The sequence below is a fragment of the Chiloscyllium punctatum genome, chromosome 6 (genome assembly GCF_047496795.1).
Source record: "Chiloscyllium punctatum isolate Juve2018m chromosome 6, sChiPun1.3, whole genome shotgun sequence".
Lineage (NCBI taxonomy): Eukaryota > Metazoa > Chordata > Chondrichthyes > Orectolobiformes > Hemiscylliidae > Chiloscyllium > Chiloscyllium punctatum.
Genome location: NC_092744.1, coordinates 112146518 through 112218606, shown reverse-complemented (window position 1 = coordinate 112218606; position 72089 = coordinate 112146518).

The window sequence follows — 72089 nt, the reverse complement described above, 5'->3', positions numbered from 1 at the left end:
CTATTTGAAGGAAGAAAGTCGAAAGTTTGGACCTCAAAGAGTTTATCGGGTCAGGACGCATCCATGGAGCAGGAAAGTCTATGTTTCAGTCATAAGCCCTTCATCGGGAATTCATTTCAGAATTCACTTTTTCCTAATCCTCTGTAGGAAGACAGTGAGTCAAAATTTTTAATTTGGGAATTCTTCATCAGAACAGCTTTTGTTTTCGATCTCCAGTTTATGCAGCTCTTTGTTTTATTTTAGATTAGCAATTATCTTGCATGCTGCAGTATTAATGGACAACTTGGAAGAAGGGGAAGGGGTGAGGACAGAAGAGCAGGCAATGTGTCAGTCACAGCTTAAGGCCCTGTCCACCAGAATGTGAATCCTGAGGTGAAGGTAAAGGAGGGCTTGCCAAAAGCCCTGGAATTGGACATAATTTGAACAGATGTGACAGATCCAGAGAAAGTGGGAGGATGCAGTTTCTCTCGCAGCTGGTCATTGAGTGGCACAGTGGCTAGCAATACTGGTTTACAGCACCAATGGCCTGGGTTCGATTCCACCCTTTGGTGATACTCTGTGCGGTGTTTGTACCTTCTCCCTGTGTGTGCGTGAGTTTCCTCTGGGTGCTTGGTTTTCCTCTCACAGCGAAAAATGTCCAGATTAGATTAAGTGACCTCACTAAATTACTCCGCAGTATCCAGGAATGTGCAGGTTCACTGGATTGTCGATGGGAAATGTAGAGTTACCGGGGTAACCTTTGGGTTTATTGGTCGAGATGTTATCTGGAGGGTCAGTGTGGACTCGGTGGGCCAAATGGTCTGGTTCCACACTCCATAATTTCTATGTAGCTGTCTGTTTGAAAACTCTTCCCAGGAGCCTAACTATAAGCGCTAATACAATTTGCTTCAACAAAATGTTACATCTTCCGTTTGTCTAACATGAACTCCATCCGCCACTCCTCGGCCCTATAGCCTATCTGATCAGCGTCCCGTTTTACGCTGAGTTAACCATCTGCACTGTCCACTACCTCACCAATTTTGGTTTTATCTGCAAACTCACAATTACTACTGTATTCACATCCAAATTATTTATATGAAATGACAAAATCCATTCGATCCTTGTGTTCCACTGCTGGTCACAGAACTCTCGTCCAAAACTATATAACACTTCACAAACATTTCCTTCATCTACTATCCTTCGAGTCAATTACCTCCAACTCTCCCTGTATTCCATGTGATCTCACCCTCCAACTCTCCCTGTATTCCATGTGATCTCACTATGCTAACCAGTTTACCATGCGGAACCCTTTTGAATGCCTTACTATAGTCTATATTCTATTCTACATTTCTATTTCTGTTCCTTTGTCAATCTTATTCGTCACTTCTTCAAAATGATAAATCAAATTAGTGGGACACGATTTCCCACGCACAAAGTCATGTTGACTATTGCTAATTGGAATTTGCATTTCTAAACAAAGTAAATGCTGTCCCTCAGAATCCCCTCCAACAACTTACCCACCAATGAGATCAGTCCCACTTGTCTACAGTTTCCTGGGTTTTCCTTACCAACTGTTCTTAAACAAGGACACAACCTTACCTGTGACTGTCCATGATACACATATCTCATCCAGAGACCGAACAATTACTTCTCTAGCTTCCCAACAGATTTGGGGTACATCTGATTAGTTCATGGATCATAGAACAGTGCAGCACAGTACAGGCCCTTGAGCTGCTGATTTTGTGCGGGCAGTTTATCCTACTCTAAGGTCAGACTAACCTTCGTGCCCTTCATTGTACTAAAATCCATGTGCCTAACCAAGAGTCACTAAAAAGGTCAGAGGGGATTATCCACCTTAATGCATTTTAAAATAACCAGCTCCTCATCTTCTGTAATATAGACAATTTTCAAGATATCACTATTCATTTCCCCAAGTTCTCTACCTTCCATATCCTACTCCACAGTAAATACTGATGCAAAATATTTATTTAGTATCTCACCGATCTCCTGTAGTTCCACACATAGATCAAAATTGCTGATCTTTAAGGGGTCCTGTTCTCTCCCTAGTTATTCTTTTGACCTTAATGTAGTTGTAGAATCTCTTTGGAATGTCCCTTACCCTATTTTCGAAAGATATCTTATGTCCCCATTTTGCCCTCCTGATTTCCCTCTTGAGCATTCGACCACATCCCTGGTACTCCACGATGGATTCACTCGATCCCTACTGTCTGTACCAATCACATACTTCCACCTTTTCTTGAACAGAGCCTCAATTCTGCTCGCCATTCAGCATTCCGTACACCTACCTGCCTTAGCCTGCTCATAGGCAGGAACATTGTGTTGCTGGACTCTGTAACTCATTTGTGAAGGCCTCCCATTTTCCGGCCAATAGCTTCTCCAAAGCAGCTTTTCAAAGTGTCAAAATAAAACGTTCAAAGTTGGCCTGAGTCAACTTACAACTTTAACATTTATATTAGGAATATTTTTGTCCGTAAGTATTTTACAACTGATAGTTACTGCATAACAGGCTCAAGAAGCAGAATGGCCTCCTCCTGTCCCTCTGTAACAGACTTGAGAGGCTAAATGGCCTCCCCCGTCCCTTTTTAACAGGGGTGTGGGAACAGAATTAAGTCCTCCTGTCCCTGTGCAGCAGTCCCGATGCTCTGAATGATGTCCTAAGGTTATGGAAGAATTTGACAACAGTGCACATAAAACCAAGAGCAACATTACACATAGTAAATGGACAATAAGTATATACACTGGTTTATTGGCTCTGGAAATTACCCCACCTGTCACCTTATGCAGCGGGTCTGTTACTTTTTCACTGTCGCCCTTTATAAACAGTATGTAATATACATAGTCCTGCAGTGTTCTGGCACTACTCCCACATGCACGGAAGAAACAATAAGAATATTGAAAGATTTATGGTCCATCCCTAAGCAACGCCCATCCATTCCAACCGCACCAATAAATGTTCACTTTTATTGGGATATGAAAAGTGATGTCAGGAAGGGGTTAACTGGACCTGTTTGTTCAGTGACTGTGATTAATGTTAGTCGCCATGGGTTGCAATTATCCCAGTGGACGGTTTCCATCTTTTAGCAAAAATGGGCTCCGTTCAATGTGTTATTGCACAGTATGGTCGGAGCATCACCAACAGTGTTAACAGGAATCAGCAGCTCCAGAGACCACGGGGGGAGAGATCAGAGTCTGAGCACAAGCTTCTGGAATGTTTCAACAATGAATAAGAATCTGCGAACTTTAGACTGGAATGTTACAGCAATGGATCACAATCTGCGAACATTAGACTGGAATGTTACAAGAATGGACAGGAGTTTATATTTGGATGTTTGGTTTCTTTCTACATATTATGATCAATGGTCATTATCGTGGCGGATCAAATATGCACTTCACATTATACAATATTTTTATTATCCAATCCTGGCTTCCGTTGGTGTACCTGGTAAGTCTCACTGTTCAGTCATTAATTCTATAAATCATGTTTGACAGTAATACTGTTCTTTCATTGACTCTACCCTCCTTGCCACTGTTATTTTTCCTTTTAAGACTCTAAATCCACATATTCACTTGACAAACCACTACTAAATTGTTAATTCACTTTCTCCCTCCTTGCTTCTGGCAGTGTTACTCATGGGTTGCTATGTTGACTGGCTCAGTTTCAGCTGTGAACCATGATTCGCTGTATCACTGCACTTGCTATCGAAATATTGAAAGCATTGAAGTCACTATCTTCTGTTCTGGTTACAAACTGCATTTCCTTCCTCTGACTCCATCTCACCCCCGACCAATATCTGAAGCTGAAATAGACAAATAACAACAGTGGTGATCCCTTTGGACATGAACCAATTCCTGACACTACATCCTGACGATTCCTAATTATAACTCCTGATAAATCCAGTATATACTTCACTGGCTTATCCCATCAGCTATTTGAACCATGAGCTGTGAAATACAGTCTTAAAGATGGCATTCGCCTGTTGCTGACACTCGCAGCTGCAAACCTGCAGAAACAACTCTGAGTCAATACCCCACAGCTCATATCTGATATCACACAGAACTCCCCATCCATCCATCTTTCCTGTGCATACTGATCTATAATGCTATTGGGTCCGGCAATGCCTTTATTATAATATTCTCAAGAACGTCATTAACAGCTGCCCATGAACTATCTCTCTCTGTCCATTATACCAAGCCCTTACAGTTCACAGTTAAACTGATTTCTTCCAGGGGTGCTCTCTCTTAGACAATAATTTTCACATCTAACACTGCCTCAGAACCACACACAAACGCACACATAAAACCCTTTGTCTTGAACTGATGCATGAAGATACAGAGACATTAATTTGTGGGAGCCCATTTACTGTCACTCGCAGTATGGGCGGCAAATTGCCCCATGTTAGTCAGTTACGCAGTAGAATGTAGCAGCAATATACCGGCAAAGTATTGCAATACTGCCATGCTGGGCAGATAGTCCACCTTACTGTGCAATACACGAACATCGTCTGCACAGCTCCCCATGCTAGCCAGACAGTCCATCTTACCGAGCAATACACTAGCATAGTCTGCACAAATCCCCATGCTGGGCAGATAGTCCACCTTACTGAGCAATACACTAGCAGAGTCTGTACAGTTCCCCATGTGGCCAGATATTCCAACTTGTCGAGCAATGCACTAGCACAGTCTGCACAGCTCCCCATGTTGGACAGATATTCCACCTTACCGAGCAATACACGAGCACAGTCTGCACAGCTCCCCATGCTGGGCAGATATTCCACCTTACCGAGCAATACACTAGCACAGTCTGCACAGCTCGCCATGCTGGGCATATCGACCAGTTTACTGAGCAATACACTGGCACAGTCTGCATAGCTCTCCACGCTGGGTTGTCTACTTGTCCCAGTGTATAGTTTCTGCGTTTGTTCTGTGAGGCAAATTCAGAATTTAGTGAATACATTTGGTCAGCTGACCTGGCAATGCCTTTATTCAATGTTCTCATTTTTGTGACCTGACCCACCAAGGTCTTGCTGCTTCAGATTGACCCACTCCCTTGTTTTTTCACATATTTCGACAACATGCTCTGGTTTTGTCTTAATTGTCCGTTTTTATCTTTAACGTGAATGTCTCTGTCCTTCTGTATCTTCCTCTGGCCTTGGTTTTTGGTTGTGTATTGTATCGAATACTGGCATTATGAAGTTCAGAAATAATATAATGGTGTGTATCAGGCTGTTGTTTACTTCCCGCTGTGTCCCATCTGGTCCTCCATGGACAGGGGAGTGTGTGCTGGGCTGTTGTTCACCCTCTGGTGTGCAGCTTAAGGTACTTCATGAAGAGGTGCGTGTGTGTGCAGGGCAGCCGTTCACTTCCCAGTATGTCCCACGTTGTCCTCCATGTTGGACAGCGGTGTGTGTGCTGGGCTGTTGTTCACTTGCTGGTGTGTCCCATGTGGTGCTCCATGGACAGGGGGTTGTGTTTCGGGTTATTGCTCACTTCCCAGTGTGTCCCAAGTTGTGCTCCATGTTGGACAGGGAGTTTCAGCATCTTTGACTCATGTATTTAAAACTTGGTCTGTGCCTGTCTACTGAACGCCTGTGTTTGTCCCTCTCAGCTGATCACGTGGTCAGAAACACGAGGAGGATCCTGAAGTATAATTATAAAGGAGTAGATATCTCACTTTTAGTGGACGGAAGTCTCATTGTCTCCTGTTGTTGAAAAGTTAGTGGAGGGGCTGGGGATCATTTGCTGGAGGTTGTGCTGTGAGCTACCTCAGACATTCAGGGAGACCAGAGGATTTAGTGACCCAATTCTGGATGGAGCATGGGACTGTAGTTACAGCATCAGTGTCTCTAACATGAACAACAAATGGAGCAGAGGCTGCAGAGCATGGAAGCTCTGAAACCACGGACTGGGTGTGTGTGGGGAAAGGGATCTGCCAAATCTGTCTGAGTCTTAACGTGAGCACAGACTCTCACTCTCATCCTTAAACATACACCCACGCACATGCACACACACACACACACACACACACACACACCCTCTTTCGCTCACACACATGGAAACAAACTGACACATCCTCTCTTTCTCACTCGCATGCCACCCTCCCCCCAAACACACACACACACCGCCTCTCTCGCACAGACACACCTATAAATCTGGAGGGCTAATTTGCGTTTGCAGATTTGTATTTGTGGATAGATTGTATTTTGTTCAAAACAACATTCAATTTTTACGCAGCCAATCATTATGGCATTTTATAAAGTCCTGTTTGGGAAATAAAACCAGGATGACTCCAGGGTAAAACAAGTCAGACTCCACACAAGACCTTTCATGTTTGTGCAGGGAAGGTCACATCTTAGCAAACATAATAGAATTCTTAAGAAATGACAAAGTTGATAGTGCGGAAAGGGATGTAGATGTCATTTACATGGACCTCAGTAAGGCGTTTGTTGAGATAGACTGATAGAGAAGGTGAAGTCGCAGGGGTCCATGGTGTACTAGTTAGATGGATTAGAGAACTGGTTGGGCAACAGTCGACAGAGAGTAGTAATGGAAGGGAGTTTCTCAAAATGGACAATTGTTCTGTGTGGTGTTTCACAGGGATCCATGCTGGGATCACTGTTTGTTGTGATATATTTACATGATCTGAAGGAAGATATAGGTGGTCTGATTAGCAAGTTTGCAGATGAAACTAAGATTGGTAGAGTAGCAGAAAGTTGAGAGGACTGTCAGAGAACATAGCTGAATGTGTTGATTGGAGAGTTGGGTGGAGAAAGGGCAGATGTGAGGTGATGCATTTTGGAACATCCAATTCGAGAACGAATTAGACATTAACTGGAAAAAACCCTGGGGAAAACTGATGGACAGAGAGATCTGGGTGTTCAGGTCCATTGTTCGCTGAAAGTGGCAGGTGGATAGAATGATGAAGAAGGCATACAGCATAGTTCCTTCATGCATTCTAACAATTTAAGAAGTGGAGAACCACAGACCAGTTAACTCGTCACCAACAGGATTGGATCTGTCGGAATCGATTGCGTACAAGAGTAGGCAGTCCATATTACAGTTGTATAGGAGTTTGGTTCGGTCACATTCGGAACACTGTGGACAGTTCTGGTTGCCCACATTACTGAAAGGATCTGGATGTTTTGGAAAGAGGGCAGAGGAGTTTCACCAGAATGTTGCCTAGTATGGAGAGAACGAAATATAAACAGAGGTTTGGTAGATTAGGGTTATTTTCATTAGAAAGACGGAGGTTGAGGGAGAATTTGATCGTTGTCTAAAAAATCTTGAGAGATGTAAACAGGGTGGATAGCAAGAAGCTTATTCCAGAGTGGGGGAGTCAGTTACTAGGGGTCAAGAATTCAAGATGAAAGGGGAAAAGTTTATTGGAGATATGCTCGAAAAGGTCTTTGCGCAGTGGGTGGTGGGTGGCTGGAATGCGTTGCCAGCTGAGGTAGTAGAGGCGATGACGATAGCGTCATTTAATATGAGGAAGCAGAGGTATCAGGTCCTTCGAAAATAGGTGAGAGATTTAGATAGAGGATCTGGATAGACACAAGCTTGGAGGGTTGAAGGGCCTGTTCCTGTTCTGTGATTTTCTTTGTTAATTGTAAATACTGGCGAAAAGCGTCTGTTGATACTTGAAAGGAAAATTAAATCAAGATCAAATGTGGCAAAGCGAATGTGTGGTTACGAGAATTTATTGTAGAGAACAGAAAAATGACAAGGAAACGAAACAGTTACATTACATCTGTCTTCAAAGAGGAAGATCCAGAAAATCTCCCGGAAATATCAAGTCACCACGGGACCTTTGTAACTAAAGACTAAAATAATTCAAATGCAGTTACGAGGTAGTATTTGGAAACAGAACTGGGATGAGGATTCATCAGTCTGACAGACCGGATATAATTCAAACTGAAATTTCAGAGAAAACACCAATACACATGTTGATTGCAAAAGGGGCCACTGTATTTCTTTGTATTCACTTCGGAAGGTTTTGAATGCCATCAAATGATTTACGAAGGGAAGGCGTGGGAGAGTGGAGAACTACAGGCCAGTTAATTGTTATCCACAGTAGGGAATCTGTTGCAACCTATTGTAACGAAGATCTTATTGGACACTGAGAAAGTAATAGCAAATTTCAAGTTATGAAAGGGAAGTTACAATTTCCAAAATTTTTCTTGAAGATATCTCTTGTATTTGTAAATAAGGGCGAATCAGTGAATACGGTACAGTCAGATATTCAAGAGGAGTTTTAATCAGCACACACAGTAAGTTAGCAGAAAACATTACAGCAAAGTGTATTGGGAGGAACATATGCAAACGGTGGAAGGTAAGCATTAGAGAAACTATTGGAGAACATAGGTGGTGGTAGAAGGTTGTTTGTGTGACTGCAGACCGGTGTACGCTGGTGTGCCACAGGTTTCAGTGCTGTGTCCCTTTAAACGCCTTCATTTAAACGGAATCAGAATACAGGTTACGAAGAATCAACGAGACTCAAAGTGTTAGCTTGCTCTCTCTTTACAGATGCTGTCTGACTCACTGTGATCTCTAGCATGTGTTGGTTTCAGTGCAGATTCCGCTTCTGCAGTGATTTGCACCTATTAGATGTAAAGAAATTCTGCACGAGTAACACAGAGAGTTGGGGAGACTGTACCTATACAATTTTGATGTCGTGATCTAAGTAAAATATACTGATCACATATACTGAATGGGCTTGCTCCAGATTAATTCCTCAGATAGCACAATGGTCTGCTGAGGAGACTTGGTCTAGGATCAAGGCTGAAATTTGTGCGTGAAACCGAAGATGCTGATTTATTGTTATATGAGAACTTCACGTCTATTTTACTTTGGAAAAGGAGGAGGCGGGTACAGAATTCAAGAAGATGGACTGGGTAGCTCTTTTACAGATTGATGTAAGATTGAGCATGGATTGATGTATTGGCTGGTATAAAATTGGACCAATGCCCATGTCCAGATCTGTTACATCTCAGGCTGCTGTTGGAGACAAGGGATGAAAGGTGCTGATGCAAATGTTTACATAGAATCTGGTCACAGGTGAGGTGTCCGAGGACGGGAGAACACCCTTTATAGGAAGGGTTGTAGTGATAGAGCTGGGAACTATACACCAGTACGTTTCAGATCAGTGTTAAAGAAAATTTTGCACAAAATACGTGGTGGTAGAAGGCTGTTTGTGTGACTGGAGACCGGTGTCCCCTGGTATACCTCAGTGATCAGTGCTGTGTCCCTTATTAAATGTGGTATTCATAAATGGTGCAGGTGTGAATGTAGAGGGGGATTGGGAGTGTGATAGTAAGTCTGTGTTTGATGCAATGATTGACCAGGTGGTTGGCAGTGAGGAGGAAGGTCTTATGTTACAGTAAGATACAGATGGAATGGTCAGATGGGTGGATCAATGGCAGATGGAATGTAACTCTGACAACTGAGGTGATGCACTTTGGAAGAAGGAACAAAATGGGGAATACACAATGAATTGTAGCACACAAGAAAGCTCATAGGGAGCTTTTTCACACATTCTTGAATGTGACGCAGAAGGATAAAAGGTTATGTAAGAAGTCAATGGAAGCAGTAGGTATAACCTTTACACATCGAGGCATAGATTACAAGATCTATGTAGCACTTTGGTGAGGCCAATATGGAATACTGTGTGGAGTTCTGGGAGCCACATTACAGGAAGTATGTGATTATTCTGGACGGGGTGCAGAGATTCACCTGGATGTTTCCAATGATGGAGCATATCAGCTATGGAGAGAGGCTGGATAAGATCGGATTGTTTAGTTTGAATGAGAGAAGGCTGAGGGGGACGTGATTCAGAAGGATAAGATTACGAGGGACATGGACAGGGTAGATAGACAGCAGCTGTTCCTTTTAGTCAAAGGGCCAAGAACAGGGGAGCACACTTTTAAAGGGAAAGATTTGAGGTTTAGAGATGATTCAGGGATTGTTTTTCACCCAGAGGGTCATGGTATCTGGAATGCACTTCCTAAGGGGGGCAGTTATCACGGGACACCTCACACCATTCATGGCTACGGCACTGATGTAGGAAATTTGGAATAATATAGATCGTGCTGTATTTTTGATGGTACAGAGTCTATGCTTCTGTGATTGTATGGCTGTGGAAGGTCAAGCATTGAACAGCTTAAGACAGGAACTAATGGGTTTTGGAAGAATATATTAACGAGCATGAAATGTAAAATCTTCTCAACGTACAATATACCAAGGTGACATGTTGGAGAAGATATTTGTAGCTTCCCTACAGTCCAAAACCAACGAATGGAGAAGAGGAAAATGGCAGACCATGAAGCATCTACTTCAGTTCTGCCTTTATGATAGGATTTTTTAAAAAATGCTTCCAATCAATTCTAGGTCGACCGAGAAAGAAAAGAAATACAATCAAATCACTAAATAAGCAGTTTTGGAGAAATTATTTGCACTGAAGTCTGATAAATCCCCATGGAATGATAATCTATATCTCTGATTCTGAAAGGAGGTGGCCATGGGAACAATGGATACTTTGCTTGTCGTCTTCCAAATTCCAGATGATTGAATTGACAGATTTGAGAGCAGCAAATGTAACCCCAATATTTCCAAAGGAGGCAGCGAGACACAGAGAATTACAGTCTGCTTAGCACCAAAGAAGCAGTCAGGACAATACAAGAGTTTATTAGAAAGAATGCTTTGCCAGGGAACGTTGAGAATTATGTTAATTTGAAAGTAATGAACATGGATCAAGTTAATATCAAATTATTAATGGCGAATCATATTTAAGAATCCGACTGCGAAATAAATAATGGCGAATCAATATATGCAGTGAATTTGAATTTTCAGAAACATTTTTGATGAGGTCCCAAGTGTAGTGTTTAGACAATGCTACTCCTTTAACAAGGTTATGCTGTCCTTGTTTTCTTTTCATAGCAGTCTGAAAAGCAGCGAATCCAAAGAGTTTGGGTTTGACTACTTGGGAGTGCTTTCAAGTCTAAAATTAAAATATGTACAATGAGGAGTGAGCTATGCTAGATCTGGTCCTGTGTAATGAGACAGGAATAATTAATGACCTCATAGTTAGGAATCGACTTGGCAGGAATGATCACAGTATGGTTGAATTTAAAACACAGATGGAGAGTCAAGATAAAATTCAATACCAGGGTCCTGTGCTTAAACGAAGGAGACTACAACAGGATGGAGGAAGGACTTGGCAAAAGTAGACTGGAAACACATACTTTATGGTGAGAGTTGACGAGCATTGGAGGATTTTCAAAGTAGTTTGTCAAAGTCCTAAGCAAACATATATTCAGTGAAAAGGAAAGACTGTAAGAAAAGGGGAAGTCTGCCGTGGGTATCTAAGCAAATACGCAAGGCTATCAAATTGAAAGAGATGGAATGCAAAGTGGCCAAGAACAGTAGGAACCTAGAAGATTGGGAAAAGATTAAAGGTCACAGAAAGCCACGAAAAGAGCTATAAAGAAAAGTAGGATAGAATACGAGAAAAAAAAAAGTCTAGCACATGTATGAAGACAGATAACAGATGATTCCTTAAATATATAAAATGAAAATGAGTGGCTAACTTCAATGTTGGTCCTTGAGAGGATAAGAAGGAGCATTTAGTTACAGGATATGATGAAATGGCTGAGGCATTGAAAAGGTATTTTGTATCAGTCTTCATAGTGAACGACACTAATAACATGCCAGTGATCGACGAAGAGATGAAGATTCTAGATTAGAGTGGTGTTGCTAAAGCACAGCAATTCAGGTAGCATCTGAGGAGCAGAATCATCGACGTTTCAAGCAAAAGCCTTTCATCAGGAATGCTCTGAACTGTTGTGCTTTACCAGCTCCACTCTAGAATCTGGTTTCCAGCATCTGCAGTCCTTGCTATTACCAAAGAGATGAAGGTAGGTGAGGACTTGTGAACAATCATTATTACAGAGGAGGTAGCATTGGGCAAGCTAATGGAGTAATGGAACTAAGGTTAGACGAATCCCCTGGCCATGATGTAATGTATCCCAGGGTACTAAAAGATAGCAGGAGAAATAACAAGTGCACTTGTGGTAATTTTCTAAAATTTTCTGAACTCTGGGGCAGTCCCAGCAGATTAAAAAGCAGCAAATGGGACGCCATTGTTTAAAAAGGCAGGTGGATTAAAGTTGGGGAATTATAAACCAGTTAGCTTAATCTGTGTAGTGGGGAAGATGCTTTGACTGTGTTATCAAGGAAGAAATAGCAAGGCATTTTGATAGAAAACGGCCCATTGCACAGATGCAGCGAGGATACATGAAGGGCAGATCATGCTTAACAAGTCTTTTCGAAATCTACGAAGACATTACGAGCAAGATAGACAACGAGGCAGCAGTGGATGTGGTGTATCTAGGTTTCAAAAAGGCTTTGACAGGGTGCCACATAGTAGGCTGCTGCAGAAGATAAAGATGGATGGCGTTACGGATGAAGTATTAGCATGCATAAAAGATTGGTTGACTAACGGGAAGCGAAGAGTGGGTATAAACGAGTGCTATCCTGGCTGGCAATCAGTGCTGAGTGGTGTGCCTCAGGGATCAGTGTTGGGGTTGTAATTATTCACAATTTATATAGATGATGTGGAGTTGGGAGCATGCGTAGTTGGTCAAAATTTGCAGATGGCACGAAGATGAGCGGTAGACCAAAGTGTGCAGAGTACTGTGAAACTTTGCAGAGGAAAATAGTTACATTGCATGAATAGGTAAAGGTCTGGCAGATGGAATACAATGTTAATAAATATGAAGTAATCTATATTGTTAGGTATACCAGTAAAAAGGGATGATTACTTGAATTGTAAAAAGATGCAGCATGCTGCTGTGCAGAGGGACCTGGGTGTCCTTGTACATGAATCACAGAAGGTTGACCTGCAGGTACATAAAATAATTAGGAATGTAAATGGTATTTTATTCTTCATTGCGAAAAGGGTTGTGTTTAAAAGCAGGGAGGTTATGTTGCAGCTGGACAGGGTGCTGGTGAGATCATACCTGGAGTATTGTGAGCAGTTTTGGCCTCCTTCCTTGCAAAGCGATGTACTGGCAGTGGAGGTTATGCAGAGGATATTCACTCTGGTGAATCTGGAGTTGAGGGGGTTGTCTTATGAGCAGAGACAGAGTAAATCAGCATTATATCCATTGGAATTTATAATAATGAGTCGAAGATCTTATACAAACATAAAAAAAATATGAAGGGAAGAGGTAAGAAAAAAGTAGAGAGGATGGTTCCACTGGCAGGTGAAGCTAGGACAAGATGGAATAACCTCAATATTAGAGGGAGCAGATTTAGGACTGAATTGAGAAAGTACCTATTCACCATAGGCTTGTAATTCTATGGAACTCCCTGCCCAGTGAAGTAGTTGACGCTACTTCAGTAAATGTTTTTCGAGCTGAGATAGATATGTTTTGAACAATCAAGTAAATTACGGATAAGTGGATATGGGTCCACGAGTCGATCAGCCTTGATGTTACAGAAAGGCTGAGCAGGTGAGAAGGACCAGGTGGCCTACTCCTGCTCCTCGTCCTTCTGTTCTTCTGAAAGGGAAGTGGCCATTTCTCCCAGCGCAGACCCTCTGCTTTGATTTGTTTGGACTAATCTTTCACAGACTGGCTGTTTATTGAAAGCAGGCAGCCAGTTGTGAAGCTATCAGGCCAAAGAAGAAGGTCCATGCTGATCCTCCCCCCGACCTCTCTGATTTCTCTCCTGGAAGAACCTGGGTTTGATCTTTCCTTTCGAATTTTCCATGGGGTGTTTATGGGGATTGTTCCAAGTACTTCGAACAAAACCTTAGATTATTTATATACAGATTCCTTACAGCGTGGAAACAGGCCCTTTGGCCCAAGAAGTCCACACCGACCCCCCCAAAGAGCAACACATCCAGATCCATTTGACTACATTTACCCCTTCACCTAACACTACGCGCAATTTAGCATGGCCGATTCAGCTAACCGGCACATTTTCGGACTGTGCAAGGAAACCGGAGCGCCCGGAGGAAACCCACACAGACACGGGGAGAATGTGCAAACTCCACACAGACAGTTGCCTGAGGCGGGAATTGAACCGGGCCCCTGGCGCTGTGAGGCAGCAGTGCTAACCATTGTGCCACGATACCACCCAATGGCTTTCAACTATTTTCAGATTCTCAGTTGAGACTTGGAGTGCTACTGAAGACCAGAAAGCTTCACCTGGAACATTAGTTGAGTAGCCAACTTTTAATATTTTTTAATATTTATTTACAAAACTTTAAAATTACAAAAGCTGGGAATAGTCACTTTAGTTCTACTTATTGTGGAACTGGTAGCATGGATAAGGCTTCTAATTGGCTGCCTCTTGGTATTGTCATTCCTAATCATGTTGCACAGTAATGCCCTACATTTTTGTCGGCTGGATTGAAAGTCAGTTCTTGGTCTTCCCATGTACCCACTCCTTATGAATTTGATTTGCTAACATCATTAAGTTAGGATAATCTGTTGGGTTTTCGGATAGACTGTTATTCTTCACGCTATTCTCTTCTGTTTGTGTTTCATTCCGTTACCTTGAAAATAAATTCTGTTTTATTTCAAACTAAGTGGCTTGACCAGCTGCGTCACTCCTGGAATATCTGCCTTATACCTGCTTAAGGCAACAAGCAAAGTTTGAGTCTGTACTACTTCCTTGAAACGACTTGAGGTGGTCAGTCCTGGCCCATAACAGTGTGCCACAGTGAGATCTAATATACTGGCATGGGTTGAGAATGGTAGAGAGCTGAAAGACAAAGTGAGTCAGAATAAACAGCTCCTTTTTTGGGATGGAAAGCAATTACGAACAGGATGATCACGGAATTGATGTTTGGCACCCATCTATTCAAGAAACAGATTAAACATCTGCTCAAGGGTACTAAATGTAATCTTTCAAAATCTGCTGATGGCACCAAACTGAGAATTGATTGGGTGAGGCGGATGTAAAGAAGTTCAAGGTAATTGAGACACGTGGAGGGAATGGGCAAATACGTGGCAGATGAACAGCAATGTGGATGAACGGAACACTGAATATTTTGGTTCGAAAAATATAATATCAGGCTAGCATTTCAAAAGGAATTGAAGTGAAAATGTTGATCTGTGAAGATACTAACGTGCATACTTGTGTTGACTACTTCACCGAACTCTGAGGTCCATTCACGTCAGTGAACTCTGAAGCCAGATGTCAATACTGGGATTGGAATTGGCACGCTGCCCCGTGTACATAGACCCACCAAGTGAGGATATGTAACATTGAAAAGGACCTGGATCTCCCTGTACACCAGTCACTCAAAGCATTATTGGAGCAACTGAAAGCAGTTAGGAAGGTAAATGATGTGTTGACCTTCATTTCCGGGGAATTTGAGTCCAGGCATGAGGGTATCTTATTACAGCTCTACTTGACCTTAGTGAGACCCCATTTCGAACATTGTGCAGAATTGAGTGCAGTTTTGGTCTCCTTACCTAATAAAGGACAAACCTGACATTGAGGGAGAGCAGTAAAGAATGACAAGCCTGATCTCTGGGATGACAAACTTGTTGTGGGAACAGAGTTTGTGGCGACTGAGTCTGTATTCCATGAGATTTAGGAAAATGTGCGGAGATCTCAGTGAGATATATAATACTCTGACAGGGCGAGATATACTGGAAACAGGGATGATAATTCACCTGGCTGGGACGTCTAAAACAAGCGGCCACAGTATTAGGAACAGTCAGGGCACTCTGCATTGAGATGAGAATAAATGTCTGAACTCACAGACTGGTGAATCTGAGAATTCTATGCTGCACAAGCCTGTGGAAGCGAAGGCACTGAATTTCGTTAAGTATTTCTTGATACTAAAGGGACAAGGTTGCAGCAGAGGTTTGGTGTGGGGAGAAAGGATCAGCCGTCATTATATTGAATGGGAAAGCAAAATTGATGGACTGAAGTTCCTAATTCATATTGTTCCAATAATTAGTCACTTCAAAGGATATACAGTATGCAGTGTTTGTGAAAAACAATTGAAGATATGTTAAACCAAAAACTAGAATGTAGGAGGCTCAATGTGTTGAATGACCTACTCCTTTCCTACTGTTTCTGTGCAGTCTGTGGGAAAACTCTGTATATGTGTCACAAGCTCTCAGCTGTTAGGAAGGAGGCATCTGCTGGACCAACAGGACTGTGTTTCCCATTCCCTTTTCTGATACCGAGACTGGTGCTGGGTGTTCTGTCCAATTTTATTCATTAAGGGCTCGGAACAGTTTGATACAATAGAATGTCTTGCTTGGCATTTTAGAGACCGTTGAAGAGTTTGCTCCATGTCTGTCGTCTGGAGGCACTTTTTGGTCAGAAAGCAGGGGAGATTCACTCCCTGAAAGTACATTGGGAAGGCAATTGGTGTTTGCAATCGACATTGGCTTCAAGGTCACTGTTACTGACAGCAGATTTTAGATTTCGATATCTTATTAGTTGATGTTAACTTCGACCAGCTGCCAGACCATTAGCCTGGTCGGGATTGGTAATCCAGTGACATTTCCACAACAGCACCATCTCCACATGGGGACCAATCGGAAACCACACTGACCAGATAATTTTTGTGCTGCTTGACAGCTCTGTCAAAAATAACTCACACCATTTTGTCTATCGTGATCGGAATGAGGGGGTGGTAAATGGTCAGATTGTAATTATTCTTCTCTTAAGGGACTGGACATTTTTGAGGAATTTTCCACGTTGTCAGGGAGATGTCAGAGTTGGAGCTAGAATGAAACAGTTTCCCCAGGGACACGGCTTGTTATGCAGCACAAGTCTTCAGTCCTATTTCAGAAATGGTGTCAGGGCCCATTGCCTTTTTCGTACCTGCTGTGTTTCTTCATGTGAGGTGCAGCGAATCGAATTGGTTGGAGACTGGCATCTGTGATTCTGTGGGCATCATCTAAGGAACACTTCTGGCTGAGGATGGTGCAGACATTGCATACTGTCTTTTACACTGATGTGCAGCAAAGTTCCATTCTTTCGGGGAATGGCAAAGTAATAACCTAGTGGTATTGAGTTGTTAGTCTAGCGACCCAGGCAATGCTCATGCGATCTGAGTTCGAATACTGCCACAGCAAATGGTGGAATTCAAATCCAATAAATGTTTGGAATTAAGAGTCTAATGATGATCATGAAACAGTTGCTGATTGTGTGGGAAACCCATCTTGTTCGCAGATGCCCTTTCGGGAAAGAAACTGCCGTTCATTCCTGCTCTGGCCTACTTGTACCTCCAGACCCACAGCAATGTGTTTGACTCTTAACTACCCTCCGGGCAATAAGTGATGACCTACCCAGCGACACAATCCGCTTCTTTCGTCAGTTGTTTCATAGTTCAACTCCATTTCTAACTGGCTGTGGCAGGACTGCAGAGCTTCGATCTGATCTGTTTGCTTTGTAATCATTTCGTCCTCCCTATCAGATGTTAGTCCTGTTGTTTGCAATGTATGTGAGTAGTCAGGTGTGGTAGCTTTAAATGGGTTGTCATCAGTTTTAGGTCCACACGGTTCTGACCCTGGTATGTTCACCTACACTCGTGACTGAAACATCATTAAGCTTAATGGGAATAATAGACTGAGGAATTATCCTGGGCAAAAAGTTACAGATTGTGCCTCTGTACAATTCTCCTTCTGCCCAACTGATCTACACTATTACATGAATTCCCGGGTTTGAGCTGCAACTTCTGCAAAGCAATTCTGCTGTCTGTCGCCCAATTCATACCGAGACCCATTGACCCGTACCCCGTGAGCGACTCTGGTTTCTGATGTGGTCGCACTTCCATTTTCGTATTCTCATTCCTCTGAGCGTTTGTTTATTGTGTCACACATCTTATGTTTTTCAAAATGCCAAAACATATTCCGTGATGTATCACCATGGCTCAGTGTTTAGTGCTGCTGCCTCACAGCGCTAGGGACCCAGGTTCGATTCCATCGTCTAGCGACTGTCTTTATGGAGCTGGCGCATTCTCCCTATGGGATTCTTCTGAGTGCTTTGGCTCCCTCCCACAAACCAAAAATTTGCAGGTTAGGTGCATTAGACAGGAGTAAATATAGGAAAAGAAAATGGGTGTGCTTTGTTTACTCTTCAGAGGATCAGTGTGAACTTGTTGGGCTGAAGGACCTGTTCCACAGTGTAGCGATTCTAATTCTAACATTCATCTGAATGTTTTCCCTTGCAGTTGTGCCACTTTCGGTGTTTAAATTGAATGTGCTTCACTCTGCTTCTCTCCATGACTTTCATTAAGAACTCTGTAGTGTCAATGATTCCAGTCGAATGTAGTTTCAGAACCAAGATATTTGTGCATCTTTTGTTATTTTACACTTCCCAGTGTACGGTAATCCAAGTGGGTCAGGACATTTGAGCAGCTTTGACATATACCTTTGAACATGTTCAAAACCAGAAATTTCAGGAGAAACTCAGCAGGTCTGGCAGCATCTGTGCGGACAGAGAAACAGAGATAGCGTTTCAAGTCCAGCGTTGCCCTTGTTCAGAACTGAAAAGGGCTGCTTAATGCCTTGGCAAAAGTGGACGAGCGATGATAGGAAACAGAGCATGTGGAGGTGCAATGGCACAGAGGAATGGACTTTTAATTGTGGTGAAAGAGAAACAGATATAAAATTGGTGTAACTTAAAGTGTAGATGGCAGACATGGGTTGTTTCTATTGAGTGCAGGATCAACAAAACACAGATGAGATCATTGGGAGGCCAGGAAGTAGAATACATGAAAAATGGGGAACAGCCATAATGGAGACAGGCTGTGAATTTGGAATTGTGTATTAACTCCTGCAGGCTGTAATACATCAAAGTGTATAGTGAGGTGTTACTCGAGCTTGGGTGGTGTTTCACTGGAACATTTCAGCAGCTCAGGACCGAAATCTTAGGATGAGCGCAGGGTCAGTTATTGAAATTGGAAGCAATGAGAGGCTCAGGGTCATTCCTACAGAGTGGAAGTGGTCCTCGAACAAGTCTCTGTTTGGTCTCCCCAATGTAAAGGAGACAGCATTGGGAGCAGCAATGACAGGAGACCGGATTAAAAGAGTAAAAGTGAAATGCTACTTCACCTGGAAGGTGTGTTTGGGGTCTTGGACAGTGGGGATGAAAGAGGTGAATGGGCATGTGTTGCAGCCTCTGTAATTGCATGGGAATGTGTCATGGGGAGTTGCGAAGTGTTCGGGATGATGGAGGGTGTTACAGAAGAAATGGTCTCTGTGAAATGCTGTCAGTGGTCGCGAGAGGAAGATGTGTTTGATAGTGCTGTGCCATTGGAGATGGTGGAATGGTGGAAGATGTGAATGTGGATTCTAGTACAGTAGAAGTGAGGACGAGGGGAGATCTATCATTGTTCTGGTAAGGAGGGGACGGAGTGAAGGCAGAAGCGCGGGCGATGGGATAGTCACAGCTGAACGTCCTGTCCACCAGAATTAGCGGATTTCTGATTTGAAGGAAAAGGAGGTCACATCACAGGCAGTTCCCTGTAATGTGGCGTCATCAAATGTAAACAACAGATCCGGAGAAACTGAGAATGGAGTCAGCCTCCGCTGATCATGTGTACAGCTACATGCAGACGTCCCCCCTGAATGATTGAAAAGAACCAGACATCTAAATTGATGCTTTCTGTCTCACATCTGATCTGAAGCGGGATGTGGAAGTAAACCCAGAGGAAGGTCAGTGGGTATACTTGGGCAGACATTCAAGCAGATATCTAATAACGCTCAGAAATTGTTATTTCTGTTCAAAAAGAAGGACTCGATTAAAAGATTACCACCCATGGTTGACAAGGATACTATGATGAGCATGAGTGTCGGGCCAGATTTAGGATGTTTATTTCAGGGATCATAAGCAGATGCTGGGCATGACTTTCAACTGTGCTTCCTGAATGCACCCCCCCCCCCCGAAACCCCTGTCATTGCTGTTCCATCCTTTTCCCTGCTCCTCTCCCCTTCCTGATTCCAGATTCTCCATCTCAAATTACAGAGCACATTCTCTCACATTATGGTCCCTCCCCACTTCACCTGAAGCTCTTTGACCCCTGCACTGGCATCAATCTGCGTTTTGTGCTACCACCTTGCCTCTGGTCTGAGTCTGGCCTGGCCTCTTCATTCATGTTGTCTTAGACCTCCCACTCACATCACACTCCGGAGTGTTTCATTCTTGGAGTAAACCGTCTTGAAAATACTATTCTCCCTTTGCACTGAATTCACATTGTGATCCCAAATCCAAAAAGTACACCCAGCCTTCATCTCACTCTGCTAAACGTGCATGCTGACCGTATGGTATAAGAATTCCTTTTTTTTTTACATAGAACTGGCCAAAGATACGTTTTTCCTGTAGAGATCGTCACCCCCTTTAAACATAGGAATTTGTTTGCTTGACGTCTTATTCGCACTCGTAAGAGTTGCAAGCTGCCTTAGTATTATAACATGGAGAAAAACAAATCACATTATGAAGTTTGAGCTGAGTGTTGTTTTCCTGTCATTTTTAATACCCTTACAAATTTGCAGTGCTTATCTTTAAATGCTTGCTCTTGAATCTAGAATCAGATGGAGTGTTGAGGGGTGACATTCGAGAAGTTTTAATATCATGGGAGGCATGGATAGGGAGAATAGCCAAAATCTTTTTGAGAGGATAGGAGAGTCCAAACATAGATGACGTCGCTTTATGGTTAAAAGGAGGAAATTTAAAATGGACAAATGGACAACGTTTTCATACAGAGGGTAATTTGCCTATGGAATGAGCTGCCAGAGGAAGATGCAAGTACAGCTACAACATTCAAAAGACATTTGGATAAACATATAAATGGGAAATGTTCAGAAGCATATGGGCTAAATGCAATCAGATGAGACTAGTTTAGTTTGGAAAGCCTGGTCAGCATGGACAAGTTGGAACAAAGGGTTTGGTTGTGCGCGATATGACTTTATGAATCTAGAAAGCAAGGAAAAAGTGGAAGAAAGGATATGATGTAAGACAACTGGCAATAAATATAAAAGCAAGCAGCGCAAGCTTTTCTGTGTATATAATGAAATTCAAGATGAATGTATGCCCTTTGGTAGAAATGAAGTCAGGAGGACGTTTGGAGTGTATGCCTAGACGGAACAGAAAGATAATTTACACCAAAATTTTATATCATTCCTCACATTAGAATGCACTGTAAGTATTTCAATGATATAATCAAAATAGCAATAGCGGGAAGTTCTTGAACTGCCTCTAACAAAAGGAACAAGGCTTTTTCATAAACAGAGAAGAGTAAGGGTACGCAGGTCAGCAATAATTCACAGTTGGTTTAAAAAGCGGCCGTTCCAGAGTGACTGGTGTTCCTGTGAGAAATATTTCATAACTCCTTGGATTGCAGGAATGTTCCAGTGAAACTGAAGACCCTACAATGTGTCGCCTCTTTTCTAGAAAACAGCGAGACTGAAAGCAGTAACCATTTAGCCTCAACATTATTGTTGGGAATCTGCTCGAGTCTATTATTAAGGAAGGAATTGCAGGGCATTTAGAAAAGCCTCACGCACAGTCAACATGGTTTTGTGAAAGGCGATCTATATTTTGCCTGTGAAATCATGCAAAGTTTTTTTTCTGGAGATCCCTGAGAATGTAACAAGAGGACATGATAAAGGGGATCTGGTAGATACGAGGCTTTCTCGAGATTTTTCATAAGGTTTCACGAAATAAAACTTGCTACACAAGACAGAAGCTTATAATTTGACAGATAGTATATTAACATGGGATGACGGTTGGTTAACATATAGAAATCGGACCGTCAGGGTTAATGGATCTTCCTGATGAAATCTATCTGCTGGAGTATCACAAAAATCAGTCCAATGCATAATTTAGTTACAATCTATACTGAAAGCCGGAGCTGAGTGCAATATATATCCGAGTTTGAGGATGACACTGAGAACCAAAAGGCTGGCTGTTACTTAATGGAGAGGACACCCACAAAAGGAACAGTGCAAAGGGATGGGATTTTTTTTGTGTCTGAAACATAACGTCAGCCTGCTGATGCAGCAAATAACTAGGTTGGTTCATTAGGCGGGTTCCTGGAGTGAAAGGGTTGAATTATTGAGTACATCTAAAATGGTGAGGCATTTATTCATTGTACTTGAATTGAATGTTGATGATATTACTGAAATGGACAAGATGCAGATGGGGCTTGTCAAGGTAGCTTTCGAGAATGTGGATCAATTCCAGGGCAGAGAGTCGAACTCACGGTTGTAGATACAGAATAAGGGTTATCCATTTCAAACTGAGATGCAAAGAAACATCTTCTTTCAGAAGGGAGTGAATGCCTGGAATTCCCTAACCCAGAGGTTGTGGAGACTGGGTCACTGAATGTATTTACAGATTGGCTGGATTATGTTTGACAGATCAGCGAGTTGAGGGATACAAGGAGTTAGCGGGAAAGTGGAGTTGAGCCCTGAAGTAGTTCAGCCATGTTAATATTAAATGACAGTGCAGGCTTGAGGGGCCGAATAGCCTCCTCCTGTTTCTATTTCTTACATTCTTATGTTATTCTTCTGGAAAGTAACTGGTTATTTTCCTGAAAATGGTGGTGTACAATGTTGCATTCTGGGAGAGCAGAGGATTTGTTTGAGCTAACGCTGGATGCGGGTACAGGGCTGTATTCACAGCGAATGTGGGTCTGTAACAAGACCCACATCTGGAGCAGAAGTTACAGAGACGGGAAACCTGAAAAAAGGGATTGGGGTGCGGGTCAATACCTGGCTCAGCCTGGATTTTCCAATTACATTTCCCAAACTACACCTAACTATCGGGGTGGCCTCGATCTGCCCCTGTGTAGCAGGTCCGAAGGGCTGAATGGAACATCAGAACATAAGGCTGAGGGACATGAGTGGGACGTTCGGCCCTTTGACACTATTCCACCAGTTAATAAGGTCGTGGCTCATCTCATTGTGGTCCCAGCTGCACTTTTCTCTCCTAGCAGCATTATCCCTGATTCACCTGTCTGTGGAAAATCAGATGAAGCCAGCCTCGATATAATATAAAGCTTCAGCGATCCCATACTTCTGGGAAGGAGAATTCCTACGTGAATAAATTCTCACTTTGTGAATTTCTCCTCACTCCGGTTCTGATGAGGTTGGAGGGTGTCACTGTTTCCTTTTCTAGTCCCACTCCTTCACTACCCACATCACATTTTAAATGTGACCAGATTGGTGATATGGCCGATGATAAAAGTCTTAGACTAGGTCTGGTTCAGTGATAAGAACAAGTCAAGCAGATTTCTTTAGTCAGACACAAGTAATGTGAAAACTAATGGAGGAGCATGGTTGATCTGTGTTTCACACTGTTGCCTCACATCTCCAAGGAGCTGGGTTCAATTCCAACCTCGGGCGTCCTGTATGTGGTGATTGAACATTCTCCCTGTGCCTGTGTGGGTTTCCTCCCAGTGTTCCAGTTTCCTTCCACAGACCAAAAATGTGCAGATTGAGTGGATTGGCCATGCTAATTTGCCCATAGTGCCCAGGGATGTGTACGTTAGGTGAGTGAGTCTTGCGAAATGCAGGGTTACATGGATAGGATTGGGGGCAGGTCTGGCTGGGCTGCTGTTCGGTGGGTCTGTGGATTTCATGGGTAGAATGCCCATGGTTGAGGTTCTAGAACAATGGCAAGAAGTTTGGACTATACAAATACACAGTCGATATCTACCTGATACACTCTGCTGAAGGTTTGATATGTTTCAGTAAGATCACCTCTCTTTCTATGAGTAACCATAATATAAGGCCTTCATCCTGGAATACATGAAGTGAAACATCGCTGAACTGCTTCCAATATAATTATATCCAACCTCAGGGAAATAGACAAAAATTAACCTCACACCCCAGGTGAGGCATTTTTTTTTTGTTTTCTCAGTGCTATGAGTTTTTGGAACTCTCTTCCCCGCAGACCATTGGAGGCAGAGATATTGAATATCGTTGAGGCACAGACGGAAGATTCATAAGTAACAACAGAGTCAAGTATTTTCAGGGAATGGGCTGGAATGTACAGCATGGGGAAATATTGACAATCGTACAAAATGACACTGCTTCACAACATCCGGCAAAACGAGATGGTAATCTAGAAAACATTTTAAAATGCTAACAGTGATAGAACAGAGTTCCAAGGGACCATAAGACGGCTCTGTCATTAGAGAGAGACCACTTGCGGTCGTTTAAGCTGAGGGTCACCGCGCCTCGGCTGATGGGTTGAGGGTGAGTCAGCGTCCCCATCAGTCAGTGTGGTGAATTGAACCGGCGCTGTTGGCCTCCATCTTCATCGCAAACCAGCCGTCCAGCCAACTGAGTGGGAGACAGTGTAACTGTTACAGACAGAAACAGTCACAGACAAAGGGCAAGAGAAACTTTCATAACAAGGAAAAAGGTATAATTCAGATAACAGTCAAAATAACGACTGAGGGTAAAAACGTCATCTGCTAGAAATTGTATTTTATAATGAGACAAGTATTTCAAATCTGTCTTTGGCTGAATACGGTAAGGTGAGAAACTGAAATAACCAGAATTACGAAGTGTGATTGGATATCGATAACCATAAAATAGGTGTAGATTTTTGATTGCTCTGTGTAAAATGTGTTTACCATTACATAGATGGAGAAAGCTGATGGAATATATTGTTAGGAGAGTGCGTCCCCTGGGGAAATGACCTCGCGCAGGCGCTTGAAGAAAACTGGGGTAAAAGTGCCTGAGTGTTGTCTGCTCAGTGTGCGGAACCCAGGGGATTCCTAGAGATTGAAAGCAATTATTTGGAAAATACTTTAAAAAGGTTGGCTTCATTTCGAATGCCAGAAAACTATGTTGAAGTAACACTTATGTACTATGAGTAATTAAGTCATGTGGATCAATTTGGAGCAGTCTATCTGTGCAGCCCCTGCTCCATTTGTTTGCAACGTTAAAACATCTCGAACCCTCTCCTGTTCCTGTGTTAGTGGCTTGAGAAGCTGAATGACCTCTTCCTGTTCCATTTTAATGACACTGGGAGTAATATGGTCTCTTTCTGATCCTTTGTAAGTGGGTGTGGGAGTGAGCAGATTCCTTCTTTTCCTGTTTTATGCGCAGGAGGGACTGAATGGGCTATCCCTCCTTTTGCTCAGTAGTGTTGATGGGCTGAATGGCTTTCTCATATTCTTGTGAAACCAGATTGAAGTGCTCAATGTGCTCCTCGTTTTACTGTGGAAATGTACAGTGCTGTAACATGAATGTTACCCAGATTTTAATAGCACAACCTTGAATGTTGTCCATGTCTATTTGCACATGGACACAGACTGCTTCAAGAGCTGAAGAGGGACAACGTGTTCTAAACATTATGTAAACTTCAGTGAATATCCCCCCTTCTGCTCAGGTTTGACTCAATGAGCTGAACAGCCTCCTTCCAAACTGCAGGATTCCCCGCTGACAAACAGAAGATGCCTGGGCTGAGGGAGCTACCTTGTGGATCTCCTGCAGAGATGCCCCATGGCCGAGATGATTGATGCCCACCAATGGCAATCATCTTCTCTAGTGCCGTGAATGACTCCAAACAGTGGAGAGGTCATAATCGATTCTCATTAAGTGTGATTTTCCTCAGGTTCCTTGATCTCATCCTCAGTCAAATACTGCCTTGAGTTCAGGGCCAGTCTCTCTTACCTGAGCCCCTGTGTTCCCTCTTTTGCTCATATCAATAGGTCATGATGTAGAAGCAGAGAATGTTTTCTTCAAACAGAGGGTAGTGAATGTCAGGAATTCTCTTACACAGAGAGTTCGGGGAGCTAGATCACTGAAAGGGACCGGTGGCATTCCGAAGGGAGCGGCTCTCGGACCCCTACTCTTTATTATTTCTATAAATGACTTGGATGGGTGTGTGGAATAGTGGGTTAGCAAATTTGCCAACAAGACAAAGGTTGTTGGAGTGGTACAGAATGTGGAGGGCTTTTGTAGGTTGCAACGGGACATTGACAGGATGCAGAGCTGGGCTGAGAAGTGGCAGATGGAATTCAAACTGGAAAAGTGTGAAGGGAATCCCACTGCAAGCTCGAATGTGAATGCAGAATACATGGTTAAAGACAGAATTCTTGGCAGTGTGGAGGAACAGCGCGACCTTGAGGTCCGTGTCCACAGATACCTTAAATATGCTCCTCAAGTTGATGGTGTGGTTAAGAAGGCATATGGTGTGTTGGCTTTCATTAGCAGGGGGTTTGAGATTAAGAGCCGTGAGGTTATGCTGAAGCTCTATAGATCCCTGGATAGACCACACTTGGAATATTGTGTTCAGTTATGCTTACCCCATTATCGGATGGTTGGGGAAGCTTTAGACCAGAAATTTACCAAGATGCTGCCTGGACTGGAGGGCAAGTTTTATGAAGAAAGCTTGAGGGAGCAAGGGCTTTTCTCATTGGAGGAAAGAAAGATGACAAGTGACTTGATAGAGGTGTGCAAGATGATGAGAGGCATAGACAGAGTGAATAGCTAGCGACTAGGGCAGAAATATCTATCATAAGGGTTCATAATTTTAAGGTAATTGGAGGAAGGTTTAGGGGAGATATCAGAGGTAGGTTCTTTAGACAGAGAGTGGTGGCTGTGTGGAATGCACTGCCAGCAGTGGAAGTAGAGTCAATTACGTGAGGGAAACTTAAGAGAATGTTGGATAGGCAGATGGAAGAACGTGAACGGAAGCATGTCGGATAGTCTGATCATAGAGTAGGATAAACGGGTGGTACAACATCGAGAGTCAAATGTTCTGGACTATGCTCTAATGTTCTTTGTTCTGTGTTCGATGGAAGTGCTCATAGAGGTTGGAGACGGATTTTGATGTATCAGAGAGGTGAGGGCTATGAAGCCATGATCTTAGTGAAAGGCAAGGCAGGCTTGGGAGGTGAACGACCTGCCTTTTTTTCTGATATTCTCACATTCTGTTATTGGAAAATTACATTAGATTATATTAGATTAGATTAGAATAGAATAGATTAGATTAGATTAGATTAGATAAAATGAGATTACTTACAGGAAGGTACCTTGAAGGTCTGTTATGGAATGTTGCAGTCAAGGAGCCCAGAGGACTTTGTGAGCCATCTCTGGGTGAGGAATGGGGGGTATATTCACAGTGAATCTGGGTCTACCAACAAATGGAGCACAAGTTGCAGAGAGGGGAAGCTCTGTAAAGAGAAATGACCGTTTTCATATCCAGCCTGGGATTTCCAAATACATTTTCCAAATCTCCCAAACCGTGTGTGACAGTCATGAGGGAGTGAATGTTCTCCTCTGTTTCTGTGCACCAGGTGATAGCAGTAAGTGGCCTGCAACTGTTCAGATTCAGCAGGTTTGAGGGTCTGAATGGAACACAGAAACAGGGGACTGAGGAGTAGGAGTGGGTCATGAGATACTTTGAGCCATCTCCACCAGGCACTAAGATTGTGGCTGATCAGGTTTGGTCTCAGCCCCACTTTCCTGTCTGTATCCCATTATCCATGACGCAGTCTCTGTGAAATCTTTAACTCACTCAGCTGTGAATACTTACAATCAGAGAGGCACCACAAAATTCTGGGGAAGAGAATTCCCTTTCAAAAGCACTTTTAGCATTTTTCCTCATCTCTGTGATAGAATAGGAGAGTCATACAGCATGGAAACACATCCTTTTGCCCAAATTCTCCATGCCGATGAGGCATCCTAACCTGACCTAGTCCCAATTCCTGCATTTGGTCCGTATCCCTCTGAACCATTTCTATTTATGTATCTATCCAGATATATTTTAAACATGTAATTGTACCCGCTTTCACCACAGCAATTTCCGTGCACCCACCAGTCTCTGCATGAAAAAGTTTCCCCTCAGGTTCCATCTAAATCTTTCCCCTGTCATCTTCAACCTCTGCCGTCTAGTTCTGGAAGTCCCTGCAATGGGAAAAAAAGATGTTGGCCATTGAGAATATAAATGGCCCTCAGGATTTTATAAGCCTCTGTCATGTCACTATTCAGACTCCAACACTCCAGGGGGAGAAACCCCAACCTGTTCATCCTCTCCTGCAGCTCAATTCCTCAGGTTCCAGAAAATCCTTGTACATTTTTTCTGCACCCTCTCAAGCTTAGCAACATCCATCCTTTAGCAGTGCCAACTGAATTGTATGCAGTATTCTTAACGTGGCCTCACCAACGTCCTGTAGAAGCGTAATATGCTACTCCATCTCCTATACTCAATGTTCTGACTGAACATTAAAACTCGGTCTACCTGCTACTCCACTTTCAATGAACTATGATCCTGCATCCGTAAGTCTCTTTGTTTAGAAACATTCCCCAGGGTACCACCCTGCTTTAACTTTCCAAAATGCAAAACCTCACAAATGTCTGCATTAAATTCTATCTGCCAGTCCTTGGCCCTTTGTTTGTCAAGGGTGCCATTGTGCCCTGAAATAATCATCACTGTCCACTGCCCCTTTTTTTTATGTTACCTGTAAACCTACTTACCAGACCTCCGATAATCACATACAATTTGTGTATATATATGATAAAAAGCATTGACCTCAGCACTGATTCTTTCAGCACACCCCGGCCCACAGGCCTACAGTCTGGAAAACAACGCATTACCTTCAATCCAATTTTGTATACAATTGGTTAGCCTTTCCTGAATTTCATATGACCTAACCTTAGTATTCTGTCTACGATGAGGAACCTTATTAAATGCCTTGCTGAAGTCTGTGTGAACAATGTATACCACAGTGCCTTCCTCAATCTTGTTCGTCACTTTTTCAAAATACCAATCACATTAATGAGACATGATTTCCATCGTACAAAGCCATGTTGACTATTCCTAATAAGTCCTCATCTTTCTAAATACATGTAAATCCTATCCATCAGAATTCCCTCCAACAATCTCCTCCACACGGGCATTAGGCTGACTGAGTCGATAATTTCTTGAGTTTTGAATCGATGTTCCCTTTTCTTGTCCCACTCGTCCACTAGCCACAAAAAATAATTATAACTAGATTGGTGATATGGCCAATGAAAGAGTTCTCAAAGTGTGTCAGGGTCAGTGTTAGGAACAAGTCAGACAGTTTTCTTTAATCTGTTAAAACAACACGTATATGACAAAAGCAAAGTTGCTCAAACTATGATGGAAAGAAGAATGACGAGTGGATATTGCAAATATGTACATTGGTATTTCCCTTTGAAAAATACTACAGAACACACGCACACGCACTGATGGATATCAACCTGAAAAGGAAAAGCTCTGCAAAGTTATCTTGAAAGAACGTTGTCCAAGTATGATTCGAACTCATGACGGAAGGAACAATGAGAGTTTGACCCAAATGCTATTCTACTTATGGAGTCATCAAATCCTACAGCATGGAGAGAGGCCCTTTGGCCCAAACTGGTCCATGCTGTCACAAATATCCATCCACATTAACCTTTTTTCCTAGCACATGTCACTTGTTGTCCTTTCCTGTCCATGTAATTGTCCAAATACCGTTTAAATAATGTTAATACAAATGCTTCAACCCCTTCCGCTGGCAGCTCATTCCCTTGGTGTACCACTCTCTGTGTAAAACAGTTTCCATCAGTTTCCCTTTTATTCCTTCCCATCTCATCTTAAACTGATGCTCTCTAGCCCTCAATTCCCCAACTCTGGGAAAAATGGTTCAGTCCATTCACCCTATCCATGCCTCTCATAATCTTGTACACTTCTATAAAATCCCCCTCAATCTCCTATGGTCTAAAGAAAAAAAAGTTCTCGCTTGTCCAACCTCTTCCTATAATTCATACAATTGAGTCCTGGCAACATCTTTGTAAATTCCGTCTGCACACATTTCAGTTTAAAAACATCCTTCTGATCGCAACGTGACCAAAACTGAACACAACACTACAAGTGCAGTCTCACCGACATCCTGTATAACTGGAACATAACTTACCAACTTCTCTCCTCCATGTCCTGACCGTTTACTGCCTGTGAGCCAAAAGCCTTCTTCACTGCCCATGTCTCCCTGGGACTCCCCTTTCAGAGAACGATGGACCTGAACTTCATGGTCCCTCTGCTCAACGACACTGCTTAAGGCCTTACCATTCACCATGAAACACCTACATTGATTTAAGTTTGCCAAAAATATTCCTCAGCCCATTTCTCCAGTTGATCAAGATCCTGCTGCAATTTCTGATAAGCTTCCTCACTGTCCACAATACCACCAATTTTAGTGCCACCTTTAAATTTACTAATCATGCCTTATACATTCTGAAGAATATCATTGAAATAGATAATAAACAACAATGGGCCCAGCACTGATCACTGAGGCATTTCGTGTGTTACAGGCCTCCAGTCGGAGAGCATCCTTCCACTATAACCCTCTGTTTACTACCATCAAGCCAATTGTGCAGTCAATTTGTCAGCTCCCTCTGGATTCCATGTGATTCTAACCTTCCAGACCAACCTATCAAGAGTAATCTTGTCAAAGGCCTTACTGAAAACCATACAGACTATGTCTACTGCGCTACCCTCATCAACATTCCTGGTCGCTTCATCAAAGAACTCAAACAAATTTGTGAGGCATGATATCCCACTCACAAAGTCATGCAATCGTTCCAGTCTAAAAACAACTATTAATAATAATTATTAAAATAAATAACAACAAGCAATAATAAATAATAGTAAGAAGACATTTTCAATGGACAATAAATTATCCATGGTTTGTGGCATTGGAACCTGCATCATTGGTGAAGGGCAGAATAGATTTTGTGGAGAAAGTGAGGACTGCAGATGCTGGAGTTCAGAGCTGAAAACGTGTTGCTGGAAAAGCGCAGCAGGTCAGGCATCATCCAACGAGCAGGAGAATCGACCTTTCGGCATGTGCCCTTCTTCAGGGAGGGCTTCAGGATGATTCCTGAAGAAGGGCTCCTGCCCGAAAAGTCGATTCTCCTGCTCTTTGGATGCTGCCTGACCTGCTGCGCTTTTCCAGCAACACAGAATAGATTTTGTACCTGTGTCATTGAATTGCGTTGAAAAAAAGCAAGGGTGGCATGGCGGCTCAGTGGTTAGCACTGCTTCCTCATAGTGTCACGGATCCGGGTTTGATTTCAGCCTCGGGTGACTCTCTTTTGGAGTTTGCACATTCTCCCCGTGTTTGCATGGCTTTCCTCTGGGAGCTTCATTTTCCTTACACAATCCAAAGATGGAGAAAGTGAGGACTGCAGATGCTGGAGATCAGAGTTGAAAATGTGTTGCTGGAAAAGCACAGCAGGTCAGGCAGCATCCAAGGAACAGGAGAATCGACGTTTCGGGCATCAGTCCTTCTGATGCCCGAAACGTCGATTCTCCTGTTCCTTGGATGCTGCCTGACCTGCTGCGCTTTTCCAGCAACACAATCCAAAGATGTACAGGTTAGGTGAATTGGTCACCGCCTTCTGTGCATTAGTGAGGGGTAAATATAGATTATGGGCATGGGACTGGGTGGGTTGCTTTTCAGAGGGTCGGTGTGGCCTGGTTGGGCCAAATGGCCTGTTTCTATACTGTAGGAAATTGAAAAAAAAATAAACTATTTCGAATCAAACCCTGTGTTTCCAAACGTGTGCATATCTTATCCCTCAGAATCTTCTCAAGTAACCTATCGACTCCAGATGTTAGGCTTCCTGGTCTATATTTCCCAGATTGTTCTTTGCTTCCCTTCCTGAATAATGGCACAACATTTGCTACACTTCAATATTCTGGAAGCTAACCTGCGACTAACGATGATACAAAAATATCACGCAGGTCCCCATAGTTTCTTCTGTAGCCTCTTGCAGCATTCTTGTATGCATCTGTTTCGGACCAGGAGATTTATCCACCTTCATACATTCTAATACATCCAACACGTCCTCTCCTGTGATATTGACGAACCCCAAGATATCACCACGACCTTTGTTAACCTCTCAAGTCTTCATGTATTTCTCCACAGTAAAGACAGAGGAGAAATATTCATTGAAAATCTCACACATTTCCTATGGTTCTAGACATGCATGTCCACTTTGGACCTTGAGGGGTCATATTCTCCTGTTGTTATTCACTTAACTTTAATATGCTTAAAGAACCTCTCTGGATTCACCCTAATCTTCTCAGACAATGCTATCGTGTGCGCCCTTTTCGCCCTTCTGATTTCCTGCTTCAGTAAACTCCTGTATTCCCTGTACACCACCAGGGACTCCCTTGATCCCAGACGCATGGATCTCATCCACACCTCCTTTTTGCCTGTCAAAGGCTCAATATCTCCTGACATCCAGGGTTCCCTCTTCCTGCCAATTTTGCCTTTTACGCTCACAGGGACATATAGACCTTGAACTCCAGCCATTTCACTTTTCAAGGTCCCTTCGCCTGCAAACAAACTCCTCCAACCAACCCATACAAACTCCTCTCTAATTCCATCAAAATTCGCTTTCCCCCAATTTAGAAATTGAACATGCGGGCCAGTTTTGTCTTTCTCCATAAGTATTTTAAATCTATGGTCACTGGTCCCAGCGTGCTCCCCCACTGTCATCTCAGTCACCTGTCCTGCCCTATTTCTTAGAGTAGGTCAAGTTTTCTCCCTTCCTGAATTGCACCCTCTACATACTGCTTGAGGAAACGTTTCTGAACACACTTAATAGATACATCCCATCTCAATCCTTAATTCTATGTAATTCTCAGTCAATGTTAGGAAAATTAAAATCTACGACGATGGAAATCCTATTGGCCCTGCAAGTCTCCCCAATCTCTCGACGTATTTTAATTATTCTAATTCCCTTTTACTATTAGGGGGCCTATAGTACCACCCAAATAATATCATCAACCCTTTTTTATTTCTTAGCTTCCCCCACAAATCCTCAATGGATGATCCATCAGTTATTTTATCTCTGATTACTGCTGTGGTACTCGCCTTAATCAAAAATGAAACCCCCACACCTCCTTCCACCATCTCTGTCACGCATAAAGCACCTGTACCTTGGTACATTAAGCTGCCAGTCCTGTCCCTCCCTTAGCCATGTTTCTGTCATGACTATAATATCGCAGTCCCACGTACCTCTCCACGCACTGAGTTCATCGGTCTTACCTGTCAGCCATCTTGCATTGAGAGAGATGCAATTTGATCCAGCAGGCATTCCTTGCTCCATGTCGTGTTCCTGCCTAACCTTTCTCTGCACTTTACTGTTTGTGATAACGGTATCTTCTTCCAGCCTCGCACTTGCAACCCTGCTGTTGAGGATCCCACGCAGTCCCCCACGCCAGCCAATCTCGTTGAAACCCTCCATTGTAGCTCTTGCAAACCTGCCAGCCAGGATATTAGTCCCCTTCCAATTCAGGTACAACCCGTCCTTCCTGAACATGTCACCTCTGCCCCACAAAAGATCCGAATGATCTAAAACTCTGAATCCCTCCTCCTGGACCAATTATTTCGCCACGCATTCCTCTGCCATGTCCGCCTGTTCTTACCCTCACGAGCATGGAACACTGGAAGTAAACCGGATATTACCACTGTCGTGGTTCTGACTTTTACCCTTTTTCCTCGCTCTCTATAATCACTCTGCATGACCTCATCACTACTTCTATCTGGGTCATTTGTACCAATGTGCACAATGACTTCTGGCTGCTCCCCCACCCCGGTGAGAACGTTCTGCAGCTGCTCTGAGACATCCTGGACTCTGGCACGGAGAAGGCTATACATCATCTTGGATTCCCATTTGCAGCCATAGAATCTCTTGTCTGATCGCCTCACATATCGAGTCTGAATAATTACGTCTGAAGTTATTCTGACAATGGGATTTCTTCATGAAACAGTTGGATTTGGCTGAATTACTTTGGGGAGATTCCAATGAATCAGCATCAGGAATCCTCCATGAGTGGAAAAGACGACGAGGCTTTTTTTCACTCCCACACAGTGCTGTGTTGAGCGGCAGGGAAACAAAAAAGGAGCAATAGGGTGTTCGTTCACAGATAGGCTACATTTTTCTATCTGTCAGTTAAATCAGTAACGTTATCAGGCCCCAAACGGGACCATGTGAGCTCTCCTTGAATATTGTCCGAACTATATGACTCCATCACATTCTCGACTCCAGGTCAGTGCATTATTGCTGTTGTCATACACCGAATCAATTCATTAACAATAAATGGCCCTACTTGTTTTGAAGATGTGTTAATATGTGCCTGCATAATGCAAACATAAGCGTTTGATGACTTCACAATATTTGTGTTAAGATGAATATGTTTTATTCTTAAACAAATACAGAAATTGCAGGAAAAGCTCAGCCTGTCTGGCATCAGATATGAAGAGAAATCAGAGTTCAATTTTTCGGTCCAATGACTTTTCCTTTGATCCTGACTTATTCTTAAATTATTTCCCCAATTTTATTCTCCCACATAAGAAGATATATCCATCCGGTATTGACCAACTACACTCTTCTCAAGATGTTATATGGTCAATAAAACATCTCTGATTCTCATGTTGAACTGTTCCTTCTTCGTAAAATAATGCCTTCATCCCAAGAATGAGTAAAGAGAAAAATCTTTGAAACGTTTCGAAAGCAATTTTGTTTTTATTAGTTAAGGCAATTAAATCAACACATAATACATCAGATGTGATCTCAGCAATGCCCTGTACTGATGCAAAAAACATCGCTAAGATCAAACACAACACCCCTTACATGAAACAGAATAATTCCATTTACTTCCAAATCGCCAGCTGAATCTTCAGAGTAATTTGTTGTGATTCATGTGCTAAGACACACAGATCCCTCTGTACCACTCTGTTCTGCATTCTCCTTGCATTTAAATAATTTTCTGCTGTTTTGTCTTTTCCCCAAAACAGAAAATTCCCATCACAGAAATGTTGTACTTTTTTTCTGCTGAAGGTTTGCTCAAAACTGTCCTCTGTCTGCGTTCCATTGCTTGATGCTCTGCCCTGCCCCTGTCTCTATCCCATTTCAGATGCTCTTCCCTCCCCTGTCTCTATCCGATTTCAGACGCTCTGCCCTCCCCCGTCTGTATCCCATTGCAGATGCTCTGCCCTTCCCCTGTCTGTATTTCATTGCAGATGCTCTTCCCTCCCCCTGTATGTATCCCATTGCAGGCGTGCTGCCCTCCCCCTGTCTGTGTCTCATTGGAGACGCTCTGTCTCCAATTGAAATCTTATTGATTGACTATCCTGATGTATGAGCAAACTGAGCTCCATCCTCTTCATCCAATTCATTGGTGTGGATTGTAATTTGTTGATGACCCCACACAGATACCTGAAGAATTCCACTAGTTACAGCTTTCCAAACACAAAATGAATAATGATCTCTACTCTGTATTTCCTGATGCTGCCCAAGGCGCCCCTGCTCCTGCGTAACAGCCTGGGATGGTTATATGGCATCCTCCTGTGCTGTGTAATTTACTGAAATGATTTGAATACTTCATTCTATTCCTGCCTAACCCCATAGAGGTGCATTATAGCCTGATCCTGCTGTATTATCACGATACCAACTGGCTGAATGGTATCTTTCTCTCCCTCTGTAACAGCCTTGGGGGTGATTTGACAGAGCAACGGATGAGGTAGGAGCAGCAGTTGGCCATTCGCCCCCTCCAACTTGCTGCTCAGTTTAGAAACATCATGGCTGGTCTGATTGTAACTGAATACCGCTTTCCTGTCAGTTCCCAAAAACATTGACCCTCCTGTCCATCAATAGTCAGTCATGATCAACCTTGAATATCCTCAATGACCTTCACTATTCCCGGGGGATGAGAACGCCACAGATCGCATAATCCAAAGGAGAAAGGAGCAACGTTATCTCAAATGGAAATGGGAGAACCCTTTCATTTTAAAATGTGTTAACCTCACAGCAAGTCACCTTTTCAGGAACAAGGGCACAGCAAATAGGAACAAACATATACCATTCAGCCCCTCAAACGTATCCCACAGTCCCATTGACTGTTCAGTCAAGTATTTATCAAACTTAGCTTCTACTGCACCCTTGGAAAATAATCATGACACCTTAAGGCCACAGAGCATAAGAAATTGGATATAGGCATTTGGCCCATCAAGTCTACTTTGCTATTTGATTCTGTCAGGTGTGTTTCTCAACACATCTTTCCCGCCTTCTCACTGTAACTCTCGATCGTTGTTTTAATCTAACCTTTGTCTTAAAGACATAGTTGCGTTGGTGTCTCTGTATGTGTGTGTGATTGCGTGTGTGTTTCTGTGTATATCTGTTTAATGGCAGGAGACAGGCGAGTGGTGGATGGTTGGTTTTTGAAATGGAAGCCTGTGAGCAGCGATGATCCAGAGGCAAAATTGTTGGGTCCTCTTTTATTTGTCATTTATATAAATGATTTAGATGAGAGTTGTAGAAGGCATATTTCAAAAATTTGCGGATGACATCAAGTTTTGGTGTACAGTGAACAGTGTTTGTATAATGGTGAACAGCTGAAGATTAAAAAGAGACCTTCACTAATTAAATCAATGATTCATAGAGATGTACAACAGGGAAACAGACCCTTCAACTTGTTCATGCCATCCGATTATTCTAAATTGATCCACTCACATTTGCCAGCATTTGGCCCATGTCCCACTAATCATAAAGCCATCCAGTTGCCTTTTAAATGTTATAATTGTTCCAGCCTCCACCAGTTTCTCTGCCAGTTTATTCCATAGAAGCACCACCCTCTGCAGGAAAAAAAGTTGTTCTTCATTGTCTTTCAAATATTTCTCTTCCCACCTTCAACCTATGCCTTCTAGTTTTAGACTCTCCTACCTTGGGGGGAAGGAACCTTGACCACTCACCCTACCCATGCCCTTCATAATTTTATAAACCTCTAGAAAGTGTAAATGTGACTCCAATCAAGAGGGTTGGCTGTGCTTTCAGTCATCCTGGGTCTATCGTCTCAAATTCAGTCGTGGTACCTCTTCCTTCTCCATCAAGGCACGATTCCAAAAACGTTTCATCAACTTGTTCAGATATATTATGAAACAGCTCTGTGGGAGTTGGAACTAGATTTTTCGGCGCAGTGATAGGGACACTACCATCATTCAGCATTAGCCCCTAAAGCTGCAACATGATGCGACTGTGTGTTTGTTGATCAGCCTGTTGTAACAAGCTGTGACACAACTCCACACGACATGAATGCACTCCACCTTCTCCAGAGATAGGGGCACTATCAGACATTCATATCCAGAGCTCCGGCGCAGAAACTTGGGCACCATCCATTAAACAAGGCCTAAATCATGCCCAGATTTCGGGTCATATTTGAAGTGTGTGGATTTATTAAATTCTGGTTAACATTACCAAATTATACAGGAGACATTTCTAATTGAAAAAAAAGTACAAGTTATTAGCCTCAACTAAAGGATGTTGAGTGCATTCGCTGTGTCATTGAGATAACGAATGAACATCTTCAATTGCTTGGCTATGATTTCTGGTTTAAATGGTTATTGCCAGTAGCTGCTATATTAGGGAAAGAAATCCTGCAGATACACTCTGCACTATTAATGATCGCGAGTAGATATCAATACTGAACACCAGAGAGGAGAAAGGAGCACAATTCTGTTCCCGAAATACTTGTCACTATTTCAAATCTCAATCATGTGGCTTCCCTCGTCCTAAAATCATTCATTGATACAAGGCAACTGTTTCCTTTCCAGATTTTGGTTATGGACTCCTCGCTCTGCCTGTACAAGGCAAACCAAGCACTGGGTCTTTGGGAAACTCAAGGTTGGTGTCTGTCGGCCTTCTGGAGAGGGGATTGTCGTTTAATCCAAAGGGGGAGTGTGAGGGGGCAGTAATATCCCTCACTGGGCTGAGGTGTGGCAGATGGAGTTTAAAATGGATACATGTGAGACATTGCATTTTGAAAAAACAAACAAGGGGAGGACTTATACAATTAATGCTGGGCTTTGGTAGTTACATAGACAAGAGGGACCCAGGGGCGCAGGTATAATCCTTTGAAGTTGTGGCGTAGGGTGTTTAAGGTTACTTCATTGCTCATACCTTTGAGGTTAGAAGTTGGGAAGTCATGCTGTGATTGTGCAGGATATTGATACAGCCTCTTCTGAAGTACTGTGTGCAGTTCTGTTATAGGAAGGAGATTATTAAGCCGGAGATGGTTGAGAAGAGATTACCAGGATGTTACCAGTAACACCTCATCTTCTGCCTCGGAAGCCCCAAAAACACGGCATGAACATTGGATTCACTGGTTTACAAATCCCTCCTGGCCAACCCAGATCCTAGATCCAACCCCCGGACTCACATCTGCCCTCTCGAGGAGACTTAATGTCCATCTTCCTTCCCACCATCTGCTCCACACTCCCCACCGATCTATCACTATCACCTCCTATCTTCACTCACCTATCACTGATCTTTCCCCCAGCATCACCCCCTCGCCCATTTTCTGTTAGCCCCTTCTCCCTCCCCAGTCCTGAAGAAAGGTCCTGCCTGAAACGTCGACTCTCTTGCTCCTCGGATGTTGCCTGGCTTACTGTGCATTTTCCACCGCCATGCTTTACCTGCACTGAATTATCCAATATCTGCAGTCACCATTATCTCTTAGGTACAATTCCCTTTTAACATAGCCATGTCGCAGTCTGTTATAACCGCATGTAGTCTTAGGGATATTTTCTTCTCAGATCATGGACAATAAAAGTTCTCTCAATGTCTTCCTGATATTGCAGTGCCTGATCAGTAGATACAGAACGTATGTTTCAATTCATAAACGAAGAAGCACGCTTATATTCTGATAAACCTTTGGCATTGCTCCCATATCCAAGGCAGATTGAATGCTTACACACGATTGATCTACCAGACCCAACATTTGTTCCCTCAGTCACCCCCACATATATCATCTAGAATATGTAAATTTTTAATCATAATTTGGAATTTTAATAAAAGACATTGATGTGAAATGGGTTAACGGGAGGTATTTGTTCAGTGACTGTGATTGATGTCAGTCCCCGTGCATCCTAAATATGTCACTGGAGGACTTTCCTCTTCTATTAATTAGGGACTCGGTTCAATGTGTTATCTCATAGTATCAGTGGGAGCATCACCGACAGCAGTAACAGGCATCAGCAGATCCAGAGAGAGGGGGAGGAGAGATCAGAATCTGAGAACATTAGACTGGAATGTTCCAACAATGGATCAGAATCTGAGACCATGAGCCTGATATGTTCCAGCAATGGACAGGAGTTTATCCAAGGGTCTTCACTGTCTTTCTCGGCCTTGGATCTCATTAGTTTTGCGGATCTATGATGTACTGATGGTTGTTCAAGCTGGTTTCTATCCCATCCTCGCTAATTTGGTGTTCCTGGTAATTCATTCTATCTGTTCATTAAGCCAGGTTGGACTGAATTGCTGCACATATTATTTAAAATTTAGAAAGGTGGATGTCAACATTTTCAATTCCAATGAAATATTCCATTCCTCACAAATTGTATAGAGCAAATTAATCTTGACAAATTACTCACCAAATTGTGAGGAGAACCAGATTGTTCTCAAACTCCATAATCCTTCTAGCCCTGTACAGATCTACATTTCTATATCCTCCCACTCACTAATCCTGTCCAATACCACCATCATGATATCCGCGACTCCTCCTCTGCCTCAGTGCATCTTCTGAATAAACCATCAATTGTGCCTTTGTTAAATCTGGATACAATTTATCAAGTCCTTTTTAACCACATGTCAATTACAGAATAATTGCTCTTGAGTATGTTGAACTTGTTTACTGCACAGATTCTGTCAGACGGGCAGAAGCTGCATGCTGCTTAAGTCATTGACATATAATCTAGAGGCACAGAATAATAATCTGTTGATATCTCATGAACGAAATTGATGTTATTGGACTGAAACTAACCTCATTTGTGAGAAAAGGCCCATCTGCTTGCTTCATGTCCTTCAGAGAAGCCAAAGCGTTATCCTTCCCCAGTCATGTCTGGGCAAACCCACAGCAATATGTTTTACTCTTGACTGTCCTGTGGAACAGCTGAACCAGTCACTCAATTCAAACTCAGCATAACATTCTGGCCTGACCATGGCTGCACACCTCCCGTGAGAGACGAACAAAAGTAAAGTTAGCTCCCTTCCTCTGCCTGTTTTCCTTATTTCTACACTTCATTTCCATTCAGGTAGGTGACCATTCCTTATTTCAAGTGCAATCTTTCTGACTGAGTCTCTCCCCAAGAGTGATGTTCATTTCCACGGGCACCTCTGGTGCTGGCTTTACTGATGCTGACAGACAGATGTAAGGAACTTTTAAATTCCACAAAAGTGGCAGTGCATAGAGAAGGAATGGGTTTTTATGTCATAATAAAGATACGGAGACCAGTAAGTGAGGGAAAGGAAGTATTGTGATCATCACTGAGAGTGTAGTTGAGGCCATATTCGGGGTATTATGGACAGATTTTTCTCCTTTAAAAGGAATTATCTCATTACAATAGAGGTTGTCCAAAGGAATTTTATGAGACTAATCCCTGGGCTGGTGGTAAAAGACGAGTGAGTGAAGGTTAATCTGTAGCACAGTCAACGAATAACAGGTCATTGCATTGAAACTTGATTGTGATGGACAATCACTCGTTATATTCTACACAGACACTGAGAAGGTGATGAATTCCATGGCTTGTATTTTTATTTTTACTCGGGATGCATGATTCTGGGTATTTAAGCGCCTCTGTCGATAAAATCTTCAGTCATATCCAGCCTTGATATTAGGGTCAATCCCTCTTACCTGAGCAGGTCAGTTAAACACTTTTGTTAATGTTAATACGTGATGGTGTCTGTTTGGAGAGTATTTTCTTCTCATAGAGGGTAGTGAATGTTAGGAATTCTCGGTCTAGAAAGTTAGGGGAGCTATATCACTCCAAGTATTTAAAAAGGAGGTAGATGGATTTTTGACCTGTCAGAGAGCTGAGGGGTGTGAAGAATTGCGCATTAAAGAAGAGTTAATGACAACAGTAGGTTAGCCATGATAGCATACAATGGTTTGAGCATCCAAATTACCTCTTCCTGTTTCTTATGTTCTCATATTCTGTCTTTGGAATGCTAATGGTTTTAATTTTCCTGGAAATTTTCCTATTGAATGTTGAGGACAATGAGAGAAACGAATTTTATGAGCCGTCTCTGGGAGAGGTATGGGCTGGATATTCACATGAATCTGGGTCTACAACATGACCAACAAATGAAACACCACTTGCAGAGAGGAGACACTCTTTAAAGCGGTGGGAGACCACTTTCATACACAGCTTGGATTTCCCATCACATTTTCCAACTCACAGCAAACCACACAGTGTTGAGGGACTGAATGATATCCTGTAATACTGCGAACCAGGTATTTGGAGCAAGTGGTCTCTATCTGCTCCTATACAAGTGGTTTTAAGGACTGAATGGAACATAGGAACAGAGAACAGAAGAGCAGGAGTGGGTCATTAGGCACTTCGTCATTGCTCGAACAGACAGTAAGATCATGGCTGATCTGAGAGTGGTCTGCGCAGCACTTTTCTGTCTGTCCACAATTTTCCTCCATTCACATGTCTGTCAAATGTTCCAAAACACAACTTTGAATAAATGCAAGCATCCAGGCACAGTACTAGGGAACTGAACAAAGTCAAAGTACACAGGCAGCACAATTCTGGAAGGCAACAGGCATTTATCTATCAGTCTTGTTCCCAACCAATTAATGCTGTTGCAGTTTATAATTTAAATTTGTTCATGGAATGTGGGTGTTGTTGATAGGCCAACATTTATGGACCATGTCTAATTACGCTGGAAGTGGTGGTGTTGAGCTGCCATCTTGAGCTGAATCATCTGGGGAAGAGAATTCCCATTTGAACAGCCCGTGCGAATTTCTCAGTTCTGCTCCGACAAATGTTGGAGGGTCACTGTGTCCTTTTCCAGCCCCACTTCTCCACTGGTTACAACAGGTTTGAAGTGTAACCTAGCCCAGTCTCTCAAAAAATGTGAATACACAGAGTCACACACGTACAGACACATACACAATCGCACATGTCTGAAGACGAAAATGAATAGGAAAAGGTTTCCAGAGTTTCATAATAGTTGAACTCATTTCAAATGGAAAGGAGATAATGCGTCCCAACCGATACACTGTCTCCAACGGTATTCTACTCAAACAAGCTGCTGGTATGAGACTTCTTCCTGGAACAGTTGGATTTGGCAGAATTTCCTTTCCTTCAATCAGTGGAGCGATTCCCCTGAATCCTCAACAGGAATGCGCCAAGTTTTGTGAAGATGACTCAGGGATTTTTACTCTCACATTTTGCGGTCAGACGGGGCAAAGTGAGAGAGAGTGGGCAATAGTCAGTGGGTAACGACCGTAAGATCATCGGATACAGGAACAGAAATTAGGCCATTCAGCCCATTGAGTCTGATCCACTATTCAATTACGGCTGACAAGTTTCTCAAAATCATTCTCCTGCCTTCTCCCTGTAACCCTTGAACCCTTTGATACTCAAGAAGCTAACGACCTCTATCTTAAATATACACAATGAACTGACCTCCACTGCCTTCTGTGAAAATGAATTCCATTCGTTTTCCACTCTCTGGCTGAAAACGTTTCTCCTTACTTCCGTTCTTAAAGGATTTCCCTTTACTGTAAGGCTGTATCCTTGGGTCACAGAGTCTCCTACCAATGGAAGTCTTCTCACCATCCGCACTGTCCAGACCATTTAGTATTCTGTATGTTTCAATTAGATCCCCCCACATCCCTCTGAACTCCATCAAGAACAGACCCAGAGTCCTCAAACATTCTCATATGTTAAGCTTTTCATTCCTGGGAACAGTCCCGTGTACGTCCTGTGAACCCATTCCAAGGTCAGCACATCCTTCCTGAGATATGGGGCTCAGAACAACGCACACTACTCCAAATATAGTCAGACAAGAGCCTTATAGAGCCTCAGAAGTACGTCCCTGCTTTTACATTCAAACCCTTTCAAAATAAATTCCATCACTGCATTTGCCTTCCTAACTACTGACACAACCTGCAAGTTTACATTGAGACAATCCTGGAGTAGAATTCCCAAGTCCCTTTGCACGTCAGACATCTGAATTTTCTCGGTAGTCCATGTTTTTTATTCTTCCGAACAAAGTGCATGTTCCCACAATTTCCCACGTTGTACTCCATCTGCCATTTCTTTGTTTATTATCCTAACCTATACAAATCCTTTGTGAGCCTCCCTGCCTCTTCGACGTTACCTGTCCCTATACCTATTTTTGCTTCATCTTCAAACGGAGATAGAATGCCTTCAGATCCTTCATCTGGATCGTTAATGTAGAAAGTGAAAAGTTATGATCCCAACATTGAGCCTTATGGTACACCACTTGTCACCGACTGTCAACCGGAGAGGGACACTTTTATCGACACTGTTTGCTTCCTGCCAGACAGCCAAACTTCTATCCATGTTAGCACCTTGCCTCTAACACCATGGGCCGTTGCCTTACTCAGTAGCCTCCTGTCAAAGATCTTCTGGAAGTTCTGGTCGATGACATCCATTGGCTCTCCTTGATCTAAGCTGATTGTTACATCCTCAAGGTTTTCGAACAGATTTTCCAGGCATGACCTCCCCTTGATGAAACCATACTGACTTTGTCCTACTTTACCATCCACATCCAAGTATTCAGAAATTTCATCCTTCACAATGGATTCCAGGATCTTACGTACAGCCAAGTTTAGATTAGTCACTTTGTAATTTTCCGTTTTTTTGTTTACTTTTTTAAACGGTGGTATCACGCTCGCGATTTTCCAGTCCTCTGGGAATCTCCCTGATTCGAGAGATTCCTGAAAGATCTCCACCAACGCCTCCCCTGTCTCATCAGCTATCTGCCTTAGAAATCTGGAGTGGAGTCCATCTGGTCCAGGTGATTTACTTACCTTCAGGCCACTCAGTTTTCCCAACACCTTCTCCTAGGTGATGGGCACCTTACTCAGGTCTGTCCACTAAGTCTTTTCAATGTTTGGGATATTACTCGTGTTTTCAACCGTGAAGACTGACACAAAATAATTTTTCAGCTCCTCAGTCATTTCCTTGTTCCACATAACTATCTCTCCTGTGTCAATTTCTAGCGATCAGATGCCCAATCTTGCCTCTCTTTTGCCCTTTATGTCTGGAAAGAAGCTCTTACAGTCTTTCTTTACATAACTGGCTTGCTTATCCTCATATTTAACTTTCTCACTAATTATTTTTTTTTCTCTCTGTTGGTCTTTGCAAGTGTTACGATGTGGGGGTGAACGCCTCTGTTAATGAAACCAAACCCCCAGGAGAGCTCACCTCACCTCGTAATCTATTCGAATATGAGTGACAGAGAACTCCCAAATTCCACTATTTAAGGAAAATAACGTCAATTTATTTTTAACTGTAAAAGTGAACATCATGCCACAACTATTTACAACTTTAACCAACCCACCCCCCATAACTGCCCCCAAATCCCTAACAATATGCTGTTTCAATCAGACACTTATAAAGATTACATCAACTTAATTTCAAAACCACACAGCCACTGCCGTCCTCTGTGATGTTACTCTCCTGGCTATGAATTCCCTGGGTCGTCGTATTTCTGTTTACTGTGAATATGTTTCATATGAAAAAATATATATGACAGTGAGTATTTCCTAATTTCTTGCGGAGCAAGATGATTGATCCCAGGCTTCTTCCGTGTCGATGGCATCTGTTCTCTCCCCAATTTTCAAAATGTCTGCATTTTATGTCCCCAGCATCAAACTGTCTCACTGTTTCAATGTTGGCAAAACAATAAATTTAATCTCGATTTGCTTTCAGTGACAGAGAGAGTGAAGGAAAGAGAGTGTTGCATGCAATAGTGAGAGTAGTGGACCAAGAGCCTTGTTCGGGTGTAGGTGCTGTAACAGATATACAGAGAGTGTGAGGGAGTAGAGAGAATAGGAAGACCTTTGTCCTGGCTGAACGGGGAAGGTTATTGATGCTTGTCCTGTATTGATGGGCATTTCTTCAGATCATCTCAGCATCGGGGTGAGCCTCCCCAATGTCTTGTCCACGTCTATCACTAATAACAGCACAGAGCACATCCCATAGCTTCTTCAGAATATGTTTGCATGGATCTTGCAAACACAAGGAAGAACACTCATTGGTGCCTTACATATCTAAACCAAAACTGTTGTGCAACTTTGCGCATCCGATTATCTGGAAATTAGATATGTAAATATCTTGAGTGATGCGGTAATACTGGATGATCTAAATTTGCATCTAAACTGCGTTAACTAAATGATTGCTAATGCTGTGAAAAATCTATTTCATGTGTATATGAGGTAGGTTGAAGAGTGTGTTGTGAACCAAAGTAGATAGCAGGTTATTTCGGGTGTGGTGTTGTGTGGTCACAAGGACTAATTACTTACCGTGCTCTGAGGTAGCTTTTGGGCAATCGCATTAATATGTTGAATTTTACACGGCGCCTGCAAGCAATATAGAATTTTTGAACATTACACTCAAATATCATGGAAACCCGAATGCTAGAGGGTCAAGTGAATTGGAAAAATACAATATGACATTTAGTGTGAGACAAACAATGGCATTCAGTGATAGAAATACTGTAAAGTCTGAAAAATACATACATATCACTAAGTTACAAACACCAACGAAAGGGAAGGTGACTCATCAATGGTTTACGTAAGAAAGCAAAGATTGCATTAAATCTAAGGAAGCAGCTTCAGAAGAATTCCAGATATTGTACAAACCTGAACATTCTGAGAGATTTACTTTTCCGATAATAAGGATGAAGAAAGTGTTAAGGAAATCAAAAAGAACATGAAAGCAAACAAACAGGAAAAACACAGACTGCTTACATCTACAATCCATATATCAAAGAAAACAAAAGCAAGGTCAAATGTAGAAATTTGTAAGGTACAGAAGAATTTATTTATGGGGAACAAGGAAATGGCAGAGAAAATAACCAGCTACTTTGCATCTGTCTTCATGGAGAAAGCGCCAGGCAATCTATGTGTAAAGCAAGTGATCACATGGGACTTGTGGAACTAAAGACAGAAAGCCCATTCATATCAGCAACAAGGTAGTACTTGAAAATTGAGCGAGATTGATCATTGCTAAGTCTGATGCGCCAAATATACTTCATATCAAAATGTCAAAAATAAAACAGCATATTAATTGAACTGTCGGTGACTGTATTTTATTTACTTGCAGACTCTGCAAAGGCCATAGACATTGTAGATAACTGAAAGGTAGTAAACATGATCCATCTATGTACACAGGGAAGAAGAGATAATGTGGAGGACTGCAGACCAACTCATTTGACATATGTAGGGAAACAGTTGGAATCCATTATATAAGAAGTGATATAGGGTATGTAGAAATGAACAGCAAAATTGCAGAGAATCACAATGCATTGCTGTCAGAGAAATCTTGCCTGACAAACTTCGGAATTATTTGAAGTTCTTTCTTGCAGCATAGACCACGGACAGCCAGTGGAAGTAATGTATTTGGATTTTCAGAAGTCAGGGCAGGAAAAATTCCTAGCTGTAAAAGCTGCTCCTTTTTTGAGGTATTTTAGGTGTTGGAGTTGATTTCCTCGAATTCCAGAAGCAGCAATTACTGTTTTGTATGCTGTTGCGTTGTTTTGGAACTTTGGGGAAAAAAAGTCAAAGCAACAGCAGCTTTAAGAGGGAAAAGAACAGACAAAGGAAGCACATGGTGTGGGGAAAACTGATAGGACAGCGTACCTGCTGAGTTACTGCCTTTTGTATTTGCATTCATGTATCACTGGATATCGGAGTGCGTCTAGGAAATTTAACACACAGTGAAATTTACAACTGGTTTGGAGGAACTGTTTGGGCAAGGTTCCCTGCCAGATAAGTGAATTGTTTTATCTGTGTCCTACAGAAAGTCTGCAGAAGTAAGTCGAGTGGGTTCTTCCTTAATTATATGTTTTTGAGATATGCCTCTTGATTAATCTTAAAATATAAGCCATAAATATTAATTTTACTTTGAGCAGTGTTTTGTAGAGGAATAAGACAGTTTTGTTTTTCTGGGTCAGTAGATTGTGAAACAGCACAAATGGCCTTAGTAGAATCATATGCGCTTCTTGTCAAATGTGGGAGTTTAAAGAGGATTTAAGGCTTACTGCAGATTATATCTGCAATAAATGCTTCTGGTTGAGAATTCTGTCAGATCGAATGTATCGTTTTCAGAGACAGTTAAAGACAATGAAGAATTTGTAACAGCAACAGTATGTGATGGATAGCAGTTATAGGAAGGGGGGAGGTCTCAGATACAGTCACATAGATGGGTTAACTCCAAGTAAGGTAAAACAGTTAAGCAGGTAGTGCAGGAGTCTTCTGCGACTGTCCCCATTTCAAACAAATATGCTGTTTTGGAAATTGTAGCGGGTGATGGATTCACAGGGGAATGTAGCACGAACAGGCAAGTGTCTGGTATTGAGATTGGCTCTATTGCAACAAGGGATACGTCGGATTCCACGAGGTCAATTGTGTTAGGGGACTCCCTAGTCTGAGGAACAGACAGACGGTTCTGTGGCCAGCAGAGAAAAAAATGGTGGATGGTATGTTGCTTACCTGGTGTCAGGATCAATGATGTCTCAGAAAGGGTGTAGAATGTTCTCACGGGGGAGAGGGGCCAGCAAGAGGTCATTGTCCAAATTGGAACCAACGACATAGGAAGGGAAAAGTTTGAGATTCTGGACGGAGATTGCAGGGTGTTAGGCAGAAATATTAAAAGGAGGTTCTCGAGAGTAGTAATATCTGGATTACTCTTGGTGCTACGAGCTAGTGAGAACCGGAATAGAGGGATAGAGCAGATGAAGGCATGGCTGTGGAGCTGGTGTATGGGAGAAGTATTCACATTTTTGGATCACTGGAATCTCTTTTGGGGTGGAAGGGACCTGTACCAGAAGGACGGATTGTATCTAAATTGGAAGGGGGTGAATATACTGGCAGGGAGATTTGCTCCAGCTGCTCGAGTGGATTTAAACTAGTAAAGCGGGGGAGGGGGGAGTGGGCAGAGAGATAGTGAGGAACCAGATCAATCTGAAATTGGTACAATTGAGAAAAGAAACAAGTCAAATAGTCAGGGCAGACAGGGACAAGGTAGGACTAATAAAGTAAACTGCATTTATTTCAATGTAAGGGAACTAACAGGGAAGGCAGATGAACTCAGGGCATGGTTAGGAACATGGGACTGGGATATCATAGCAATTGCAGAAACATGGCTCAGAGATGGGCAGGACAGGCAGCCACATGTTCTAGGATACAAATGATACAGTAAAGATAGAAAGGGAGGCAGGAGAGGAGTGGGAGTGGCGATTTTGATTAGGGATAGCATTACAGCTGTACTGAGGGAGGATATTCCCGGAAATACATCCAGGGAAGTTAGTTGGGTAGAACTGAGAAATAAGAACGGGATGATCACCTTATTGGGCTCGTATTATAGACCCCCTAATAGTCAGAGGGAAATTGAGAAACAAACTTGTAAGGAGATCTCAGCTAGGGTGTCAGAAAGTAGGGTGATTCGGTCGGAGATTTTAACTTTCCAAACATAGACTGGGGCTGCCATAGCTTTATGGGTCTAGATGGAGAGGAATTTGTTAAGTGTGTACAAGAAAATTTTCTGATTCAGTATGTGGATGACCCTACAAGAGAAGGTGCAAAACTTGACCCACTTTGGGGAAATAAGTCAGTGGAGATGCACTATGGGGCCAGCTACCGTAATTCTATAAAATTTAAAATAATGATGGAAAAGGATAGACCAGATCTACAAGTTCAAGTTCTAAATTGGAGAAAGGTCAATTTTGACGGTATTTGGTAAGAACGTTCAAAACCTGATTGGGGGCAGATATTCACAGACGGCTGGAAAATGGGAAGCCTTCAGAAATGAGATAACAATAATCCAGAGAAAGTATATTCCTGTTAGAATGAAAGGAAAGGCTGCTAGGTATAGGGATTGCTGGCTAACTAGGGGGGTTGATTAATAAAAAGAATGAAGCATCTGTCAGGTATAGACAGGATAGATCGAGTGAATCCTTAGAAGGGTATAAAGGCAGTAGGAGTATACTTAAGAGGGAAGTCAGGAGGGCAAAATGGGGACATGAGATAGCTTTACCAAGTAGAACTAAGGAGAATCCAAAGGGTTTTTCTTTACAAATACATTAAGGACAAAATCATAACTAGGGAGAGAATAAGGCCCCGCAAAGCTCAGCAAGGCAGCGTTTGTGTGGAGCCGCAGAAAATGGGGGAGATACTAAACGAGTATTTTGCATCAGTATTTACTGTGGAAAAGGATATGGAAGACATAGAATGTCAGGAAATAGATGGTTACGTGTTGAAAAATGTCCATATTACAGAGGAGGAAGCGTAGGATGTCTTGAAATGGTTAAAGGTGGACAAATCTCCAGGACCTGATCAGGTGCATCCGAGAACTCTGTGGAAAGCTACAGATGTGATTGCTGGGCCTCTTGCTGAGATATTTGTATCATCGATAGTCACAGGTGCGCTGGCAGAAGACTGGAGGTTGGCTAATGTGGTGCCACTGTTTAAGAAGGGTGGTACGGACAAACCATGGAACTATAGGCCAGTGAGCCTGACGTCGGTGGTGGGCAAGTTATTGGAAAGAATCCTGAAGGACAGGATGTACATGCATTTGGAAAGACAAGAACTGATTAGGGATAGTCAACATGGCTTTGTGCATGGAAATCATATCTCACAATCCTGCCAGAGTGTTTTGAAGAAGTAACGAAGAGGGCAGAACGGTAGATGTGATCTATATGGACGTGTTCGACAAGATTATCTATGGGAGACTCGTTAGCAAGTTTAGATCGCATGGAATACGGGGACAACGAGCCATTTGGATACAGAACTGGCTCAAAGTTGAAGACAGAGGGTGGAGGTGTTCGGTTGTTTTTCAGACTGGAGGCCTGTGACCAGTGGAGTACCACAAGGATCAGTGCTGGGTCCTCTATTTTTTGTCATTTACATAAATGATTTGGATGCGAGCCTAAGAGGTATCGTTAGTAAGTTCGCAGATGACAACAAAATCGGCGTGCAGTGGACAGCGAAGAAGGTTACCTCAGAGTACAACAGGATCTTGATCAGATGGGCCAATGGTCTGAGAAGTTTAATTCAGTTTACTTCATGGAGTTTAATTCAGATAAATGCGAGGTGCTGCATTTTGGGAAAGCAAATTTTAGCAGGACTTATACACTTAATGGCAATGTCCTGGGGAGTGTTGCTAAATAAAGAGAGCTTGGAGTGCAGGTTTATAGCTCCTTGAAAGTGGAGTGGCAGGTAGATAGGATAGTTAAGGCGGCGTTTGGTATGCTTTCCTTTATTGGTTAGAGTACTGAGTATTGGAGTTGGGAGGTCATGTTGGGGCTATACGGGACACTGGTTCGGCCACTGTTGTAATATTGCATGGAGTTCTGGTCTCCTTCCTATTTGAAATATGTTGTGAAAATTGAAAGGGTTCAGGAAAAATTTACAAGAACGTTGATGGGTTTGGAGCATTTGAGCTACAGGGAGAGGCTGCACAGGCTGGGGCTGTTTTCCATTGAGCGCTGGAGGCTGAGGGGTGACCTTATAGAGATGTATAAAATTATGAAGGGTATGGAGAGGATAAATGGACAAAGTCTTTTCCCTGGGGTCATGGAGTCCAGAACTAAAGGGCATAGGTTTAGGTTGAGAGGCAGAAGGCGTTGGGTGGCACGGTGGCACAGTGGTTAGCAATGCTGCTGCATAATGCTAGAGACTCAGGTTCAATTCCTGCCTCAGGCTGTGTGGATTTTCTGTGTGGAGTTTGCATATTCTCCCTGTGTCTGCGTGGGTTTCCTCCCACAATCCAAAAATGTGCAGGCTGGTTGAATTGGCCAGACTAAATTGCCTGTGGTGTTAGGTGAAGGGATGAATGTAGGGGAATGGGTCTGGGGGAGTTGTGCTTCGGCGGGTTGTTGTGGACTTGTTCCCACACTGTAAGTAATTAAACGTAAAGGACCTAAGGGGCAACTTTTTCACACACACAGTGGTACGTGTATGGAATGAGCTGCCAGAGGATGTGGTGGAGGCTGGTACAATTGCAGCATTTAAAAGACGTTTGGATGGTTATATGAATAGGAAGGGTTTGGAGGGATATGGTCCGGGTGCAGGCAGGTGAGACTAGATAGGGTTGGGATATCTGCTCGACATGGACGGGTTGGACTGAAGAGTCTGTTTCCATGCTGTACATCTCTATGCCTTTTTAACTCATACAGTGTGTTCGTAAATGCAAATAGCGTGAATGGTATTTGGAGGAATACATGTAATTGGAAAGTTAAAGTTAGGTTGGAGATTGTTCAAGGGAATTGAAATATAGAGGTAAAGACATCATGAAGCAGTGGCATAGAATGTTGATGAGAGTGTACCTGAGGTATTGAGTGCAGCGTTGGAGATCTAATCTAAGAAAGATTACACTGATCACAGAGGACGTGCAATGGACATTCTCCAGATTAATTCCTGAGATGACAAGAGTTTCTGATGGGGAGAGTTGTCTTGCGACCTCTCCAGTTTCAAAGCATGAGAGGTGATCGCAGTGAAATTTCAAAAATCTATGATTCATGTGATGTGGTGGAAATAAACAGGATGTTTCTCTAGCTGTCTACTCTATATTTAAGGCAAATAATGACAGGATAAGGGATTTTCCATTTAAGACCGTAATAAGGAGGACATTCTTCCCTTGGAGGGGACTGACGAACACAGGGGCGTGGAAGCCTGTTGGCAGGGCAAGATTAAGGAGAATCCCAGATATTCTTCACGTATATCAGGTGGAACAGAACAACCAGGGAGCATGTAGGGCCTATTAGTGACTTGGCAAGTTGTATCCAAACTCAACTTCATGGTAAAAGGGTGTTTGTGTGACTGGAGCCCAATTTCCCCAGTGCACCCGGTAGAGATCAGTGCTGTGTTCCGTATTATTTGTGGTATTCATAAGTGATGTAAATGTGAAGTGGGTAGGGGGAGTGTGATACGTACGTTTGTGTTTGACACAAAGATTGGCCGGGTGGTTGGCAGTGAGGAGGGAGGTCTTATGTTACAGGAAGATACAGATAGAATGGTCAGATGGACAGAAAAATGGCAGATGGAATGTATCCCTGATAAATAGGGGATAAAGTTTGGAAGAACGAACCAGACAAGGGGAGTACCCAAAGAATGGCATCACACTAGGAAGCTCAGAGCGTGCTTCTCCACACATTCCTGAATGTGACTGGATATGATAATTGATGAGTTCAGCATGACTGTAGGTAAAGCCTTTATTCATTGACCCAAAGATTATCCGAGTTTTATATAGCACTTCGGTAAGGCCAAATGAAATATTGTGTGCAGTTCTGGGAGCCGCATTACAGGAAGGATGTGATTGTACTGGATGAGGTGAAGAAGAGATTCACCAGGATGCTCCCTGGGATGGACCATATGAGCTGTGGAGAGAGGCCGGGTAAGCTCGAGTTATTTATTTTGGAGCAGAGGAAGTTGAGCGGATAAGTCATTTAGGTTTAAGATTACAAGGGGCATGGACAGGGTTAATAGACAACAGCTGTTCTTTTTAGTCAAAGTTTCAGCTTCCTTACAGAGTGAAACCAGGGAATGGAGAATGGAGAACAGAGAAACATGACACAGCTACTTCACTTCTGCCTTCACAGAAAAAGACATAAACAAAGCCTTCCCAGCAATAGGAGAAAACCTGAGTCTGATGAGAAAATGATGTGGAATGAAACTAGTAAATAAACTAATTTGGAGAAATTATTGGAACTGAAAATAATGGGCATAGAAAAAAAAACAACACAGATTGATGAAATGGGAAACATATTTGAGAAACTGACAGGTAGATCAATTACAGAAAATACAATAGAGGCATTGAACTAGGATTTTCAGCAAGAATTTTAATAGAGTCCCAAGCCTCGTGTGCAAAGTAAAAGCACATGGGATGGCGTGTAATATATGAACATGGTGTTAAAATGGGAGTGTGGACAGGAAACAATGAGGAGGAATAAATGGATGGGTTTCAGTTTGGAAGGCTCATGAGGCATCGTAATGATTGGTGCCGGGGCACCAGATATTCACAATACATCTCAAACATCTCGTTGAGGGAATCAAATGCCAAGTTTCCAAGTCTGCTGACGGAACTAGGAATTTGAAAGTGAGGAGGATGTGAAAAAAACTTAAAGGTGATTGAAACAAATGGAGTGAATGAGTAAACATGTGGCAGATGAAGACCAGTGTGGATAGATGTGATGTTGTCTACTTTGTTGGGAAACACTTAAATTCCAGCCAACCATTGGAAAAGGGAGTGGTTGAGAAATGTCCATCTATGAAGGGGATTGCACTTTTCTTCTGTTATTGTTTGGACAGACATCTGAGTTCCATGCAGGGCAGTGAGTTCTGAAGACAGAAGCCAATACAGGGAATACATTGGCACACAGACCAGTTTACACAGACCCATTATGTGGGGAGCTTTAACATTGAAAATAATCTGGGATTTCCCTGTACACCAGTCACTGAAAGCAATATTGCAGGAGCAGAAAGCAGTCAGGAAGATAAATGGGGTGTTGACCCTTATTTCAGGTGGGCTTGAGTCCAGGAGTAAGGGTGTCTCAGTGCAGCTGTACAGGCCCTTGGTTAGACCTCAACTCGAACATTGTGCAGTATTGTGTGCAGTTTTGGTGTCCGTACCTAATAAAGGACAAACCTGACATTGAGGTAGAGCAGTGAAGGATGAACAGACTGATCTCTGGGATGGCAGACTTTTTGTGGAGCAGAGTTTGGGACAACTGAGCCTTTATTCCATGGGGTTTAGGAAAATGAGTGGAGATCTCAGTGAGATATATAAAAAAAAACTGACAGGGTTAGGTAGATTGTAAGCAGTGATGATAATTCCCTTGGCTGGGAAGCCTAAAACAAGAGGCCACAGTATTAAATACAGATGGGTCACATTGCATTTAGATACAAATAAATGTCTGCACTCAGAGACTGGTGAACCTGGGAATTCTCTCTCACATAAGGCTGTGGAAGACAAGGCACTAAAGACTAATAAGGATGTCTAGACACCGAAAGGATGGGGGAGAGAGCAGGAGTATGTCGTAGAAATAAAGGGTCAGCCATCATTATATTGAATTGGATAGCAAACTCGACAGACCAAGGGGACAATGCAGTTCCTATTTTATAGCTCCACAAGGTTAATCACATTAAGGCATGTGTACAGTGTGTGGGGAAAGTGCATTGAGGAGATGTTCAGACATTAACTGGAATGGGGCAGGCTCAATGTGCTGTATGGCCTATTCCACTCCCGATGTTTCTGTGCGGTCTGGAGGAAAGCTCTGTAAATGTTGTCACAAGTTCGCAGATGTTAGGAAGGGGGTCTCTGCAGGATCAACAGGACCTTCTTTCCAGTTCCCTTTCCCATACTGAGGCTGAGGCTGGGTGTTCTGTCCGGTTTTATCCTTTAAGACCTTGGAGCAGTTTGATACAATAGAATGTCTTGCTTGGCTTTTTCAGAGACCATTGAAGAGTTGATACGTGTCTGTGTGTCTGGAGTCAGATTTAAGCCAAACCAGGAGAGCACGGGAGAATCACTTCCTGAAAGTTCATTGGAAAAACAAATTGGTGTTTACAATCGACATTGACTTCAAGGCCACTGTTACTGACACCAGATTTGAGACCTCGATATTTTATTAATTGTTTTTAACTTCCACCCGCTGCCAGAGCATTAGCCTGGTCTGGGTTATTCATCCAGTATCTTTTCCAAAACAGCACCATCTCCACAGGGGAACGATCGGAAACCACACTGATCAAGTTTATATCTGTGCTGCTTGACAGCTCTGTCAAAACGAACTCCCAATTTGACTATCGTGATGAGACTGAGAGGGTTGTAATTTGTCAGATTGTAATTATTCCCCGACACTGAGTAATTTTCCACATTGCCAGGGAGATGTCAGAGTTGGAGCTGGAAGGAAACCGCTTCCCCAGGGGCACGGCTTGTTGTACAGCACAAGTCTTCAGTCCTATTGCAGGAATGGGGTCAGGGCCCATTGCCTTTGCCGTCTCTACTGTGTTCAGCTGTTTCTTCATGTCACGTGCAGCAAATCGAATTGGTTGAAGACTGATCTGTGATTCTGTGGGCATCATGATGACGGTGAGTTGAATCATCGACTCAACACCCCTGGCTAGGATGGTACAGATATTATTTCCTTGTTTTTTACACTGATGTGCAGAGCTGATCCATTGATAGAATGGGGATAATTGTGGAGCCCTTTCCATCAGTCAGTTGTTTAATCGTCTATCACGATTTTTGGCCGGATGTGGCAGACTGCAGAGTTCGATCTGGGTGTATTGACCTTGTGACAATTTCGCTCTCTCTATCATTAGATTTGGGTTCATTTGATTTGATAGGAGTCATTGTCGTATGTATCTAAGTGGAGTGAAACTCTTTGTTTATACACAGTTCTGGCAGATTATAGGGAGAGTTGGAGCTGACCTTTTTTTAGAGACATGGAGTGGCCAAAATTTAAAAGTCTACTTCAACTGTCTGTTTTTGAAGAGCCACAAAATAGCCAGAAATTAAAATAGATTGCTTCAGCATTAGTGAAAAAAGGGCCTTTGAGAAGGGAATTATTCCAAAGCAAAATAAAGGATAATCTGATTCGTAAGATTCTGAAACATGCCAACATAGTGATAAAGAAAGTTCTTTTTTAAAGAATCGATTATTTTTAACAGAACACAGATGAAATAATGAAATTGTAGAACAAAAATTTTGAAGAATCATTACAAAAGGTAACTTATTCTGATCTCAGTAAGGATTCTTTTCATCCACAAAAACAGCAACTCAAGTTATCTTTCAGAAGCTCGCTGTGCCTTTGAAACTGTTTACAATAGTAATAGGTCCGAGTTAAATATTTGGTAAATAATCATGGACACAGATTTCAACGTAATTCTAAAAGCTTAAAGAGATGCCTGGCATGTCTTGTCTAATTCACTAAGAAAAAAGTTAACAGTAGAAATAATAATAACAATACGAATTTTGTAACAGAATCAACTTTTTAATGTAAAATGTGATCTCGGAATTTGATAAGAGATAGCCTGCCCATTGGAGAATAGAATTTATGCAATCCTTCAAGATAAACAATGAGGGCTATGACTAAAAAGAGCACAGCCACTAACTTTGGAATGCATTATAGAAAGATCCCAAGGCCTAGAGATAACAATTGTTAAACTTCCGAAACAAATAAGAACCTCGAGCTGTCCCTGGGAGTGTCCATCATTGATCAGTTGTTTTACAAGATTGGTTCTGCAGAAGGGGAGTGGAGTGTACACTGACAAAGTTGTGTATGATCATTGCAACATAGAAAGTATAAAAATACTGTCCTTTTACTGGAAACTCGAAGTGTGTCATTGATTTGCCGTCTGATCTGAGCTAAAGATTAAGGAAACGATTGTCTTCTCATGTCAAAGTCAGATTCGAGGAAGATCCTTTGGGATTCTCCCAGCATTAGCCAGGTTTTGCTTGAATTAAAGTCCATTCCGTGCCTGTGCCCTGTCTGCCTCCAGAGTCTTTGGCCCTAGCTGGGGAATCTCCCTCCTACAATAAGCAAGGACATACAGATCATAGGGTAAAGGAAAAACATAGACTGAGGCATACAGGCTACACCAGAAAGGACATGCAATAGGCAACATCAATGTGAGCAAGATCACCATAATTTGAAGTTAGAGAGTCCATTCATTAGTTGAATAATGGCTCGGAAGAGGCTGTTCAGGAGCTGCTGGTTTGTGTGTTCAAGCTTCTGTATTGTCTCCATGATGGAAGAGATTGTAGGAGATCCAGGGTTCGATGGGTCTTTGATAATGTTGTCAGCCTTTCCACGGCAGTGAGCTGTGTAAATGGAGACAATGGATAGGACGTTGGTTTCCGTGATGGCATGGGCTGTGTACACAACCTTCTGTCATTTCTCTTACTGTCCTGGGCAGGGCTGTGGCCACACCAGGTCATTATGCACACAGATAGTTTGCTGTCAGTGGTTCATTTGTAGAACTTGGTGAGGGTCCTTGTGGACATGTCAAATGTCATGAGCAGCCAGAGAAAGAAGAGGCGTTGTTGTGCCATCTCGGCTGTCACATCTACATGGGAGGTCGGTTATCGTCACTCCAAGCAACTTAATGCTTTCCACTCTTTCAACTTCAGTTCCATTGATGCAGATGGGGGCATGTTCTCCTCATTTCTTTCTGAAGTCATTGATCAGTTGGTTAGTTCTGCCGACGTTGAAAGAGAGATTTGCCTTAGTGCAGCACATCACCATGTCCTCTATTTCCGTTCTGTATTTTGACTTGCCATCATTACATACCTGTCCTACTATGATGGTGTCACCAGTCAACACGTAGATGGCATTTGTTCAAAATTTGGCAATACAATCGTGGGTGAAAAGGGAGTATACTAGGGGGCTGAGGACACATCCTTTGGGATTTCAGTATAGAATGTTTTCATGGAAGAGACACACTTACCTATTTTCACTCACTGTGTACTGTAGGTCAGAAAGATGAGGATCCAAATTCAGAGGGCGGAGCCAAGACTAAGGTCAGGGAGTTTGGTGATCAGTCTGAAGGAATAATGGTGTTGAAGGTGAACCTATAGTCAATGAGCAGGAATCTGATGTGGGTGTCCTTGTTGTCCAGATGTTCCAGGGATATGGCACCCGCTATGGACCCATTCCACTGGTAGGAAAATTGTAGGGGATCGAGGCAGGCTGGGAGACTGGAACTGATGTGGGCCATGACTAGCTTCTCGAAGAACTTCATGCCTCCCTCAGTCTCCTGCGCTCTAAAGAGAAATGTCCCAGCTTATCCAACGTCTCCCTATGACTCAGACCCTTGAATCCTGGCAAAATCCACGTAAAGTTTCAGTTTAATACCATCCTTCCCATAGCAAGGTGACCAAAACTGAACACAATGCTGAACTGGGAAATATTTGGAACTATAAGTTTCACTCTGCTGCCAATTATTATGCTGCTGTGATATTGCTTTATTTTTTGAGTTATTCTGAAACCTTAAAATTCATTGAATCCTCTGACGGTAATCCCCTCGGGTGAACGTCCTGCTGACTGTTTGAATTTGAATCAATCTATTTTGTTTGGACTGATATTTTGAGGCCGCTGTATATCAGAGAACAGGAAGAGATGATGGATGATTGTGCAGTGTGTGTCCTTTACTGGACAAGCTTGTCTCTCCAGGCACCTAAAGCTTTTATTGTGGGCCAGAGTACCTCAGAATCGTTACATCAGAAAAGAACGCTACTTAGCCCATTGTAGGTCCATGCACACAGAACATTACTGCTCAGTACCTACAACATCCTTCAGCACTGCCGACAGATCCACCGACCTTACTGTCAACCGTAAATTTACTAACTCATCCTTCTATACCCTCATTAAGGTCATTTTCAAAAGGACAAACAACAGTCACTCCAAAGCAGATCCTTGCAGTATACCACGAGTAACTAAACTCCAGGATGAACATTCCCCATCAACTACCACCTTCTGTCTGCTTTCAGCCAGCCGATTTGTGATCCAAACGCTAAATCACCCACAATTCCACGTCTCCATATTTTCTTGGAGAAAGTAAAGACTGCAAATGTTTGAGATCAGAGTCGAGAGTGTGGCGCTGGAAACGCACAGCAGGTCAGGCAGCATCCGAGGAACGAGGAGAAAATGAAGACTGCAGATGCTGCAGACCAGAAAACTGATTCCTGATGAAAGGCTTACAAGAGAATCATCAACGTGCATGCATCTTGGACGCTGCCTCATCTGTTCTGCTTTTCCAACACCACACTCTCCATATTTTCTTCAATAGCCTACCATGAGGGACCTTATCAAACGCTTAAATGAAATCCACATAACTGACTTTACCCTCATCCACCTGTTTGGTCACCTTCTCAATGAACTCGGTAAGATTTGTGAGGCATGACATACCCTTCACAAAACCTTGTTGACTATTCCTAATCAAATGATTCCTTTCTAGATGATAGTAAATCCTATCTCTTATAATCCTTTCCAACACCTTACCCACAACCAAAGTAAGACAGGCATCTAATTACCAGGGTTGTCTCTTCTCCATTTCTTGAGCAAGGGGACAACGTTTGCTGTCCTCCAGTCTTCTGGCACTATTCCTGTAGATAATGGCGGTGTAAAAATCCGAACAGATGGTTGTGTAAACTCCTCTCAGAGAATCCTAGGATAAATCCCATCTGGCCCAGGGGACTTATCTATTTTCACACTCTCCAGAACAGCTAACATCAATTACAAACTTCAATCCTGTCTAGTCTAATAGCCTGTATCTCAGTATTGGCCTCGACAGCATTTTCTTTTTCCATTGTGAATACTGATTCAAATATTAATTTACAGCCTGTCCTATCTCTTCAGACTCCACACACAACTTAACACTACTGTCCTTGATTGCCATTAATCTTCATTTGTTCATTCTATTATTCATGACGTACTGATAGAAAGGTTGAGGGTTTTCCGCGATCCTACTTGCCAAAGACTTCTCATGTTATCTCCTGGCTATTCTTAGCTCTTTCTTTAAGACCTTCCAGGCTGACTTGTAACTCTCAAGCATCTGAACTGAGCCTTCACGTTTCATCTTAAAATAAGACTCCTTCTTCCTCTTGACAAGAGATCCTACTGCTTCAGTAAACCACAGCGGCCTCACTCCAACACTTTTCCCTTTCCTGACAGGTATAAACTTACCAAGGACACACAGTAGCTGTTGTTTGAAAAAGCTCCACTCTTAAATTGTACCCATCCTCTGCAATTTCCTTCCCCATCCTATGCATCCGAAATCCTTTCCTAATTGCATCATAATTGCCTTTCCCCCCAGCTATAACTCTTGTCCTGCGGTATACACCTGTCCCTTTCCATTGCTAAGGTAAACATAACTAAATTGTGGTCACTATCAGCAAAGTGTTCACCTACCTCAAAATCTAACACCTGGTCTGGTTCATTACTCAGTACCAAACCCAATTTGGCCTCGGCCCTTGTTGGCCTATCTACATACTGTGTCAGTAAACCATTCTGCGCACATTGGACAAAAACTGATCCATATGAAGTAATTGAACTGCAGCATTTCGAGTCAATATTTGGAAAGTTAAACTCTTCCATGACAACTACTCTGTTATTTTCGCTCCTATCCAGTATCATCTTTGTAATCCTTTCCTCTACATCTCTGGAACTTTTCAGATGGCAATAGAGAACTTTCAGCAGAGTGACCTCTCCGTGTTTGTATCTAACCTCTTCCCATACATCCTCAGTAGACGAGTCCTTATCAACATCCTTTCTACCAACGTAATGCTGTCTTTGATTTTCAATGACACCTCACCCTCCCCCACCCCAACCCCCACCCCCGCCCCACTTTTAGTACCTTCCTTGTTCTTATTGAAGCATCTAAACCCCGGACCCTCCAACGATCAGTCCTTTCCCTGCTCTATCCATTTCTCCAAAATGGCCAAAACATCAAGTTGTTCAACTGCACAATTTGGAAACAGGGAGTGATTGGAGGGATGCTAAAAGAGGGTGAGTTGGATAGATCAGAAGACAGCATGAGGGGTGATAGACAGGAACGGACAGAAAATGGAAGTTTTATTTAGAAATTCTCACGGATGGCAAGGTCTTTATCTATTGCCATACGGTTTGAGCATTGTGCGGATACTGGCTGTGGTCCCAGAGCATTTATCGCCAATAATATCACAGAGCTGAGTTGCTGACAGTTAGCAGAGTCCAAAAGGCAAAGTGTTTTTTTTTCTCTACAGTGAGAAGGTTATTTAATTTAAATAGACTGGATAAACAGCAGCAGGAACTGAGAATCGTGCTCGATACTGAGATACTGCGCCAGCGAATCTCAATGAGGGGGATCACTGACAGAGGGAAATCAGCATCTCAGCTGTGGGCCAAAAAATGATTGACAAAGATTACACACCACTTCTGTGGTTTTGTAATGCACATTTCAATTTATGAAGCTCAATATCATGAGTGTATCTTATTTCTTTGTACTACCCATAGTTTAGCACGGACAGAAAATTATTTTGTCCCCGTACTTTGTGTTCAATAAACAGATTTTACTCCTCATTCCTCACTTTAGATATATCCTTGAATCTGTTCTTCATATGAGTTATAAAGAGTAACATTCCAATGCTGATGACTGGGGAATATTATTGTCCCTCCCTCCAGTCTGAACTGCCATGTCTCACAATTCTCTCTGTTTCCTGTCTCCTCCACAATGCCATAATCACACTGTAATTGAAGTCCAGTAAATAACATTTCATCACAGTTCACTAACATCGATAACATCAATAGCACAGGCCTCATCTGCCTCTCTCTAAACCTAGAAAAACAATCTGAATTGTATTCGTCACGTTCAATTCTCTGTTAACATATCCAAGCTACTTGTCTGTGACAACCCCACGTTTCTCAGACACGCATTCACCTCAGATCATGAATTATAAAAATTGTCTCAATGTTTAATTGAAATTATGATGCTTGATCAATAGTTCCAGGATGGATGTTTCCATTTATAATCAGAGACACGTGTTTACGTTCTGATAAACTTATGGCATTACTCCTGCATCCAAGACAGATTGAATGGTTACACTCAATTGATCAACCGTCCTCAAGTTTGTTCCATCAGTCACCCTCACATAGCCCATCCAGAAAATGACAGTTTGAATCATTGTTTTGAATATGAATAAAACAATATTGAATTGAAAGGCGTTGGCTGGAGCTATTTGTTCAGTGACTGTGATTGATGTCAGTCTCCGTGGATCCGAGATGTGTCACTGGAGGGTTTGCCTCTTCTATTAATTAAGGACTCGGTTCAATGTGTTATCCCAGTATGGGCAGGAGCATCAATGACTGGACGAACAGGGATCAGTAGCTTGAGAGACAGGGGGAGGAGAGATCAGAATCTGAGAACATTAGATTGGGATGTTCCCTTAATGGATCAGAATCTGAGAACCTTAGACTGGAATATTACAACAGACAGGAGTTTATCCGAGGGTCTTCACTACCTTTCTCAGCCTTGGATATCATTAGCCTCACGGATCGAAGATATCCTTTGGATTATTCAAGGTGGTTACTATCCTATCCTCGCTATATTTGGTGTTCCTGGTAAGTCATTCCATCAGACCATTAAGCTGAGTTGTACTGAATTGTTGTTCATATTCAAATTTTAAAATTTGCAAGTCATCATTTTCAGGTCCAGTCAAGAATTTTATTCCTTACTGATTATAACTAGCAAACTACTATTCACAGCTTACTCAACAATACACGAGGAGAAACCAGACTGTTCTTAATTTCCATTATCTTTTTTCTTCATTCATATTTACATTTATACTTATTCTCCCCTCACCAATCCTGCCCAAGACCACTATCAAGATATTTCAGTCACCTTCTCAGCCTCAATGCAGCTGCTGAATAATCCATCGTTTGTGGCTTTGGTAGATCCAGATATAACCGTTTCAAGTCCCTTCAAACTATGCTTACATCACTTGAGCTGGTTAATTTGTCCTCTCCACAGAATCTGTCAGATTGGACAGACAGTGCATGGTGGTCAAGTCGTTTACTCATAATCAAGTGGCACAGAATAATAATCTTTTGGTGTCTCATGAAAGAAGTTGATGGAATGAAAATGAAATCATCACCACTAGTTTTAAACAGGACCATATCTGTTTGCCTCATGTCCTTTAGAGAAGGCAATGGTTTATCCTTTCATGTTCAGGTCTCTGTGTGACTGTAAACTCAAAGCAATGGTGTTTACTCTTTATTATCCTGTACAACAGCTGAATCAGCCACTCAGTTCAAGATCAGCATAACATGCTGGCCTGACCAGGGCTGCACACATCCCGTGAGGGAAGAACAAAAGGAAAGATAGCTCCCTTTCTCTGCCTGATTTCCATTTTCCTGCAAGTCATTTCCATTCAGGTAGGTGACCATTCCCTTTTTCAAGTGAATTCTTTCTGATTGAGTCTCCCTCTGAACGTGATATTCATCTCCATCGACACCTCTGGTGATGACTGACGCACATATGTAAGAAACTTCAAAATTCCACATCATTCGCAGGGTAGAGAGAAGGAATGGCTTTTTATACCACAGGAAAGAAGCTGAGACAGCTAAGTGAGGGAACAGAATTATTGTGATCAACCCTAGAGTGTTGTTGAGATAGTATTTGGAGTATTGTGCGCAGATTTTCTCTCCTTTATAAGGAATAATCCTCTTGGCAGAAACAGTATAAAGGAGTTTGACCAGACTAATTATTGGGATGATTGTACCATCGGGAGTGCATGAGGATCTGTGGCGCTTTGAAGAATAAGAGGTGATTGCATTGAAACTTAAGATGATGGACAGTCACTCATTATATCCCAAACAGAACTGATACGGTGATAAATTCCATGTTTGTTTAACATGGTTTACATAATTCTCAATGGCTTAAAAGACTCTGAGAATGTCCCTCTAAGTCCACGCCACTCCCCATTTCGATAAACTCTTCCAACATTAATCCAGTGCATTTGGTGTGTGATCATACATATAACTTCACGTTATCCTCCATCGCGACAGGAGCCACAACACCTTCATTCTAAAACAGTTAACTATTCCCACCAGCTTCTATCCCCCACGGAGAACATGGGTCTGTCTTCTTGGAGATGGAAGATGCCTCCTTGAGGCTTGGCACAAAACACTTGATTCCTTCCTCATTGCCAGCAAAACACGTTAAAGAATCATCTGTTCACAGGCAATGGAGCCACGAGGAACATTGTGAGCAGTCTATAAGTGCAGTCTCTGCTCCATTCGTTTTCCAGTTTGGAGAATCAATGACACCCTCCTATTCCTGTGTAAGTGTCACGAGAGGTGAATGGTCTCTTCTTGGTTCCATAGAACAGGTTTAGGGGTCTTACTGAACTCTGCCTGTTCCTGTTTAACAGTTCAATGTACTGACCAGACGCCTCCTCTTCCTGTGGAACAGGCAGAATGATTGAATGGGTTGTCCCTCTTCTTGTTCAGTCATTTCGATGGGCTGAATAGTTTCCACATATCCGGGTGTAACCAGCTTGAGGTGCTGAATGAGTTTCTCTTTTAATTGTGGAAATGTGCAGTGCCTGGCCGTTCTGTTACATCAATGTTACCGACACTTTAACAGCACAAATGTGAATGTTGTTTGGGTCTTGTGGAATATGGACACATACCGGTTCAGGAGCTGAGTGGGGACAAAATGTTCTGAATATTGTGTGATCTTCAGTGATCACTCCGCTTCTGATCTTGGGATAGATGGGGGGCGCCGGGAATGGGGGCACATAGACGATGACGAATGAGCTGAAGATGTTTGTGCTGAGGAAGTTAATCTGAGGATGTCCTGAAGTGATGTCCTGGGACTGAGAGGATTGTCAGCCAACGACCACAAACACCTTCCTTTGTGCTCTGAAAGACCCCAACCAGTGAGGACGTTAGACCTGACTCTCATTAAGCTCAGATAAGTAGGTGGTCTTGATGACATCCTCAGTCAACTACTGCCTTGATATCAAGGCCATTCACTCTTTCCTGAGCCCCTGTGTTCACCTCTTGTTCACATCAACACGGTGACGGTGTATGTGTAGAGAGTGTTTTCCTCTCACAGAGGGTAATCAATGTCAGGAATTATCTGGACTAGAACGTTAGGGGAGCTACATCACTGAAAGTATTTAATGGGGTGGTACATGAATCGTTGACCTGTCAGAGAGCTGAGGAGTTTGAATAACTGGGCATTAAGGAGGAGTTAATGCGAACAGTAGATTAGCTCTGATCGTATACAATGGCTTGACCGTCCGAATTACCTATTCCTGTTCCTTATGTTTTCATTTTCTGTAATTTCAAAGTAAATGGCTGTAAATTTCCTGGATGTACTGTTATTGCATGTTGCAATCAGAGAGAGCAAAGCACTTTTGAGTCATCTCTGAGTGAGGCTCTACCATGCACTATGATCTGATTAAGGTCTCAGCAGCACTTTTCTGTCAGTGTACCATTTTCCTACATTCATTTGTCTTTCAAATGTCTTACATAGACAATTTTGAACAAATGGAAATATCTAGGAAATATCACAATCCTCTGTGGAAGGGAATTCACACCTTGACAACCCTATGAGAATCTCTTGTTCGTGTTCTGACCAGTGTTGGAGGGTCACACATGTCTTTTCCCACTCCTCTATTGGTGAAAGCAAATTTTAAATGTAACCAGTTGAGTGCTGTGTCCAATGATATAGGTATCGGACTGGGTAATTTTTCTTCAAAAATCTGAGACACAGAAAGTTGAACTGTGAACAAATGGTAAAATGATAGTGTCCCAAGTGTTTTTTTCTGACTTTCAACTTATTCTGCTCACACAAATGTCTGGGAATGCGGATTTCTTCCCGGAACAGTTGGATTTGGCTGAATTCCCTTTGTTTCGAGCTGTACAGAGATTCTTATGAATCCTCATCAGGAATCCTCCACGAATGGTAAAGATGACTCAGGATTTTTCTGCTCTTACACCTTGTTTTCAGGCAGAACAAAGTAAGAGATAGAGACCAATTGGCTGCTGCTTCTGAAGCAAATAATATTTTTCTCCGTCTTTGTGTGGAAAAATACAAGAATGTCAACTGAAAACAAAACTGGACCATGTGCGCTCTCCATGTACATTCTCTGGAATGGATGATAATAGACTGTATGCTGTATGCAGCATCATTGCTGTTGTTGTGCACAATGTTTGTTCATTAGCAAAAGAAAATAATGTCCGCACCGACCACCCCACCAACCTCCATGTACAGCATATGATCCGCCGCCATTTCCGCCACCTCCAAACGGACCCCACCACCAGGGATATATTTCCCTCTCCTCCCCTATCAGCGTCTCTACAAAGAAAGTAATGTGCCCGTTTGATGATTTGATGAGATGTTTATATACATCTGCGTAATTTTTAAAAAATGGGTTGATATTTTCATAGTATTTGTGTTAATACCAATGCATCTCATTCAAAAAATTATTATCGATCTTTAGTCTTCTTAACAAGGGAAAATGTGTATCCAGCTGAAAAACTTCTCTGAAAATCGTGGTTTAATAAGATTTCACATTTAAGATCAAAACAGATAATCCCTGATAATAAAAGGCCTTCATTTCAGGAATGAGTAAAGGGAAACATCTTTGAACATTTTTAAAGGAATTATATCCGGTTGTATTTTTAGTTTAGAGGATCAGAACTTCACCCAGAGTATCTGATGTCGTCTCAGCAATGCCCTGTACAGATACAGTGAAATATTCCTAATTAAACCCAATACCCGTTGCTAAAAACAGCATCATTCCACTTACCTTCCGAATCACTTGCTGCATCTGCAGACAGACTTCGTATCAGTCATGTAACAAGAATATGAAAAACATCTGCATCAAAGAGTTCTGCAATCTCTCTGCATTTAAATTGCTCCCGACTGCAATAAACAACTCATATTATATTATTTCTGCTGAGGGTTTGCTCACTAACCTTCCCTGTCGACATCATAATGCAGATTCACTCCCTCCATTTGAAGATCTATTGAATGATCATTTTGGTGTACAAGATAGTTCAGCTTTGACCCATTCAGTCCCTTCATTCAGATATTTTCCATAGATTATTGATCATTGATGACCCTACAGTGATCTCTGAGTCAAAACTAGTTACAGTTTTATTTTTAAAAATCATATATCTCTACTATTTCCTGTTAGCGACAGCTTCCCTGTTCCTGTGCAGCAGTTCAGGCGGGTTGAATGGCCTCATCCTGGGCTGTGTAATATACTCAACGAGCTGAATTACTTCATCCTATATTCCTGTGTAATTCTTTGGAGGAGCAGAATGGTCTCCTCCCGTCTCATTGTAATGATCCATTCAGGCTGAATGGGATGGTCCTCTACCCTGTAATCGCACTCAGTGGTGGATTGAGGGAACAACACATGGGGTATGGTCAGCAGTATATCTCTGTAACGGCCGTGAGCGTGGATTGAGGGAACAACAGATTGGAAAGTGGCAGCAGTTGGCCATTTAGCGGCACCATCCAGAATGCTCATGGCTGATCCGGGTGTGTCTGACCATCCGTCTCCCGTCAGTTCCCAATAAACATTGTGTCTCCTGCCCGGCAAAGATCAGTCAAGCTCAAACTAAAATACCTAAATTAACCGAGTCTCCACTGCTCCCTGAGGATGAGGGCACCACTGACAGCACAACAGTAAAGGGAAAGGGACATCCTTCTTTCATTGTGGGACACAGTTTTTTTAAAAAAACCGTGTTAACCTCATATCAAATCACTGCCCCTTTTCGGATAAAGTGGTACATTAACTAGGAATAGACATTAACCATTCTGCCCTCCAATCTTTACCCACGTTATCACTGACTGTTTCCAATCAAATATGTTGCTGCTGCTGTCTCAGGAAGAGAATACCTGATAGCATAACACCACATGGGCATTAAAAAAAGGAGCAGAATTAGACCATTTGGTTCATCGAGTCTGATATACCATTCAGTCATTTCTAATATGTTCCTCAACATCATTCTCCTACCTTCTCCCTAGAATCCTTGATCTCCTTATAAATCAAAAACTTATTTATCTGAATCTTAATGACACTCGCGTCTGTGTCTTAATGTGTATTTATGTGTGTGTGTGTGTGTGTGTGTCCATGTGCTTGTTACTTTTGTATTTGTGTGACTATGTCTGTCTGTCTTTGTATCAGCCTGTGTGTTTCTATCTGTGTTTGTGTCCAATTGTGTGTGACTGTTTATGTCTTTGTGTGCTTCTCCGTGTGTGCATGCTTATCTCCTTGTATGTATTGTGCATGTTATTATATTGGGGTATTTAACAATGCGTCTGTGTATTTCAATGCCTGCATCTCTGTGCAATGGGGTATCTGTTCTTCTACGAGTGAGAGAGATGAGGTTGGAACTGACAGTAGGTTTGAATTGAGAATTGCTCTTTACTGAACACTGCTCCTTATTCAGTTGGTGGGACGTGGATGTTTCCGAATCTCCACACAAGGCCTCCTGGTCCTCTCCGGCTCTCTCCAGGTTCCTCCCCACATATCAGGGTAGGGATATGAGGGAACGGATATCTGGCACTCCACCACCCGGCTTGGCCCGTTCTGTCCTATTCCAGGCTGGTTCTCCTGGAATGGGAGAAAGGGAAGGAAGGAGTGTGGGTGGAAGTGGATGGTCCTGCTGTTAGTGCTGGACTAGGTGAGGTGTGACATGGTGAGGTGGCCGGAGGGAGTCTGTCCATAGTGTTGTATCCATGTTGTGCTATTAGTGTGTGGGACTATTACATCAGGGACAGAAAATCTGGGGGAGGGAAGGTGCTGAATTCAACAGTGAGAGTGGTCGTGATTGAACCTTATTGGATTTAGAGTGTGAGCCTTGGTCGAAGGGTAGGTGCTATAAGAGACATACAGTGAGTGTGAGGGAGCAGTGAGAATATACAGTGACACTTATTCTGACAGAGCGGAATGGATATTGATGCTTGTCCTGTATTGCTGGTCATGTCTTCAGATCATCTCAACATCGATGTGAGCCTCCCCAAATGTCTTATCCAAGTCTATCACTAATAACGACACAGGCTCTGTCCCTCAGATTCCACAGAATGAGTTTGGGTGGGTCTTACAAATAGCAAGGAGAAACAAACTTGTTGTGTTATATATCTGAACCAAAACTGTCGCGCAAATATTTTGCATCATATGCTCTGGAAATTATATATGCAACTATACTCAAAGGGAAGCTATGACATAGTGTTATTATCGCTGGGCTCTTAACCCAGAGACCCAGGTAATGTTCTGGGGACATGGTTTCAAATCCTGCCATGGCAGATTGTGGAATTTGAATTCAATATGTATCTGGAATCAAGGGTTTATGATGATCAGGAATCCATTCCTGATTGCTGGAAAAACTCATCTGGTTCACTAATGTCCTTTAGGGAAGGAAACGGCTGTTCTTATGTGATCTGGCCTGCATGTCACTCCAGATCCAAGGCAAGACTCATAACTGCCATCTGGAATGGCCAGTAAATGCTGGTTATCCAGCTAAGTCCCCATCCTGTGAATGTGTAACAAATACTCGTGGGTTCTGCAGTAATAATGAATGGTGTCAAGTTGCATCGAAACTGAGTTAACTAAGTGACTGCTAATGTTGTGAAAAATAAATTCCATAAGTGTATATCAGATAGGTTGAAGAGTATGTTGTGAACCAAACGAGAGAGCAGATTATTTCGGATTTGGTGTTGTGTGATACTGATTAAGGATGATCAGCCATGATCATATTGAATGATGGTGCAAGCTCGAAGGCCAGAATGACGTACTCCTGCACCTATTGTCTATTGACTCTTGTCTATTGTGTGGTCGGAAGGACTAATTACTAACCTTGCTCTGAAGCAGCTTTGGAGGAACAGTGACATTAATATGTTGTATTTTACACGGTGTCTGTATTCAATGTGGAATGTTTGAACATTCTGGTCAAACATCATGGAAGCCCAGACGTTAGAGGGTCAAGTTCACTCCAGTGAATTGGGAAAGTACAATATAACATTCAGTAGGAGAGCAATGGTTGTTAGACCCATATAGTCTTACAGCACGGAGACAGGCCATTCGGCCCAAACTGGTCCATTCCGAACAAAATATCCATTCACATTAACCCCATTTCCCCGCCATTTCCCTGTATCCTTCTAATCCTTTCCTACCTGTGTATTTGTCCAACTGTATTTTAAATTTTGTGAATGTACCCGTCTCAAACACTTCTGCTGGCAGCTCATCCCATATGCATACCACCCTGTGTGTAAAAGAAATTGCCCCTCAGGTTCCCTTTTACTCTTTCCCCTCTGACGTTAAATTGATGCCCTCTAGTCCGTGATTGCCCAATCCGAGGGAAAAAAAGACTGAGTGAATCGATGCCACCCATAATCTTATACACTACTATCAGATCCCCCTCAGCCTCATACATTCTAAAGTAAAAACTCCTAGCTTGTTCAACCTCTCACTATAACTCAGACCATTGAGTCTTGGCAACATCCTTGTAAATTTCTTCTGCACTCTTTCCAGTTTAATAACATCCTTCCTCGAGCAAAGTGAACAAAACTGAACATGACGCTACAAGTGTGGACTCGCCAACATCTTGTATAACTGCAACATAACTCCCTAATTTCGATACTCAGTGCTCTAACTGATGAAGGCCAGTGAGTCAAAAGCCTTTTTCAGTGCCTTGTCTACCCGGGACTCCACTTACAGAGAACTCTGCACCTGAATTCCAACGTCACTCTGTTCCACTGCACTCCTTAAGGCCCTGCCAGTCACCATGAAACTCCTGCCTTGATTTGATTTTCTAAAATGCAAGAACTTACACTTATCTGATTTAAATTCCATTTGCCATTTCTCGGCCCACTCCCCGACCTGATCAAGGTACTGCTGTAATTTCTGAAATTTCTGATAACCTTCCTCACTATCCACTATACCAAATATTTTAGTGTCACCTTGAAACTTACAAATCATGCCTGTACATTCTCATCTCAATCATAGATATATGTAATATATGAATATATGGTCCCAGCACCGACCCCTGAGGCATTCCACTCATCACAGGCCTCCAGTCCGACAAGCATCCTTCCATGATTACCCTCTTCCTCCTATCATCAATCCAATTTTCGACCTAATTTGCCAGCTCCCCCTCAATTCCATATGATCTAACCTTCCAGAGCAGCGTACCATGGGGAACCTTATTGAAGGCCTTACTGCAATCCATATAGACTATATATACAACCATGCCCTTGCCAAAGTTACTGGTCACTTCATCAAAGCACTCTAGCAAATGTGTGAGCCATAATCCCCCATTCACAAGGCCCTGTCTTTCCAAATGCATGTATATCTTCTCCCTCAGAATCTCCTCAAGTAACTTACCTGCTACAGATTTTAGGTTTACTGGTCGAAAGTTCCCCGGTTTTTTCTTTGTAGCCCTTCTTGAATAAGGGCACAGCATTCACTACCTTCCAGTCCTCCAGGATTTCACCCGTTGGCTACTGATGATGCAAAAGTATCATCCACGGCCCCCGCTATTTTTTTCCTGTCCTCCTGCAGTGTTCCTGAATATATCTGGTCAGTACCAGGATATTTATAGAAATACTACAAAGTCTGAAAAATATCTTTATTTATTTCAGGTAAAACACCCAAGAGTGAGAAAGTGAGTTAACAATGATTAGCATAATAAATTAAGATTATATTAATCACAGGAAGTGACTTCAGAAGAATTCCACACATTGTGGAATCCTGAGAATTCTCAGAAATTTACGATCCAGAAAAGCAGGGCTATGAAACGGGTAAGGAAATCAAAAAGGGCACATGCATGCAAACAAACAGGAACACAAAGACTGCATAAATCTATGGTCTATATTTCAAAGGAAAGAGAGAAGCATAGTCAAATGTGGAAATCTGCAATCAGGAGAGACGAGCTTATTATGGATAACTGGGAAATGGCCAAGCAAATAACCAGTTACCTCGCATCTGTCTTCATGGAGGAAGATCCAGAAAATCACCCAGAATTGCAATGTCATTATTTAGGACTTATGGATCAAAAGACAAAAAGTCAATTTATATCAGTAACAAGGCTCTACTTGAACATGCAGCTGGATTGAGCATTGCTAACCTTGACAAACCAGATGTCGTTCATACCAAAATCTTCAGAAATAAACCACTAATAGAAGTATTAGTTGCACTGTCGATGACTGTGTTCTATTACCCAGTGCATTCTGCATCGTCTGGAAGCCGTTGCAGATAAATGGACATTAGTAAACGTGATCCAAGCACGAGAGATGAACGGTCATGATTCAAGCATCTACAAAGGAAAGAAGAGATAGTGTGGAGAACTGCAGACCAATTAACTTGACATTTGTGGGGAAACTGTTGGAGTCTATTATATAGGATGTGATATTCGTTATTTAGAAATTAACAGCAACATTGGAGAGAATCAGTCTGTATTTCTGAAAGGGAAATCATACTTGACAAGCTTTGGAATTGTTTGAAGTTGATTCCTACAGCATAGATAATGGGGAACCATTACAATTGG